Source organism: Pseudophryne corroboree, chromosome 10, assembly GCF_028390025.1.
Source record: "Pseudophryne corroboree isolate aPseCor3 chromosome 10, aPseCor3.hap2, whole genome shotgun sequence".
Taxonomy (NCBI): Eukaryota; Metazoa; Chordata; class Amphibia; order Anura; family Myobatrachidae; genus Pseudophryne; species Pseudophryne corroboree.
In genome coordinates this window covers 16,946,434-17,018,522 of record NC_086453.1, presented here as the reverse complement: position 1 = coordinate 17,018,522, position 72,089 = coordinate 16,946,434, and the positions used below count along the sequence as shown (strand labels likewise).

The following is a 72,089-nucleotide window of genomic DNA, read 5'->3' as shown; positions in this document are numbered from 1 at the left end:
CCTTCAAAAAAACCCTCCCCAAACAGCACATGACGCAAAGAAAAAAAGAGGCGCAATGAGGTAGCTGTGTGAGTAAGATTAGCGACCCTAGTGGCCGACACAAACACCGGGCCCATCTAGGAGTGGCACTGCAGTGTCACGCAGGATGTCCCTTCCAAAAAACCCTCCCCAAACAGCACATGACGCAAAGAAAAAAAGAGGCGCAATGAGGTAGCTGTGTGAGTAAGATTAGCGACCCTAGTGGCCGACACAAACACCGGGCCCATCTAGGAGTGGCACTGCAGTGTCACGCAGGATGGCCCTTCCAAAAAACCCTCCCCAAACAGCACATGACGCAAAGAAAAAAAGAGGCGCAATGAGGTAGCTGTGTGAGTAAGATTAGCGACCCTAGTGGCCGACACAAACACCGGGCCCATCTAGGAGTGGCACTGCAGTGTCACGCAGGATGTCCCTTCCAAAAAACCCTCCCCAAACAGCACATGACGCAAAGAAAAAAAGAGGCGCAATGAGGTAGCTGTGTGAGTAAGATTAGCGACCCTAGTGGCCGACACAAACACCGGGCCCATCTAGGAGTGGCACTGCAGTGTCACGCAGGATGTCCCTTCCAAAAAACCCTCCCCAAACAGCACATGACGCAAAGAAAAAAAGAGGCGCAATGAGGTAGCTGACTGTGTGAGTAAGATTAGTGACCCTAGTGGCCGACACAAACACCGGGCCCATCTAGGAGTGGCACTGCAGTGTCACGCAGGATGTCCCTTCCAAAAAACCCTCCCCAATCAGCACATGATGCAAAGAAAAAGAAAAGAAAAAAGAGGTGCAAGATGGAATTGTCCTTGGGCCCTCCCACCCACCCTTATGTTGTATAAACAAAACAGGACATGCACACTTTAACCAACCCATCATTTCAGTGACAGGGTCTGCCACACGACTGTGACTGATATGACGGGTTGGTTTGGACCCCCCCCCAAAAAGAAGCAATTAATCTCTCCTTGCACAAACTGGCTCTACAGAGGCAAGATGTCCACCTCATCTTCACCCTCCGATATATCACCGTGTACATCCCCCTCCTCACAGATTATCAATTCGTCCCCACTGGAATCCACCATCTCAGCTCCCTGTGTACTTTGTGGAGGCAATTGCTGCTGGTCAATGTCTCCGCGGAGGAATTGATTATAATTCATTTTAATGAACATCATCTTCTCCACATTTTCTGGATGTAACCTCGTACGCCGATTGCTGACAAGGTGAGCGGCGGCACTAAACACTCTTTCGGAGTACACACTTGTGGGAGGGCAACTTAGGTAGAATAAAGCCAGTTTGTGCAAGGGCCTCCAAATTGCCTCTTTTTCCTGCCAGTATAAGTACGGACTGTGTGACGTGCCTACTTGGATGCGGTCACTCATATAATCCTCCACCATTCTATCAATGTTGAGAGAATCATATGCAGTGACAGTAGACGACATGTCCGTAATCGTTGTCAGGTCCTTCAGTCCGGACCAGATGTCAGCATCAGCAGTCGCTCCAGACTGCCCTGCATCACCGCCAGCGGGTGGGCTCGGAATTCTGAGCCTTTTCCTCGCACCCCCAGTTGCGGGAGAATGTGAAGGAGGAGATGTTGACAGGTCGCGTTCCGCTTGACTTGACAATTTTGTCACCAGCAGGTCTTTCAACCCCAGCAGACTTGTGTCTGCTGGAAAGAGAGATCCAAGGTAGGCTTTAAATCTAGGATCGAGCACGGTGGCCAAAATGTAGTGCTCTGATTTCAACAGATTGACCACCCGTGAATCCTTGTTAAGCGAATTAAGGGCTGCATCCACAAGTCCCACATGCCTAGCGGAATCGCTCCCTTTTAGCTCCTTCTTCAATGCCTCCAGCTTCTTCTGCAAAAGCCTGATGAGGGGAATGACCTGACTCAGGCTGGCAGTGTCTGAACTGACTTCACGTGTGGCAAGTTCAAAGGGCATCAGAACCTTGCACAACGTTGAAATCATTCTCCACTGCACTTGAGACAGGTGCATTCCACCTCCTATATCGTGCTCAATTGTATAGGCTTGAATGGCCTTTTGCTGCTCCTCCAACCTCTGAAGCATATAGAGGGTTGAATTCCACCTCGTTACCACTTCTTGCTTCAGATGATGGCAGGGCAGGTTCAGTAGTTTTTGGTGGTGCTCCAGTCTTCTGTACGTGGTGCCTGTACGCCGAAAGTGTCCCGCAATTTTTCTGGCCACCGACAGCATCTCTTGCACGCCCCTGTCGTTTTTTAAAAAATTCTGCACCACCAAATTCAATGTATGTGCAAAACATGGGACGTGCTGGAATTTGCCCATATTTAATGCACACACAATATTGCTGGCGTTGTCCGATGCCACAAATCCACAGGAGAGTCCAATTGGGGTAAGCCATTCCGCGATGATCTTCCTCAGTTGCCGTAAGAGGTTTTCAGCTGTGTGCGTATTCTGGAAAGCGGTGATACAAAGCGTAGCCTGCCTAGGAAAGAGTTGGCGTTTGCGAGATGCTGCTACTGGTGCCGCCGCTGCTGTTCTTGCGGCGGGAGTCCATACATCTACCCAGTGGGCTGTCACAGTCATATAGTCCTGACCCTGCCCTGCTCCACTTGTCCACATGTCCGTGGTTAAGTGGACATTGGGTACAACTGCATTTTTTAGGACACTGGTGAGTCTTTTTCTGACGTCCGTGTACATTCTCGGTATCGCCTGCCTAGAGAAGTGGAACCTAGATGGTATTTGGTAACGGGGGCACACTGCCTCAATAAATTGTCTAGTTCCCTGTGAACTAACGGCGGATACCGGACGCACGTCTAACACCAACATAGTTGTCAAGGCCTCAGTTATCCGCTTTGCAGTAGGATGACTGCTGTGATATTTCATCTTCCTCGCAAAGGACTGTTGAACAGTCAATTGCTTACTGGAAGTAGTACAAGTGGGCTTACGACTTCCCCTCTGGGATGACCATCGACTCCCAGCGGCAACAACAGCAGCGCCAGCAGCAGTAGGCGTTACACACAAGGATGCATCGGAGGAATCCCAGGCAGGAGAGGACTCGTCAGAATTGCCAGTGACATGGCCTGCAGGACTATTGGCATTCCTGGGGAAGGAGGAAATTGACACTGAGGGAGTTGGTGGGGTGGTTTGCGTGAGCTTGGTTACAAGAGGAAGGGATTTACTGGTCAGTGGACTGCTTCCGCTGTCACCCAAAGTTTTTGAACTTGTCACTGACTTATTATGAATGCGCTGCAGGTGACGTATAAGGGAGGATGTTCCGAGGTGGTTAACGTCCTTACCCCTACTTATTACAGCTTGACAAAGGGAACACACGGCTTGACACCTGTTGTCCGCATTTCTGGTGAAATACCTCCACACCGAAGAGCTGATTTTTTTGGTATTTTCACCTGGCATGTCAACGGCCATATTCCTCCCACGGACAACAGGTGTCTCCCCGGGTGCCTGACTTAAACAAACCACCTCACCATCAGAATCCTCCTGGTCAATTTCCTCCCCAGCGCCAGCAACACCCATATCCTCCTCATCCTGGTGTACTTCAACACTGACATCTTCAATCTGACTATCAGGAACTGGACTGCGGGTGCTCCTTCCAGCACTTGCAGGGGGCGTGCAAATGGTGGAAGGCGCATGCTCTTCACGTCCAGTGTTGGGAAGGTCAGGCATCGCAACCGACACAATTGGACTCTCCTTGTGGATTTGGGATTTCGAAGAATGCACAGTTCTTTGCTGTGCTGCTTTTGCCAGCTTGAGTCTTTTCATTTTTCTAGCGAGAGGCTGAGTGCTTCCATCCTCATGTGAAGCTGAACCACTAGCCATGAACATAGGCCAGGGCCTCAGCCGTTCCTTGCCACTCCGTGTGGTAAATGGCATATTGGCAAGTTTACGCTTCTCCTCCGACAATTTTATTTTAGGTTTTGGAGTCCTTTTTTTACTGATATTTGGTGTTTTGGATTTGACATGCTCTGTACTATGACATTGGGCATCGGCCTTGGCAGACGACGTTGCTGGCATTTCATCATCTCGGCCATGACTAGTGGCAGCAGCTTCAGCACGAGGTGGAAGTGGATCTTGATCTTTCCCTAATTTTGGAACCTCAACATTTTTGTTCTCCATATTTTAATAGGCACAACTAAAAGGCACCTCAGGTAAACAATGGAGATGGATGGATTGGATACTAGTATACAATTATGGACGGGCTGCCGAGTGCCGACACAGAGGTAGCCACAGCCGTGAACTACCGCACTGTACTGTGTCTGCTGCTAATATATAGACTGGTTGATAAAGAGATAGTATACTCGTAACTAGTATGTATGTATAAAGAAAGAAAAAAAAACCACGGTTAGGTGGTATATACAATTATGGACGGGCTGCCGAGTGCCGACACAGAGGTAGCCACAGCCGTGAACTACCGCACTGTACTGTGTCTGCTGCTAATATATAGACTGGTTGATAAAGAGATAGTATACTCGTAACTAGTATGTATGTATAAAGAAAGAAAAAAAAAACCACGGTTAGGTGGTATATACAATTATGGACGGGCTGCCGAGTGCCGACACAGAGGTAGCCACAGCCGTGAACTACCGCACTGTACTGTGTCTGCTGCTAATATATAGACTGGTTGATAAAGAGATAGTATACTCGTAACTAGTATGTATGTATAAAGAAAGGAAAAAAAACCACGGTTAGGTGGTATATACAATTATGGACGGGCTGCCGAGTGCCGACACAGAGGTAGCCACAGCCGTGAACTACCGCACTGTACTGTGTCTGCTGCTAATATAGACTGGTTGATAAAGAGATAGTATACTCGTAACTAGTATGTAAGTATAAAGAAAGAAAAAAAAACCACGGTTAGGTGGTATATACAATTATGGACGGGCTGCCGAGTGCCGACACAGAGGTAGCCACAGCCGTGAACTACCGCACTGTACTGTGTCTGCTGCTAATATAGACTGGTTGATAAAGAGATAGTATACTCGTAACTAGTATGACTATAAAGAAAGAAAAAAAAACCACGGTTAGGTGGTATATACAATTATGGACGGGCTGCCGAGTGCCGACACAGAGGTAGCCACAGCCGTGAACTACCGCACTGTACTGTGTCTGCTGCTAATATATAGACTGGTTGATAAAGAGATAGTATACTCGTAACTAGTATGTATGTATAAAGAAAGAAAAAAAAACCACGGTTAGGTGGTATATACAATTATGGACGGGCTGCCGAGTGCCGACACAGAGGTAGCCACAGCCGTGAACTACCGCACTGTACTGTGTCTGCTGCTAATATATAGACTGGTTGATAAAGAGATAGTATACTCGTAACTAGTATGTATGTATAAAGAAAGAAAAAAAAACCACGGTTAGGTGGTATATACAATTATGGACGGGCTGCCGAGTGCCGACACAGAGGTAGCCACAGCCGTGAACTACCGCACTGTACTGTGTCTGCTGCTAATATAGACTGGTTGATAAAGAGATAGTATACTCGTAACTAGTATGTATGTATAAAGAAAGAAAAAAAAACCACGGTTAGGTGGTATATACAATTATGGACGGGCTGCCGAGTGCCGACACAGAGGTAGCCACAGCCGTGAACTACCGCACTGTACTGTGTCTGCTGCTAATATATAGACTGGTTGATAAAGAGATAGTATACTCGTAACTAGTATGTATGTATAAAGAAAGAAAAAAAAAACACGGTTAGGTGGTATATACAATTATGGACGGGCTGCCGAGTGCCGACACAGAGGTAGCCACAGCCGTGAACTACCGCACTGTACTGTGTCTGCTGCTAATATAGACTGGTTGATAAAGAGATAGTATACTCGTAACTAGTATGTATGTATAAAGAAAGAAAAAAAAACCACGGTTAGGTGGTATATACAATTATGGACGGGCTGCCGAGTGCCGACACAGAGGTAGCCACAGCCGTGAACTACCGCACTGTACTGTGTCTGCTGCTAATATAGACTGGTTGATAAAGAGATAGTATACTCGTAACTAGTATGACTATAAAGAAAGAAAAAAAACCACGGTTAGGTGGTATATACAATTATGGACGGGCTGCCGAGTGCCGACACAGAGGTAGCCACAGCCGTGAACTACCGCACTGTACTGTGTCTGCTGCTAATATATAGACTGGTTGATAAAGAGATAGTATACTCGTAACTAGTATGTATGTATAAAGAAAGAAAAAAAAACCACGGTTAGGTGGTATATACAATTATGGACGGGCTGCCGAGTGCCGACACAGAGGTAGCCACAGCCGTGAACTACCGCACTGTACTGTGTCTGCTGCTAATATAGACTGGTTGATAAAGAGATAGTATACTACTAATATTATATATACTGGTGGTCAGGTCACTGGTCACTAGTCACACTGGCAGTGGCACTCCTGCAGCAAAAGTGTGCACTGTTTAATTTTAATATAATATTATGTACTCCTGGCTCCTGCTATAACCTATAACTGGCACTGCAGTAGTGCTCCCCAGTCTCCCCCACAATTATAAGCTGTGTGAGCTGAGCAGTCAGACAGATATATAATATATATAGATGAAGCAGCACACTGGCCTGAGCCTGAGCAGTGCACACAGATATGGTATGTGACTGACTGAGTCACTGTGTGTATCGCTTTTTTCAGGCAGAGAACGGATATATTAAATAAACTGCACTGTGTGTCTGGTGGTCACTCACTATATAATATATTATGTACTCCTGGCTCCTGCTATAACCTATAACTGGCACTGCAGTAGTGCTCCCCAGTCTCCCCCACAATTATAAGCTGTGTGAGCTGAGCAGTCAGACAGATATATAATATATATAGATGATGCAGCACACTGGGCTGAGCAGTGCACACAGATATGGTATGTGACTGACTGAGTCACTGTGTGTATCGCTTTTTTCAGGCAGAGAACGGATATATTAAATAAACTGCACTGTGTGTCTGGTGGTCACTCACTATATAATATATTATGTACTCCTGGCTCCTGCTATAACCTATAACTGGCACTGCAGTAGTGCTCCCCAGTCTCCCCCACAATTATAAGCTGTGTGAGCTGAGCAGTCAGACAGATATATATAATATTATATATAGATAATAGATGATGCAGCACACTGGCCTGAGCCTGAGCAGTGCACACAGATATGGTATGTGACTGAGTCACTGTGTGCTGTGTATCGCTTTTTTCAGGCAGAGAACGGATTATAAAGTAAACTGCACTGTCCTCACTAGTAAACTCTCTCCACTCAGTCTCTACACTTCTACAGTAACAGTACTCCTCCTAGTCAGCTCCAGTAAATCTCTCTCAGTCTCTTATAATCTAAATGGAGAGGACGCCAGCCACGTCCTCTCCCTATCAATCTCAATGCACGTGTGAAAATGGCGGCGACGCGCGGCTCCTTATATAGAATCCGAGTCTCGCGATAGAATCCGAGCCTCGCGAGAATCCGACAGCGTCATGATGACGTTCGGGCGCGCTCGGGTTAACCGAGCAAGGCGGGAAGATCCGAGTCGCTCGGACCCGTGAAAAAAAACATGAAGTTCTGGCGGGTTCGGATTCAGAGAAACCGAACCCGCTCATCTCTACCAGCCACGCCTGCATTTTTCCTGGCAAGCCTGTGTTTTTTTGAGCACTCCCTGAAAACGGTCAGTTGACACCCAGAAACGCCCCCTTTCCTGTCAATCACTCTGCGGCTGCCATTGCGACTGAAAAGCTTCGCTAGACCTTGTGTAAAAATACTTTGGCCGTTGTGAAAGTACGTTGTGCGTGCGCACTGCGCTGCACACGCATGCGCAGAAGTGCCGGATTTTTACTTAATCGCAGCGAACATTTTCAGCTAGCGATCAACTCTGAATCACCCCCACTATTCTTGACACTATCTACAGTGTCTACTTTGTTGTAATATTCTGTGTTTGTAGGGGGACAGTCACTATTGTATGAGCTTCTGTAATGACTTTGCATATTGATATTTAGCGGTAGCGCTCGCGTACAGCTTGATCACAACTAGAAGTGGATGAGAATAACATGATGAGATATCAGGCCATAAAAGAGGAATATATACCATAAAATTATTCTTGATTACTTTCCACCCTTTGCAGCGATAAATGGGATTTTCTGTGGCGATTCCCCAGCAGCGCTGCTTACACGCGCAGGTAATGCACCAGAAGACGGGTAGCAGCAGTTTCCACTGCGAATCTGGATAACTTAGGGGGTAATTCAGACCTGATCGATGTTGTGCGAAACGCAAGGCGGACGATTATCGATGACTGCACATGCGTACGGATTGTAATGCGCAGACGCGAGGCCAAACTGCGAAAGAAATCAGTGTCTTTTTTGATCACTAGGTGAACGCAGGCTGATTGACAGGAAGTGAGCGTTCGGGGGTGGTAACTGGCCGCTTTCTGGGAGTGTCAGGAAAAACGCAGGCGTTTCCAAGCGTTTTCAGGGCGGGTGTGTGATGTCAGCCTGATTCTATCGCACTATAGGGGAGTTGCGAACAGATTTGCAGCTGGCCGGTGATTGCAAAGCTTTTTTCACGGTGTACGCAGACTTGCACGGGGCAGATTTTCACTCTGTCTGGGCGACAACTATCCGATCGCAGACCTCTGCAAATTCACAGAGGAGCCATCAGGTCTGAATTAGGCCCTTTGGCCAGCAGTGTGTGACTATGGGGGTCATTCCGAGTTGATCGCTAGCTGAAATTGTTCGCTGCGCAGCGATGTTGCAAAAAAACGGCACTTCTGCGCATGCGTATGTGGTGCAATGCGCACGCGCGACGTACTGTTACAACGACCGATGTAGTTTCACACAGGGTCTAGCGAAGCTTTTCAGTCGCACTGCTGGCCACAGAGTGATTAACAGGAAGTGGGCGTTTCTGGGTGTCAACTGACCGTTTTCAGGGAGTGTTCGGAAAAACGCAGGCGTGCCAGGAAAAACACAGGCAGGGCGTGTTTGTGACGTCAAATCCGGAACTAAACAGTCTGAAGTGATCGCAATCTAGGAGTAGGTCTGGAGCTACTCTGAAACTGCACAATTTTTTTTTGTAGCCGCTCTGCGATCCTTTCGTTCGCACTTCTGCTAAGCTAAAATACACTCCCAGTGGGTGGCGGCATAGCGTTTGCACGACTGCTAAAAACTGCTAGCGAGCGATCAACTCGGAATGACCCCCAATATACAGAATTAATTTCTAGTAACCTGGTGCAGTATTTACAGTGGGTGAGAGCACATTCCTGGCAATCTGGCTCTCACTGCACCGTGTAAGATATGACGCGGCTCAGTGATAAGAGTGTGTATCCCCGGAGCACTGTGTAACTTCAGGCCGTGACATTGAGAAGGTCAGAAGAATGGTTACTAGCCGGTGTTACTCGCCGGAGGCGATGGTGAGAGCGTTCAGAGACATCGCAGAATCAGTATTTATCTTCATATTTATTTATTTAGAAGAAGCAGCTTCGGGGGTTATGGAGAAGCTCCATGAGTCTTTGTCCAACAGATAATAATTAATTCCACAAACAAATAATTTTCCCTGTGCTAGTTGACATTATTACATTACATTACAATTTATTATTGGGAGGACCAAGGTTTTTTTTCATACAGTACATTAATGTTAAACGCCAACTTGAAATGTCCAATAATGAAGTTATAGCCATAAATCAGACATTACTGTTGGCACAGCTAACATAACTGAAGAAGCCTGAAATCGCTGCAGGCACCAGTGGAGACACGTTGGCTGATCGATATGGTCAACTGCTTCAATCTTTCGATGGTTTGATAAATCTGCTGGCTGGTTAAACGGTTAAACGCTACAAGCTGTCTCTTAACGGAGACTTATTGTGCACGACTCATCAGCCACAATAACATCACATGTCTGAGTCACCAGACTTAAAGGTCAGGCTAATTAGACTGCAGGTGCATGTTGTTTACTTGACTCTAATAAAAGAGTCTGCATATGCCCAAGCCTGTCACTGTGTTATTGTAGTGTCACAGTACTGTATGGCTGTGCAGAACTTAGCCAAGGAAAGATTGATACCTTATCATATTATTGACTGCTGTTTATCTTCTATCATCTGTATCCTGTTATCTTCAATAAAACTACTTTGGTTTGGGGTCGATGTGTGGAATAACCTTCTTGCTCACAACCGCTACGCACCAACCAACTTGTAGGCATCTGCCAATAAAGTCTCCCTGTAGATCATCTACTTATGTCCAGTAATTCTAGAGCTGCAAGGAAAAGGATTGAAAAGGGAGAAGGTTTTACAGGTCAGAGTCTCCATTGAAAGGTTGACGGGGCTTCTGTGACATAAACTGTAAACATCATCGACTAGTGGTCCTGTGAGAGGGATGTACTGTAGGGTGAAGAGAACAACACAGGAGTGAAGGCTTGGAGCCAATTATTAGCCAATGCACTCCAGAATGGCTTGGACCTAGGGCCTAGGCGTCGGAACAGGGGGGGCAAGGGGGCAGCATGACCCCCCCAAATGAGATGGAGGCGCATGTGCAGCTGAGGGGGAGCGCTGTCACGGCGCTACACGCTCAGCGATAGGGGGGTACAAAGGTCACAACTGTACCGGGCCCCAACGCTCAGGGAGCCCCGTCATGCTGCTGGAGCCAAACATAGATGGCATCCCTCCGCTCTCGCCATCACACATCATCAATGTGTACCCTCCAACCCCCGCCGGCACACAGGATAACCGTGCACTGCTCCCACATGCCGCCACACATTTTGCCCCCCACCACGTGATCACTGCGCACCGCTCCCCACAGCCGGCACACATGTCCACCACCCCTCCGCCACACACATGGTCTCTGCACACAGCTCCCCCCCCCCTCCCCCCGCCGGCACACATGACAAAATTCTGATTACGTAGTTTTCCTATTTCCCATCTGAAGAATACCTATGGTACATTTCATCTTCCTAACATATCGGGAAGTAAGAGAAGTAATGATGAGTCAGTGAGTGTGGTGCTTTCGTGTATGTGTGTGTATATATATATATATATACACACAGTCTATTTTTTTTAAATATACCCTCTACTTTAAAAGTGCAGGCTCATTGGGAGTTGAGGGAGCCCTAGAGATATCAGTGTACCGGGGCCCAAAATTTCTGTTGCCGGCCCTGGCAGCGGCACCAGCAGCATGAAGAGTGGTGCATGCGCCGCCCCCACCAGTGTTCCAGGAAGACCACACTAGCACAGCTCCGCCTCCGAGTCCTGTCCCGAGCCCCACCTCCTCTGTGGGTTGCTTTAGAAGATTAAAGGGAGCTGCAGCGCGCAGTAGATGAGACCCACGTGTGGGTGGGTGAGAAGGCACAAATATCTGGTAAGTGACAATTTGGGGGAATTTAGAGCATTTGTTTATTTACCCTCCATGTAGCTCCCCCTCAGCATCCCTGCCTTCACCCTCCCTGTAACTCCCCTTCAGTGTCCATGCCGTCACCCACTCTGTAGCTCCCCCATCAGGTGCCCAAACCATCCCTCTAACTCCCCCCTCAGCATCCATGCTATCACCCTCCCTGAAACTCCCCCCTTAGCGCCATTGCCCTCACCCTCCCTGTAACTCCTCCCTCAGCGTCCCAGTCCTCACCCTCCCTGTAACTCCCCCCGCTTATTGCCATTGCACTCACCCTCCCTGTTACTCCCCCCTCAGTGTCCCAGCCCTCACCCTCCCTGTAACTCCCCCCTCAGTGTCCCTGCCCTCGCCCACTATGTAGCTCCCCCTCAGTGTCCCTGCCCTCACCCACTATGTACAGCTCCCCCTCAGTGTGCCCTCACCCTCCCTGTAACTCCACCCTCTGTGTCCCTGCCCTCACCCATTATCTAGCTCCCACCTCAGTGTGCCCTCACCCTCCCTGTAACTCCCCCCTCAGAATCACCCAGAGGGAAGGTGGTGAGGTTTGGGGGGAAGTGGGGGAGGGGGGGGGGGGGCACCAAAATGTCATGTTTACTATGCCCCCCCCCCCCTAACCTCAGAACATTCCAGCACCCCTGACCTAGGCAAAAGACAGGTTTGGGCCTGTGATGTTATTTGTGGTCTCTTTGTAATATATAATTGGCAATGGATGTCCACTCTCTGCAATATGTGTGATAGTAGACTCTCTTTATTCTCAGATCTCTGCCTAATAGTCCTAAATCTGCCAACAGCCAGCAATGAGCCTGCATGTCTTTTTACTGCAGTGGAATATATATAATGGGTGCAGGGTGTGCAGTAGACACAGGCATAAGTCCCCCCACCCATGTTCTCTACTGGTGGCGCCTGGGCTGTAAAGAGTTGAATCGGGCCCAGGTACTTTTCTGAGGAGAGGACTTATTGCAGGAGATGTGGTTATGTCCCTTCAGAAAAATAATAGAATCAAAGGTATTTGCAGTATTTGAACAAGGGGGCACCATGATTCCTGCCATAGAAGCAATTCCGGGGGGGGGGGGGGGGTTATTTGGGGGGTTCATAAGTGTGACTGCTCCATCCCCAGCACCTCAGGAAGAGAAGACTACTGGTCAGCAGCCTCTCTAGCCCCAGGCAGCCCAGCAAACAGCAGTATGTCCTGGGCTGGGGAGAATAAACAGTATACTGCTGCTGCTGCCAGGTAAAACAGGGGGCAGGGGCCGGCAATGGACCCAGGCCCCTCTAATAAGCTCCAGCAATTAGTACCACCACCACCACCAACCTCTTCCCCCCATCCTATTTGGTGGCTCTGGGTGGTGCCATCTGTCAGGTGATATCTGCGGGAAAAAAATAAGAATTTACTTACCGATAATTCTATTTCTCGTAGTCCGTAGTGGATGCTGGGAACTCCGTAAGGACCATGGGGAATAGCGGCTCCGCAGGAGACTGGGCACAAAAGTAAAGCTTTAGGACTACCTGGTGTGCACTGGCTCCTCCCCCTATGACCCTCCTCCAAGCCTCAGTTAGGATACTGTGCCCGGACGAGCGTACACAATAAGGAAGGATTCATGAATCCCGGGTAAGACTCATACCAGCCACACCAATCACACCGTACAACCTGTGATCTGAACCCAGTTAACAGCATGATAACAGAGGAGCCTCTGGAAAGATGGCTCACAACAACAATAACCCGATTTAGTTAACAATAACTATGTACAAGTATTGCAGACAATCCGCACTTGGGATGGGCGCCCAGCATCCACTACGGACTACGAGAAATAGAATTATCGGTAAGTAAATTCTTATTTTTTCTGACGTCCTAGTGGATGCTGGGAACTCCGTAAGGACCATGGGGATTATACCAAAGCTCCCAAACGGGCGGGAGAGTGCGGATGACTCTGCAGCACCGAATGAGAGAACTCCAGGTCCTCCTCAGCCAGGGTATCAAATTTGTAGAATTTAGCAAACGTGTTTGCCCCTGACCAAGTAGCTGCTCGGCAAAGTTGTAAAGCCGAGACCCCTCGGGCAGCCGCCCAAGATGAGCCCACCTTCCTTGTGGAATGGGCTTTTACAGATTTTTAAGTCCACAGTGGTGAGTGGTTCAAACCAATGTGATTTTAGGAACCCCAAAACTACATTGAGATCCCAAGGTGCCACTGGAGGCACAAAAGGAGGCTGTATATGCAGCACCCCCTTGACAAACGTCTGAACTTCAGGAACTGAAGCCAGTTTTTTCTGGAAGAAAATCGACAGGGCCGAAATTTGAACCTTAATGGACCCCAATTTTAGGCCCATAGACACTCCTGTTTGCAGGAAATGCAGGAATCGACCCAGTTGAAATTCCTCTGTAGGGGCCTTCCTGGCCTCGCACCACGCAACATATTTACGCCAAATACGGTGATAATGCCTTGCGGTTACATCCTTCCTGGCTTTGATCAGGGTAGGGATGACTTCATCCGGAATGCCTTTTTCCTTCAGGATCCGGCGTTCAACCGCCATGCCGTCAAACGCAGCCGCGGTAAGTCTTGGAACAGACAGGGTCCTTGCTGGAGCAGGTCCCTTCTTAGAGGTAGAGGCCACGGGTCCTCTGTGAGCATCTCTTGAAGTTCCGGGTACCAAGTCCTTCTTGGCCAATCCGGAGCCACGAGTATAGTTCTCACTCCTCTCCGTCTTATAATTCTCAGTACCTTGGGTATGAGAGGCAGAGGAGGGAACACATACACTGACTGGTACACCCACGGTGTTACCAGAGCGTCCACAGCTATTGCCTGAGGGTCCCTTGACCTGGCGCAATACCTGTCTAGTTTTTTGTTGAGGCGGGACGCCATCATGTCCACCTTTGGTTTTTCCCAACGGTTCACCATCATGTGGAAGACTTCTGGATGAAGTCCCCACTCTCCCGGGTGGAGGTCGTGCCTGCTGAGGAAGTCTGCTTCCCAGTTGTCCACTCCCGGAATGAACACTGCTGACAGTGCTATCACATGATTTTCCGCCCAGCGAAGAATCCTTGCAGCTTCTGCCATTGCCCTCCTGCTTCTTGTGCCGCCCTGTCTGTTTACGTGGGCGACTGCCGTGATGTTGTCTGACTGGATCAGCACCGGCTGACCTTGAAGCAGAGGTCTTGCTAGGCTTAGAGCATTGTAAATGGCCCTTAGCTCCAGGATATTTATGTGAAGTGATGTCTCCAGGCTTGACCACAAGCCCTGGAAATTCCTTCCCTGTGTGACTGCTCCCCAGCCTCGCAGGCTGGCATCCGTGGTCACCAGGACCCAGTCCTGAATGCCGAATCTGCGGCCCTCTAGAAGATGAGCACTCTGCAACCACCACAGGAGAGACACCCTTGTCTTTGGTGACAGGGTTATCCGCTGATGCATCTGAAGATGCGATCCGGACCATTTGTCCAGCAGGTCCCACTGAAAAGTTCTTGCGTGGAATCTGCCGAATGGGATTGCTTCGTAGGAAGCCACCATTTTTCCCAGGACCCTTGTGCATTGATGCACTGAGACTTGGCCTGGTTTTAGGAGGTTTCTGACTAGCTCGGATAACTCCCTGGCTTTCTCCTCCGGGAGAAACACCTTTTTCTGGACTGTGTCCAGGATCATCCCTAGGAATAGAAGACGTGTCGTCGGGATCAGCTGCGATTTTGGAATATTGAGAATCCAACCGTGCTGCCGCAACACTACCTGAGATAGTGCTACCCCGACTTCCAACTGTTCCCTGGATCTTGCCCTTATCAGGAGATCGTCCAAGTAAGGGATAACTAAAACTCCCTTCCTTCGAAGGAGTATCATCATTTCGGCCATTACTTTGGTAAAGACCCGGGGTGCCGTGGACAATCCAAACGGCAGCGTCTGAAACTGATAGTGACAGTTCTGTACCACAAACCTGAGGTACCCTTGGTGAGAAGGGTAAATTGGGACATGGAGGTAAGCATCCTTGATGTCCAGAGACACCATATAATCCCCTTCTTCCAGGTTCGCAATCACCGCTCTGAGTGACTCCATCTTGAACTTGAACCTCTGTATGTAAGTGTTCAAGGATTTTAGATTTAAAATAGGTCTCACCGAGCCGTCCGGCTTCGGTACCACAAACAGCGTGGAATAATACCCCTTTCCCTGTTGCAGGAGGGGTACCTTGATTATCACCTGCTGGGAATACAGCTTGTGAATGGCTTCCAATACCGCCTCCCTGTCGGAGGGAGACGTCGGTAAAGCAGACTTTAGGAAACGGCGAGGGGGAGACGTCTCGAATTTTAATTTGTACCCCTGAGATACCACCTGAAGGATCCAGGGGTCCACTTGTGAGTGAGCCCACTGCGCGCTGAAATTCTTGAGACGGGCCCCCACCGCGCCTGAGTCCGCTTGTAACGCCCCAGCGTCATGCTGAGGACTTGGCAGAGGCGGGAGGGGGCTTCTGTTCCTGGGAACCGACTGTTTGCTGCAGCCTTTTCCCTCTCCCTCTGCCACGGGGCAGAAAAGAGGAGCCCTTTGCCCGCTTGCCCTTATGGGTCCGAAAGGACTGCGCCTGATAATATGGCGTCTTCTTATGTTGAGAGGCTACCTGGGGTAAAAATGTGGATTTCCCAGCAGTTGCCGTGGCTACCAGGTCTGATAGACCTACCCCAAATAACTCCTCCCCTTTATAAGGCAATACTTCCATATGCCTTTTGGAATCCGCATCACCTGACCACTGCCGCGTCCATAACCCTCTTCTGGCAGAAATGGACAGCGCACTTTTGATGCCAGTCGGCAGATATCCCTCTGTGCATCACGCATATATAGAAATGCATCTTTTAAATGCTCTATAGTCAGTAATATACTGTCCCTGTCTAGGGTATCAATATTGTCCGTCAGGGAATCCGACCAAGCCACCCCAGCACTGCACATCCAGGCGGAGGCGATTGCTGGTCGCAGTATAACTCCCGTATGAGTGTATATACATTTTAGGATATTCTCCTGCTTTCTGTCAGCAGGTTCCTTAAGGGCGGCCGTCTCAGGAGAGGGTAGTGCCACCTGTTTAGACAAACGTGTGAGCGCTTTATCCACCCTAGGGGGTGTTTCCCAACGTGCCCTATCCTCTGGCGGGAAAGGGTATGATGCCAATAACCTTTTAGGAATTATCAGTTTTTTATCGGGGGAAACCCACGCTACATCACACACTTCATTTAATTCCTCAGAAGCAGGAAAAACTACAGGCAGTTTTTTCTCACCAAACATAATACCCTTTTTAGTGGTACTTGTATTATCAGAAATATGTAAAACATTTTTCATTGCCTCAATCATGTAACGTGTGGCCCTACTGGAAGTCACATTCGTCTCTTCATCGTCGACACTGGAGTCAGTATCCGTGTTGGCGTCTGTGTCTGCCATCTGAGGTAACGGGCGTTTTAGAGCCCCTGATGGCCTTTGAGACGCCTGGACAAGCACAAGCTGAGTAGCCGGCTGCCTCATGTCATCAACCGTCTTTTGTAAAGAGCTGACACTGTCACGTAATTCCTTCCATAAGCCCATCCACTCAGGTGTCGACTCCCTAGGGGGTGACATCTCTATTACAGGCAATTGCTCCGCCTCCACATCATTTTCCTCCTCAAACATGTCGACACAATCGTACCGACACACAGCACACACACAGGGAATGCTCTGATAGAGGACAGGACCCCACTAGCCCTTTGGGGAGACAGAGGGAGAGTATGCCAGCACACACCAGAGCGCTATATATAAACAGGGATTAACCTTATAGAAGTGTTTTTCCCCTTATAGCTGCTGTTATGTTAATACTGCACCTAATTAGTGCCCCCCTCTCTTGTTTTACCCCTTTCTGTAGTGCAGGACTGCAGGGGAGAGTCAGGGAGACGTCCTTCCAGCGGAGCTGTGAGGGAAAATGGCGCCAGTGTGCTGAGGAGATAGGCTCCGCCCCCTTCTCGGCTGACTTTTCTTCCGCTTTTTGCTATATTCTGGCAGGGGTTAAAATACATCCATATAGCCCTGGGGGTTATATGTGATGTATTTTCGCCAGCCAAGGTGTTTTTATTGCTGCTCAGGGTGCCCCCCCCAGCGCCCTGCACCCTCAGTGACCGGAGTGTGAAGTGTGCCTGAGGAGCAATGGCGCACAGCTGCAGTGCTGTGCGCTACCTTGGTGAAGACTGGATGTCTTCTGCCGCCGATTTTCCGGACCTCTTCTTGCTTCTGGCTCTGTAAGGGGGCCGGCGGCGCGGCTCTGGGACCGGACTCCGAGGCTGGGCCTGTGTTCGGTCCCTCTGGAGCTAATGGTGTCCAGTAGCCAAGAAGCCCAAGCTGGCTGCAAGCAGGCAGGTTCGCTTCTTCTCCCCTTAGTCCCTCGATGCAGTGAGCCTGTTGCCAGCAGGTCTCACTGAAAATAAAAAACCTAAAACTAAACTTTTTCTAAGAAACTCAGGAGAGCCTCCTAGAATGCACCCTTCTCGGCCAGGCACAAAAATCTAACTGAGGCTTGGAGGAGGGTCATAGGGGGAGGAGCCAGTGCACACCAGGTAGTCCTAAAGCTTTACTTTTGTGCCCAGTCTCCTGCGGAGCCGCTATTCCCCATGGTCCTTACGGAGTTCCCATCATCCACTAGGACGTCAGAGAAAGGATGGTTCCAGCACAGGTGATAGCAGGGACTGTGGCGCTGTACCAGAGCTTATACTAGCATCTGCACCTGCGATATCTTACTGAAAACGTTACGCACAGTTTGGCTCTATGGTTACCACACAGCAAAAAATAGTCATCCCAGCTCTATCCGTGCGGCCTGTACATTTACAGATACGGTGCACCATCGTGAAACACCGTGGGCCTGATTCAGCTCCCAATGGGATGTGCGGCACATGCCGCAAAGTACAGATTTTTGGTACTTTGCGTGTGCACCGTACCCTTGCTGCGCGGCGCCCCCTACTGCATTACCATATTAGTGCTATCGCTGCTGTTTCCATGTAAGCGGCAATAGCAACTCCAACCACACATGATTCAGGGCCTGTATGTGTAAATCTGCAGTATCAGTAGAGCTGACACAGTAATGTTCCATTCCGTCTACTGTGCGGCGGAGCTGGGGTCAAACCAGAGCCGGCCTTAGGCATAGGCAAAGTAGGTAAATGCCTAGGGCATTTGGTATGCTCAGGGGCACCAGCAACTTCTGCTGATTAAAATGATATGCAGCATGCCTATATACTGTGTGTGACTGCAGCTGTATCTGCATACTAAATGCTACGTTTCAGTGCATTCCTGGAAATCTCTGTAATGTAGCATTTCTTATGCAGATACAGCCGCAGTCACACAGAATATAGGCATACTGCGTATCATTTTAATCAGCAGAAGCTGCTTGTGCATCCTAGCCACATAGTAATGCAAATAAGATGCATTTTCATAAACAAAAGGTGCCCGACGTTAGCAGAGCTGCCAGATGATACATGCCAGGCATCTCCTGCAGAACTAGCGGCGATGCTAGGGGGCACCAGACAAAATCTTGCCTAGGGCATCATATTGGTTAGGGCCGGCTCTGGGTCAAACTGGAAAAACTTACAGCTTACACCGGCAATCTGTGTTTTGCAGCCAAATGTGGAACAAGTTGAATATTTATCACCGCCCCATCTAATTATACAGTGAGCAATTCCCTCCTCGCCGCTATATGTATTCCCGGCAGATCCTCCTATCAGTTCAAGTATGTCATCTATGAAGAGACCCGGTGCCTCCTATCCAGAACTGTAGTACCTACACAATTCAATGTAGCAACGTGGTTGTGGTATGAAATGTCGGAATTTCGAATGTCCATATAGTCGTTAGAGCGACAGAATTTTCTAACATCCACAAATGTTGTCATGAACATAATGTTGATATTTAGCTTGTTGGCATCAGAATATCAACATATAGTATATTATTGTATAGTTTATCTGAACCCTAAACCGAACCCTGTCCCATAACCTATCCCTAAACTAACCCTATACCTAGCCCTGTCCCATAACCTATCCCTAAACTAACCATAAACCTAACCCTATCCCATAACCTATCCCTAAACCAAACCCTATACCTAACCCTATCCCATAACCTATCCCTAAACCAAACCCTATACCTAACCCTATCCCATAACCTATCCCTAAACTAACCCTGCCCCATAACCTATCCCTAAACTAACCCTGCCCCATAACCTATCCCTAAACCAAACCCTATACCTAACCCTATCCCATAACCTATCCCTAAACTAACCCTAAACTAACCCTGCCCCATAACCTATCCCTAAACTAACCCTGCCCCATAACCTATCCCTAAACTAACCATATACTTAACCCTGTCCCATAACCTATCCCTAAACTAACCATATACCTAACCCTGCCCCATAAACTATCCCTAAACTAACCATATACCTAACCCTGTCCCATAATCTATCACTAAACTAACCCTAAACCTAACCCTGTCCCATAACCTATCCCTGGCCTAAACCTAACCCTAAACCTAACCCTGCCCCATAACCTATCCCTAAACCTAACCCTGCCCCATAACCTATCCCTAAACTAACCCTAAACTAACCCTGTCCCATAACCTATCCCTAAACTAACCCTAAACCTAACCCTGTCCCATAACCTATCCCTAAACCTAACCCTGTCCCATAACCTATCCCTAAACTAACCCTAAACCTAATCCTATCCCATAACCTATCCCTAAACTAACCCTATACCCTGTCCCATAAACTAGCCATAAACCTAAACTAACCCTCTACCTAACCCTGTCCCATAACCTATCCCTAAACCTAAACTAACTCTACACCTACTGTAACACAATCCCAACCTAACCCTAAACCTAAACTAGCCTAAAATCTAACCCTGTCCCATAACATAAACCTAAACTAACCCTATCCCATAACCAGGGCCAGGCTGGCCATCTGGCACATGCCAGAAGGGCTGATGGGCAGGTGGGCTGATCCGGTCCCTCAGAGAACCGGTAAGGGCGCGTGCAGTGCAGCCTCCAGCTCTCTGCTTCAGCCACCCCCACCGGTCTCCATGGAAATGGGGGCTGCCACGAGTCCACACCCCTGTACTCGCGGCACGCCCCCTCCCCCAGTAAGTGTCGCCATGGTAATGGGGCGTGCCACGAGTCCACGCCCCCAAGACTCGCGGCACGCCCCTGTACATCGTGGTGGTGCGCCCTTGTGACGTGTGCACGCCCCCCGCTCACGAATGCCCGGCCCGATTTAGAGCCACAGTCCATAACCTAGCTCTCAACCTAAACTAACCCTAACCCTGTGCCATAACCTATCCCTAAACCTAAACTAACCCTAACCCTGTCCCATAGCCTATCCTTAAACTAACCATAACCCTAACCCTGTGCCATAACCTATCCCTAAACCTAAACTAACCCTAACCCTGTCCCATAGCCTATCCCTAAACTAACCATAACCCTAACCCTGTCCCATAACCTATCCCTAAACCTCACCCTGTCCCATAACCTACTGTATCACTAAACCTAAACTAACCCTAATTCTGACCCATAAACTAGCTCTAAACCTAAACTAACCCTAACCCTGTCCCATAGCCTATCCCTAAACCTAATCTAACCCTGACCCTGTCCCATAGCCTATCCCTAAACCTAAACTAACCCTAACCCTGTCTCATAGCCTAGCACTAAACCTAATCTAACCTTTAACCTAACCCTGTCCCATAACCAAGCCCTAAAACTAAACTAACCTTTAACTTAACCCTGTCCCATAACCTATCCCTAAACCTAAACTAACCCTAATCCTGTCCCATAGCCTAGCACTAAACCTTAACTAACCGTTAACCTAACCCTAGGAACATAGTAATTAAGGTTGAAAAAAGACAATTGTCCATTGAGTTCAACCTGTTTGTGGTCTCCTATGCAGTCTTATTATAGGACTAGTTATTTTTATGTTAGGACTAGTTACAGTAACTATAATGCGTGCCTACGCACCATAACCCTGAATATCTTTATCCAATAGGAATTTATCTAACCCATTCTTAAAGGTGTTGACTGAGTCCGCAGTTACTACTCTCTCAGGCAGGGAATTCCAAACACGTATTGTCCTTACTGTGAAAAAACCTTTTCTCCTCAATGTGCGGAATCTCCTCTCCTCTAACCTAAGAGAGTGCCCACGTGTCCTCTGTGCTGATCTTATAGAAAACAGGTCCCTCCCAAGCTCTGTGTATTGCCCCCTTATATATTTGTAGATGTTGATCATGTCCCCTCTTAGTCTCCTCTTTTCCAATGTAAACATGCCTAGCCTTGCAAGCCTTTCCTCATATTCCAGTGTCTCCATGCCCTTGATTAGTTTGGCCCCCCGCCTCTGAACGCTGTCCCATAACTAAGCCCTAAACCTAAACTAACCCTAACCCTGTCCCATAACCAAGCCCTAAACGTAAACTAACCTTTAACATAACCCTGTCCCATAATCTAGCCCTAAACCTAAACTAACCTTTAACTTAACCCTGTACCATAACCTATCCCTAAACCTAAACTAACCCTAACCCTGTCCCATAGCCTATCCCTAAACCTAAACTAACCCTAGCCCTGTCCCATAGCCTATCCCTAAACCTAAACTAACCCTAACCCTGTCCCATAGCCTATCCCTAAACCTAAACTAACCCTGTCCCATAACCAAGCCCTAAACCTAAACTAACCCTGTCCCATAGCCTATCCCTAAACCTAAACTAACCCCAACCCTGTCCCATACCCAAGCCCTTAACCTAAACTAACCCTAACCCTGTCCCATACCCAAGCCCTAAACCTAAACTAACCCTAACCCTGTCCCATACCCAAGCCCTAAACCTAGACTAACCTTTAACCTAACTCTATCCCATAACTTAGCCCCTCCCCTCAATCACTAAACCACACACCAGTACCCACTTTCCAGCCCCTCAGGTGAAAGTGTGGAGGTAGCATCTTAGACGTTTAACAAGGATGCAGCTCTGAGGTTTATCCTTCATTTTGTGATATGCAGACTCAGGGCTCCCCCCACACACACACACACTTCCAGATCCTGGCACCCTAGGCAGCTGCCTAGTGGTAGAGCCTGGGAACAAAACAATACACACCGATGTCCCTCATCATTACTCAGCAGTGAGCGCCCCCTCACACCACCAAATTCCTACCCTTTTGCATTCTGGCAGATGCCTCCATCTTAGGTAGTAAATCCACCCGACCCAGGTGAGTTCGCAGGAATGAGCTCTGGTTTATTCATACCTCCCAACTGTCCCATTTTTCGCGGGACTGTCCCGTTTGTTTGTGACTGTCCCGCTGTCCCACCCGCGGGCCGCAGTGTCCCGCGGTGTGTGTGGGGGGGGGGGGGGGCAGTTGGGTGGCTCATACACTCGCTGCCCTGCTTAGCAGAGCAGCGGAGAATAGACGCTGTGCAGAGGGAGAGGGGACTTGCCAGCGGCTCACAGAGAGCTGGGCATGCCCGCTCAGTGATGAAAACCCGGGGCATGGCTCCCAATCGCAGCACTCCCACAAAGTCACGCACTCTTGCCTGAGGTGACGCCCCTTTTCCGACGGGGCGCGGTTCCGCCACGCCAATATCCCTCCTTGTGCAGGAGAAAAGTTGGGAGGAATGGTTTATTTAGTGCAAGTTACACAATGAAAGCGAATGTTTGAGTGGATGTCAGGGGTTCCTGCACAGAGCTCTCCCTCTGACGTCGGTATTGTCACCCTGTGACGGGTGTCAGACCTCACTCAGAGCACTGTACTGCTGTCAGGATAAAGACTTATCAGCAACACACGGCAGGAACGTGCAGGAGTTACCTTTCCTTCTGTCTCACTGCACAAAGCAAATAGTAAAGTAAAAAAAAAGAAAAGTGGTTGCGACTTTATCATATTCTCTCGGGGCGATTGCTGCGGACAAAGGGGCTGGAATTTAGGGCCAGTCGTTTCCAGCATAAAAGTAGCCTCGATACAGGTATTAAAGGTACCTCCGCATAAATGTTATTCATTTAATAATTTAGGTGGGGATTTACTAAAAAAAAAAAGTTGTATTCACATCCCTATAATATCTTGCAGGGCAGGGGGTAAATGTTACGCCTGGCATTGGCGAGATCCCGGCGAGTCCGTCTGATGTCTTAAAGTGGCAATAATTTTAAAGGCAAAACCAGGGTGGATTTGTCTTTTAAATGATTGCCCCTTCAATATGTTAGGGGAACTTGCCGGGAGCTCGCTGATGCCTGCAAGTCACATGTTATTACATTTACCACCCACAGATGTTCTGTTGCTCCCCACAGGCCAGATCAAGGCTTGTGGAAGCCCGGGGCAACTAAGGGCCTAATTCAGACCTGATCGCAGCAGCAAATTTGGTCTCTAATGGGCAACACCATGTGCACTGCCGGGGGGGGGGGGGGGTTGTAACATGTGCAGAGAGAGTTAGATGTGGGTGGGTTATATTGTTTCTGTGCAGGGTAAATACTGGCTGCTTTAGCTTGACACTGCAATTTAGATTTGAGTTTGAACACACCCCACCCAAATCTAACTCTCTCTGCACATGTTACATCTGCCCCACCTGCAGTGCAGCATGGTTTTGCTCATTAGAGAACACATTTGCTGCTGTGATCAGGTCTGAATTAGGCCTTAGGGTCTGGGAGCACCCTCTAATTATACTGACATTCTACCCCACAGTGCCCACCCTTATATGCCACACGGTGCCCCCCAAAATGCCTCACAGCCCCCCCCCCCCCTATATGCCACATAGCGCTCGCTCCCAATTTGCCCCACAGTGCCCACCTCCTGTATGGTATACACTACCTCCCTCCAGTGTTCCTGAGTCCTCACCTCTCATGGTCAGTTCCTCTGGGATGCTTCCAGCTCGGTGTTCAACCTCTGCATGCACAATGTACACAGCACAGAGGGGATTCTGAGTCCCCTCACCAGCGCCAAGGACTTGATGTGTCACATGATGCTGATGAGGGGACTCTGCGTTGTATGCAGCACTAACAGGTGCCATTGTGCACGTTTTTGGCAATTGCAGGATTACATTGACCCTGTACGGGGGTCCCTCTGTGTGTGTGGGGGGGTCCCTCTGTGTGTGTGGGTGGGTCCCTCTGTGTGAGAGGGGGGGGGGGGTCTGTGTATTTGCTGTGCCTGTCTTGTGCTTGCACACATTTAACATTTTCCCTTATGTACAGTGGGGTGAGGCAGTGCTTAAAGTGGTCCTAGAGAGGTGGTGGAACTCACCCCCCCCTCCCCCGGCACCCATGCAATAAAGGTATTGTGCACCCCAACAAAGGGGCGTGGTCTCAAAAAGAAACGGGCAAAAAAGAAACGGGCATGGTGACACAATAGTAATAATGCCCACAATAGTAGCACCCCGTAATACACATAATGCCCACAGTACAGAGGCGGAACTACCGCCAGTGCAACCAGTGCGTTGCACTGGGGCCCGCCACTGCCCAGGGGCCCAAAGCATGTAATGAGTCAAACTGACTCATTACATGCTGCTGTGTGCTGCGGGCAACCGCTGCCCGCAGCACACAGCCGCCCGCAGGACACAGGAGTCGGAGAGGAGCGCAGCGCAGCGGTCACGGGCACGGGGGTAAGGAGAAGGAGGGAGGTGGAGGAGGAAGCCGCAGCAGCGCTTTGTTACTGGTTGAGGCGCTGCTGCTGCTGTCCCTATGCTTCACTATAGGCTGTCTTCCGAGAACAGCCTATAGTGAAGCAGAGGGACAGCAGCAGCAGCGCCTCAACCAATAACACAGCGCTGCTGCGGCTCCCTCCTCCTCCTTCTCTCCTGCCCGGGATCTCTGCCAGAAGCTGCACCGAGGAGCCTGAGCCAGCGGAGAGGGTAAGTATAATTCTTTCTTTCTTTCTTTCTTTCTTTCTTTCTTTCTTTCTTTCTTTCTTTCTTTCTTTCTTTCTTTCTTTCTTTCTTTCTTGCTTTCTGTCTGTCTGTCTGTCTGTCTTTCTCTTTCTTTCTTTCTTTCTTTCTTTCTTTCTTTCTTTCTTTCTTTCTTTCTTTCTTTCTTTCTTTCTTTCTGTCTGTCTTTCTTTATTTCCATGTGCAAAAAGGGGGACTGTCTGCCGCAATGTGTAAAAAGAGGGAACTGCCTGCCGCAACGTGTAAAAAGGGGGAATCTGCCTGCCGCAATGTGTAAAAAGGGGTAATCTGCCTGACGTAATGTGTAAAAAGGGGGAATCTGCCTGCCGTGATGTGTAAAAAGGGCACGCTGTCTGCTGTAATGTGTAACAAGAGCACGCTGTCTGCCGTAATGTGTAAAAAGGGGAGGCTGTCTGCCGTTATGTGTAAAAAGGGCACGCTGTCTGTCGTTATGTGTAAAAAGTGTACGCTGTCTGCTGTTATGTGTAACAAGGGCATGCTGTCTGCCGTTATGTGTAACAAGGGCACGCTGTCTGCCTTTATGTGTAACAAGGGCACGCTGTCTGCTGTTATGTGTTAAAAGGGCACCCTGTCTGCCGTTATGTGTAAAAAGTGTACGCTGTCTGCCGCTATGTGTAACAAGGGCACGCTGTCTGCCGTTATGTGTAAAAAGGGGACGCTGTCTGCCGTTATGTGTAAAAAGTGCACGCTGTCTGCCGTAATTTGTAAAAAGGGCACGCTGTCTGCCGTTATGTGTAAAAAGGGGGGCGCTGTCTGCCGTACTGTGTAAAAAGGGGACGCTGTCTGCTGTAATGTGTAAAAAGAGGAATCCGTCTGCCGTAAGGTGTAAAAGGGTCTGTACCTGGTGTAGTGGTGCTACTGTGCGGCGTAATTGAATAATGGAGACTACTGTGCACCATTTTATGAATTGGTATTATTGTGTGGCCACTCCCTTCCCCACGAAGCCACGCCCCTATGTATTTTTGCGCGCGCCTACGGTGCGCACTGCCCCTGTTTTGCAGGCAGGGGTGGGGCTCCGATGCCGTTTCTCGCACACAGCGCTAAAATGTCTAGTTACGGCACTTTTGCTAGGTATCCATTTCTCTGGCCCTGAGCAGGTCCCCCTCACCAGATCCTCTCCAGGGGTGAGGGGGTGGACTTGGATGGGGTGGGGGGGGGGGCAAAGTATTTTGTCGCACCTGGGCCCACCCGCTCGCTAATTCCGCCACTGCCGCAATAGTAGCGCCCTGTAATACACATAATGCCCACAGCAGTAGCGCCCCCTTTACAATGCCCTCATTAGTAGTGCCCCCATTAGTTATGTCCTTAATGGTAATGCCCCTGCGTAGTATTGCCCCCAGTAGTTTAATCCTCATGTAGTTTGCCCCCAGTAGTTAGCCCCCTTGTACTTTGCCCCAGTAGCTTGCCCCCTTGCAGTTTGCCCCCAGTAGTTTGCCCCCCGTAGTTTGCCCCCTTGTAGTTTGTCCCCAGTATCTTGCCCCCTTGTAGCTTGCCCCCAGTATCTTGCCCCCTTGTAGCTTGCCCCCTTGTAGTTTGCCCCCAGTATCTTGCTCCCAGTAGTTTGCCCCCAGTAGTTTCCCCCCAGTAGTTTGCCCTTAGTAGTTTCCCCCCGTTAGTTTGCCCCCAGTACTTTCCCCCCGGTAGTTTGCCCCCGGTAGTTTCCCCTCGGTAGTTTTCCCCCAGTAGTTTCCCCCCGGTAGTTTGCCCCCGGTAGTTTCCCCCCGGTAGTTTGCCCTGCTAATACACTCACACATATAAAAAAAAAAAAACACCATACTTACCAAGCCCCGCTCTCACGTCCGACCGCAGCAGTCCTCCTGGCGTCCGCTCCCCGGCACTATGAAAGAGACGTTATGACGTCTCTCCCATGGCGCGCACTGACAGAGCCGGAAGCCGGAGATCAGTACTGATCTCCTGCCGCCGGCTTCCGCTGTAGAGAGAAAGCCAGGCGCCCGCTGGTAACACCATCTCAGCGGGCGCCCGGCATCTCCCTGCGGCGCCGGGCACACATCGGGTTAGGTGAGCCGGAGGAGGCGGAACTGCGTTCCGTCTCCAAGTGGAACTGACGCAACACAGTTCCGCCCCGTTCCGGCTCACTGTGACCCCTGGGGAGAGGTCACTCTTCTGTACCTGAGGCCACCTAGACAGAAAATCACTGCGCAGGTTCTGGCAGGTCTGGGGAGGACGGGATAATTCTGTCCAAAACATACATGATTGCTAGGGGGGGCCTTCCTAGGACCTTCTACTGTATGATCTCTGGCTGAATGGTATCTGGACTCCAGGTCGACACCAGTTAGGTCAACACCACTTAGGTCGACACCAATTGGTCGACGCCTGAAATAGGTCGACATGGACAAGGACGACATGGGAAATTTTTTGAACTTTTTCATACTTTACGAGCCACGTGGACTACAATTTGGAACGGTAGCCTGTGGCGAGCGCAGCGAGGCACCTTGCCCAAAGCATGGCGAGCGATTGGGGTTCCCGGTCACATTACGGAGAAAACAACACCAAGAAAACATAAAAAACGCATGCGTCGACCTTTTTCCACGTCAACCTATTTCTGGTGTCGACCTTAAGGTGTGTCGGCCAATTGGTGTCGGCCTAAGTGGTGCCGACCTAATTGGTGTCGACCCTGAGTCCCAGACCTGGCTGAATTTGGGCTCCAGAGACAGGCAGGCAAGAACCCCAGGAAGCAGACACCTGGCTACTAAGTGGGAGCTCTTTGGCGCTCCAGTGAAATAATTAGCCGGCTGCACTTGCCCCATGAGGCAAGGAGAGAGGAACATATTCAGATTCTATAGATGGGGAACAGGGGGAACCAGCAGCCCACGGAGGCTCCAGATCCTCCTACCTGTAGACCACCAGGGAAAATTTTACTTTAAATACATTTAGGGCGGGATGTACTAAAGGAAAAATGCGGTAAAACCCCCGAAAACTGGAGTTTTACCGCATTCTCAAATGTACTAAGACCCTACCGCCGGGTTTTTGCTGTCCAGGGTATCGCCATCTCTGGATGGCAATACCCTATAGAAGCCCATGGGCTTCTTATCGCCGACCGCCACCCCCCGCCGCAGACGCCTCCCCCCCTCCCCCCGGCATACCTTCCTCCAGGCAGCCCTGGACCCGGAAAGTAATCTCCTCCTCCCCCTAGCAACGCAGCCGGAGGTCCTTCCAGCTGCAGGGGGGAGGAGGAGGCGCCGGGGGCAGCCTGCTGCTGCTTCCCGGCGTCTAGCCAGTGTGGGGACCCCTGGGAGATGAGGGAGACCCCCCGCAGACCACCTCACAGGTATCGCGGGGGCCTCCGTCGCCGCATTGCGATATTGACCGCATATGTTGTTAGTACATATGCGATCAACATCGCTGCGATAAGCTGCGAGGGGCGGCGATGTATCTTAATACATCCCGCCCTTAGACACATTTTAAACCTATTAAATACATTTTAAGATATATAACATACTTTGTGCCTGGTGTCTTGTGCCGGACTTTCATATGAATACAATGTAGCTCAGCTCCAGTGCTTTACAGCAATATACACTGCTCAAAAAAAATAAAGGGAACACTAAAATAACACATCCTAGATCTGAATGAATGAAATATTCTTATTAAATACTTTGTTCTTTACATAGTTGAATGTAAAGAACAAAATCACACAAAAATTATCAATGGAAATCAAATGTATTAACCCATGGAGGTCTGGATTTGGAGTCACACTCAAAATTAAAGTGGAAACACACACTACAGGCTGATCCAACTTTGATGTAATGTCCTTAAAACAAGTCAAAATGAGGCTCAGTAGTGTGTGTGGCCTCCACGTGCCTGTATGACCTCCCTACAACGCCTGGGCATGCTCCTGATGAGAAATACATTGGGGATAAACCCCTGGTGTCCCCCAGCACACCGAGCTGTACCTGTACCAAGACATGAAAGACTATATATATATATATATATATATATACATATAATAGAAATCCAGAGGTCTTAGTTACATACAGTTTGCAAACGTATGATAAGCCACCAGGCCCCGACATGGCTCCTCTGATGCTGGTGGTCCCTAACTCTAGGTCTGGGCCCAGGGTGCAGGACCCCTCAAACCGGCAAAGGCCAGCTACCCCAGGGCAGCACAACGCGAGAAGGTAAAGTGTTAGTATGTGTTAATAAAAGGAAAACAAAATCTATATACAAAAATTAATATACTAGTGAGAGTGTAATTAAAAGACCAGAAGGATTAATAAATGTGTTAAGGGGGTGCTAAATAAGATCTCACAGTGTGCAACCCCAGAGCAGCCCAGCCCCACCAATCCAGGGGGAATTGCACCCCAGACCCACCCCAAGTACTAATAATAATAATAACAACCCTTCCAGGTAATATAACATGATGCCACATGATAATGACATCTGAGCAAATGTATCCGAATTGAGAGCTAACTCACCTGAAGATACCCCCGGGATCTCCAAATGGCACTACAGAGACCAGCATACCCTCCAAACACTGGTCCCATCCATGCCCCTCATACTAACAGAACAAAATGTAAGTTGCTCAAATCAAATACCTTCTCGCGTTGTGCTGCCCTGGGGTAGCTGGCCTTTGCCGGTTTGAGGGGTCCTGCACCCTGCACCCTGGGCCCAGACCTAGAGTTAGGGACCACCAGCATCAGAGGAGCCTTGTCGGGGCCTGGTGGCTTATCATACGTTTGCAAACTGTATGTAACTAAGACCTCTGGATTTCTATTATATGTATATATATATAGTCTTTCATGTCTTGGTACAGGTACAGCTCGGTGTGCTGGGGGACACCAGGGGTTTATCCCCAATGTATTTCTAGCCAGACTACCCCCTCCCTTTCATGCACCTGAATTGTACTTCCTAATTGATTTGAGCAACTTACATTTTGTTCATGCTCCTGATGAGGTGGCGGATGGTCTCCTGAGGGATCTCCTCCCAGACCTGGACTAAAGCATCCGCCAACTCCTGGACAGTCTGTGGTGCATGGAGCGAGACATGATGTCCCAGATGTGCTCAATTGGATTCAGATCTGGGGAACGGGCGAGCCAGTCCATAGCATCAATGCCTTCGTCTTGCAGGAACTGCTGACACACTCCAGCCACATGAGGTCTAGCATTGTCTTGCATTAGGAGGAACCCAGGGCCAACCGCACCAGCAAATGGTCTCACAAGGGGTCTGAGGATCTCATCTCGGTACCTAATGGCAGTCAGGCTACCTCTGGCGAGCACATGGAGGGCTGTGCGGCCCCCCAAAGAAATGCCACCCCACACCATTACTGACCCACTGCCAAACCGGTCATGCTGGAGGATGTTGCAGGCAGCAGAACGTTCTCCTTGGCGTCTCCAGACTCTGCCACATGTGCTCAGTGAGAACCTGCTTTCATCTGTGAAGAGCACAGGGCGCCAGTGGCGAATTTGACAATCTTGGTGTTCTCTGGCAAACGCTAAACGTCCTGCACGGTGTTGGGCTGTAAGCACAACCCCCACCTGTGGGCGTCGGGCCCTCATACAACCCTCATGGAGTCAGTTTCTGATCGTTTGAGTAGACACATGCACATTTGTGGCTTGCTGGAGGTCATTTTGCAGGGCTCTGGCAGTGCTCCTCCTGTTCCTCCATGCACAAAGGCGGAGGTAGCGGTCCTGCTGCTGGGTTGTTGCCCTCCTACGGCCTCCTCCACGTCTCCTGATGTACTGGCCTGTCTCCTGGTAGCGCCTCCATGCTCTGGACACTACGCTGACAGACACCGCAAACCTTCTTGCCACAGCTTGCATTGATGTGCCATCCTGGATGAGCTGCACTACCTGAGCCACTTGTGTGGGTTGTAGGGAGGTCATACAGGCACGTGGAGGCCACACACACTACTGAGCCTCATTTTGACTTGTTTTAAGGACATTACATCAAAGTTGGATCAGCCTGTAGTGTGTTTTTCCACTTTCATTTTGAGGGTGACTCCAAATCCAGACCTCCATGGGTTAATAAATTTGATTTCCATTGATCATTTTTGTGTGATTTTGTTGTCAGCACATTCAACTATGTAAAGAACAAAGTATTTAATAAGAATATTTCATTCATTCAGATCTAGGATGTGTTATTTTAGTGTTATTTTAGTGTTCCCTTTATTTTTTTGAGCAGTGTATATTGTTAGTACAGTTTTTTTATGTATATGTGCATCACTGTTAACACTAGTCCCAGCATAGGTAGGTACTTGATTCCAGTACTGGAGGCATCGGACGCTACTTTCCCTGTCCCCAGCATTCTGCAGCGCACGGAGCGCCAGGCTCCCCCTTTTGCATGTCATTGGCTGAGCACTACAGGCACTGGAGTCTGGGCTGCGAGTGCTCCTTACTGCCCCCTATCTGCATTGGGGTAATGGGAGCCAGCGCTCCCGCTGCCCCAGCATGCAGCCTATCAGATCTGCCGTCCTGTAGTACAGGGGCACCTGGAGACAAGCTCCCATCGCCCAGTGGTCAGCACACAGCCCTGTAACCTAGGACTACCTCCTGGCTGTAGCAGCTCTGTGGGTTGACCCTGGAATCGCCACAGCCGATGGAACTAGTCCGGCGATTCGGTGCAGACATTACATTACAGGTAGATCATTTGAAAATGGTTCCTAGACACTGATTGGTCCATTTAAAGATGGCGCAATAGCACGCGGGTTAACCCCTTCAGTGCCACGGCCACCATCTTGGGCCTGTTGCCTGGTCTCCGGCAACAGGGGGGAATTTATTTTTTGGTAGCTGAAAAGAGACATTTTAATTGAAGAAAAAGCAGAGCTGCAAGTATGGCGGGTATGCTCCGGTACCCCATACCATTAAGAATTTGGCAGCTGGTACCCCATACCGAAATAAAGTATAAAATGGTTTCACTCGTCATGCAAAGTTTACTAAGATAAAAAATGCAGCTTTTTATTATTATTATTATTATTATTATTATTATTAATGATTTCTGAAAAAACGACATAAATAAAAGACCAATTACGTGTTTTCCTGTTTCCCTCCCTGGCGGACGGTGTGTGCCCCCAGAGTGCAGAGAAAAGGGGGCCGTGTCGCGTGGCGCCCATGTTTTGCTGAAGGCTATCACTCACGTACCGCGCCGCCTCAGTTACTATGAGTATTATTATGTAATCCCAGCCGGTGACATTATTCATGTTGTAAAACAAAAAAAGTACCCAAATATTTCCTGTGGGCACACGGGGGTTTCCTTCATGTACTCGTAATCTGCGTTTCGTCATTAGCTCTGGTTCGTCTCATAAACAAACACATCAGGCGGAGGGGAAATAACATGTTGCTGTGTTCTGTGTACAATGGAATGAGAATTATCCCCCTGATAGCACTGAGGGGTAAATGTATGAAGCAGTGATAAGATTGGAGAAGTGAGGCGGTGGAGAAGTTGCCCATGGCAACCAATCAGCATTGAAGTAACATTTATCATTTGCATACTATACAATTGTACAGAGCACCTGATTGGTTGTCATGGACAACTTCTCCACTGGCTCACTTCTCCACTCTTATCACTGCTTCATACATTTAGCCCTGAGTGGCACAACAGCAACAGCCGTCTTCCGCATTGTTCCAGTAGCGGATCTTGCCACGGGCAAGCAGGACTTTTGCCCGGGACGCCGCCTTCCGGAGGGCGCCGCACCATGGCAAGATCCGCTGCTGCTGTGCCCCCCGCTGCCGCTGCCCGCTGTGAAGGGAAACTAGATGCTACGCGTCTAGTTTCCCTTCGTGGAGAGGACCTTTACTGTAATGATGTACGGTGCGCGTTGACTAGACGCTTAGCGTCTACTTTTCCTTCATGGAGAGGACCTTTGCTGTGCGGTGCGCGATGACGTCAACGCGCACCGCACATCCTACTACAGTACAGGGGGCGTAACTGACCACGCCCCCTGTATGAAGCCACGCCCCCTAATGCCGCCCGGGGCGCAAGAAGCCCCAGAACCGGCCCTGCATTGCTCCTCCCATTCCGTCTCCGAAAGGAGCGCGCCCCTGCGAAGTATGAGGTAAATGTATGAAGCAGTGATAAGAGCGGAGAAGTGAGACAGTGGAGAAGTTGCCCATGGCAACCAAACAGGTGCTCTGTATAATTTTATAGTATGCAAATTATAAATGTTACTTCAGTGCTGATTGGTTGCCATGGGCAACTTCTCCACTGGCTCACTTCTCCGCTCTTATCACTGCTTCATACATTTACCTATATCTGAGCTAGCTGCGGAGGCTAAAAATCCGGAATACTCAACTCTCCGGATATTGGTAAATCTGTCAGCTTTGCATCTCCTATAGAAACCTACGGGAGATGCGGCTGCAGGCAGGAATGGAGGGATCGCAGTATATATCTGCTGCAGGCCCACCTTCATATATTGGCGGATACTTAATATGTGCGGCTAACCCCAAATACGGGTGTTTTTAGGGAAATAGCCGCAAATATTGGTTGATAAATGGACCCCAACGTCATTTGCGAACTAGGAGACACACTGAAACGCAGCGCAGTACCGTCGTGCTGCTAAGACTGTTAGAATGCAAGCTATCAACGTTCCAGTGTTTTCTAGTGCGTTCTTTCTGGTGCCGGCAGTTTGCGCCCTGTCATTGGAATAATGCTGCAATAAAGCATACTTCCCTCCTATGCCAATTTACACGGGACAATCCCAAGTTGAGCGGACTGTTCAGGACCTTTATTCCGGCTGCCGGGAATGTTGGAAGTTACAGAAATTTTCACACATATCACAAAATCTTGGGCCTAATTCAGACCCAAACGCGGGTACAACAGCGATCGCAGCCTGAAACCCTTTCTGGAGTGCGCTCGCGCACCCAGTAAGACCCAGTGAGGTGCGTAAGAGGCAGAGGCGGTCGTGGGGCGTGCCATCGGCGTTAGAACGCTGTTGGTGGGGCGTGGTCTGGACAACGCAGGCATTTCCGGATTGTTGCGAGGGTGTGTTCAAACAGAAATCTAAATTGCAATGTAAAAATACAGCAGCCAGTATTTACCCTGCACAGAAACAATATAACCCACCCAAATCTCACTCTCTCTGCACATGTTACATCTGCCCCACCTGCAGTGCACATGGTTTTGCCCAACTGCTAACAAATTTGCTGCTGCGATCAACTCTGAATTATACCCCATGTGCACCACTATAAGACGCCCCTAACAAATTTGCTGCTGCAATCAACTCTGAATTATATCCCATGTGCACCACTATAAGACGCCCCTTGGCTCTCAGTGTTTCATATGCACTGTTACAGAAAATGTACCATTATACAGGGCACTTTAATATCCTGTAATAACAAGGGGCTTACAGTACCCATACTTTCTATTCCACCCGGTGCAGACGGTCATCTCCCTCTTTTTGTGCTTATATTTGGAAGAGGGTGAAACTTCGACCACAGAAAACACAGGTTATCCGTCAGTTGTCCCTCTCTTGTGTCTGCGTTATAGTGTTTATGGGGTTTTCTTTTTGTCATTCCTTTTGTTTGGCTTTACCCCTAACGCTATGTGTACGTACTGTACCTCAGAAGTGCGGCACAGCACACGAGAGGGGCCCCGGTTACAGTAAGCATTTTGCAGAGCAATATTTTGCAGACATTGAAGGACAGAAGAAGGTTCTCTGTAATCTACTTGTCCTTGTTTTATCACAGGCATGAGATTGGATCTGAGCTCCAGACGTAAAGGTGTAGGGAGTGGAGGAGGGGGGCTGTGATGCACTTCATGGCTCGGGGAGGGCTTACCAGCAGGACTTTAAAAGGTGCACCGGAGTCCTTGCCAAGATTTGTTGGAACCAACCATCAGCCTGGCCGCAGTCCCCTGAACACCAAACAAGCAACATGGGGAAGAAGGTGAGTGATCGTAGGTAGCTAATAGACATACGTATATACATCACTGATCACCTCAGTTATTGACTCTCTGGGAATAAAGGGGTCCAACCGAATGTGTGAGGTCAGGGAGGCCATGTTGGGACATGCGGGGCTGAGGGATAGGACAGTAATCCTGAGAGAGAGAGAGAGAGAGAGTTTGGGTCAGAATTAGCTCTTCCAGAATCGGGGTGGTGACCGTGTGCTGGAACAAGGATGGAAAGTCACCAGGGGAGAGAATATAGACAAGGCCGGGATGACACAAGAGACAGAGAGACGGCGCTGGGATGACACAATAGAGTGCGAACGACCGACCCATATAAAACGTTTACGTTTAAGTTAATTGGTTAAAGTTTTGGAGATGTTGCCCCTGCTTGCCGTTTGTATAACATGCCTCCCAGTTCATGAGTCCTTTTATTTGGGGACCCAAATCCCCCTGCGCCCTAATGGTGCACAAAAACGTTCTATGTACTAAACCTTGGAGAGAGGTAAAGTACCAACCAATCAGCTCTTGTCATTTTCAACCACCGCCTGTAACGTGGCAGCTAGGAGCTGATTGTCTGGTACTTTATGTCTCTCCCGCGCTTAGTGCATAGACCCCTCAGTTTGGCTCCTGCGTGTGTTAGAGTAATTTGTGTAGGAATACTGTACCGGGTGTGTGTTACCGCAGGAGTATAGTACATAGGTTACGATAGACCTTCTGTATCCTTCAGCAGCATGGAACACTGGGTAGTTGGCATGGTATCGGTGTGTTCCTACATATATTATACTACGGTACGCCCCGTCCTGTGATATAAACCCCGTTGTAGCTGGCTGACCCCGGCCACTACCACAGGCGCTAGTGCGGCAGATAACGTATCTCCCTCTTATCATGTACGGGTGAAACAACAGCACTGAGTACACGAGCGCTATTTGCTCAGCTCTCTGCAGAAGTGATACGCCATTATAATGGACTTTTTATTCCTAAACTCATGATTGCGGTGAATAGAAAGTGTTGTGTTATTATCAGCAGAGGCAGGGGTGTATCTAGGAGTCCGAGCGTCCCTGGCAAAGTAAGGGGCTGGCGCCCCCCCCCCCCTCCTCCCCCTACACGCATTTGGAAAAAGGTGTGAGTATTGGAAATGAGGCATGGTCTTGTCGGGGAAGGGCGTGAATACAATAGTACTTCCAATTCAAATTATGCCACACAGCAGTGTCCCTTATTCACATTACACCGCACAGTAGTGTCTCGTATTCATGTTACACCATCCCTCCCCTCTAACCCACCTTTCTCACAGCCTGACCTTAAACCCCCCCCCCCCAAAAGCCTCTTCAGTGGTGCATAACCCTAACCCACCCTTCCTAATCTCCCTCCCTGCAGCCTAGCCCTAGCCCTCCTGCCCTCACAGCCTAACCCTAACCCTTCCACGTGGCTTGCCAGTGGAGACTTTGGCAACAACTTGATCCGGATTTTGGCATTCTGCATCGCTATCTATGTTGGGATGCCAACATCAGCATTCCGAGCAGTTTCGGGATGCTGGCGTCAGCTTTCCAACCGCCGGGATTCCAAACGCCGGCATCTTGACTGTATCCTGAATGAAATGCTAATGAGCTGCTGTGAGATGAGCCTCAAATGGACCCAGCCATTAACCAAACACCATTAGTTGGATGGTAGAAGGGCTTCCTGTTAGAAAAAACATCAGGGTGCCATCACTTCCAAGATAAAATGATCAATTATACAATTAACTGATATACATTTCCTTGAACATGGCCTTATAATAGGTAAGATATGTGTTTTCCTTATTACACTCAACAAGTTAAAGTTTTCACTTACTATTTACTTACATCTAACATGCATGAAAATCGTGTAGTTTTCCAGGTATCACAGTCCCTTCTCCCAAACACTGACACTTTTTTATTATCTTCAACAACAAACAGATCTATAGCACTGTGCTCTATAACAATTGCTGTGTACCTGGTGAGAGTGTGTTACTGCCGCCGCTGCCCCAGTGTCCGTCAGCACCGCACTGCACTAGTGATCAGACTAGTGTCCGGCAGCACCGCACTTGTAATCAGACTCACAATAAACTACAGTTCCCAGCAGCCCTTGCTGCTGGGAGCTGTAGTTTATTTTGAGTCTGAAAACAAGTGCGGTGCTGCTGGACAACAGCGCCGCTCCAGCAGTAACAGACTCTCACCAGGTACAGTCTGACAGTACTGCTTTTCTATCCTTTTGCAACGGGTGGGGCAGCCAGGCGGCGCCCCCTCCTTGCCTGGCGCCCCTGGCGAGTGCCATCCTGGCCAATAGGTAGATACACCCCTGAGCAGAGGTGACTTTAGTACATTATATAAATCAGCCCAGGCCTGACAGTGATTGGGCCCCGGCACACCTGCAGCCTTATCACAGGGCACACAGCGAAACAGAACTCACTGATAGGACAGGAAAATGGCAAACAGCCAGACGTATAACGGGCGCCAAATGCTATAACTAAAAGAGCGCTAATGCAACAATAACACAGGTGAAATACATCTACTACTCACCAATCCCTGTCACTTTTACAAACAAGTTAGTACTGTAGTAACATTAAGACATGGGGCAATAATATGGATTATTCCTCCTCCCCTGGGGGAGATGTACCAAATTTTGGAGGGAGATAAAGTATCAACTAATCAGCTCCTAACAGCCAATTTTCAAACATAGCCTGTCAAATTAAAGAAGCTGATTGCTTAGTACTTTATCTCTCCAAGCTTTGATACATCTCCCCCATAGACATATAATATGACAGTATTACTATTTCTACAGATTCACCAATGACCCCAACAGTGTTTCCCAAACTTGAGGGTCTATTTACTAAGCCTTGAAGACAGATAACGTGTACGGAGATAAAGTACCAGCCAACCAGTTCCTATCTGTCATTTTTCAACCGTCACTTGTAATGTGACAGTCAGGAGCTGATTGGCTGGTACTTTATCTCTCTCCCCTTTATCTCTTTCTGAGGCTTAGTAAAGAGACCCCGTTGTCCTCAAGGCACGTTAACAGTGCAGGCTTTAAGGGTATCCATGCTTGAAAACAAATGGTTAAATCAAAATAACTGATGTAATACTTAAGTCACCTGTGCTCAAGTATGGCTATTCATAAATCCAGGACTGCTAGTGCGCCTTGAGAACAGAGGTTGGGAAGCACTGCTCTCAGGTGTAAGGAATAAATTCAGGTTATTGTCATAGTTATTGGCCTGCCCCCAAGAGCTTGCAATCCAGAAAGAAAGGTACACACATAGCAACTTCAACAGTGATTGTGCTTTATAAATATACATTGTAGAGTTAGGAGGAGAAAAGTGAAAAAGTTCTGGTTACATGCCTGTCTCAAGGAATGAGTTTTCATGGGGTGTTTACAGATTGCGGTCTATGGCCCTTATTCCGAGTTGATCGCTCGCTGGCTAGTTTTAGCAGTCGTGCAAACGCTATGCCGCCGCCCACTGGGGAGTGTATTTAGGTTTAGCAGAAGTGTGAACGCTTGTGCAGCCGAGCTCTGCAAAAACAGTTTGTGCAGTTTCTGAGTAGCTCTGAACCTACTCAGCGCTTGCGATCACTTCAGCCTATTCGTGTCCGGATTTGACGTCATACACCCGCCCAGCAAACACCCAGACACGCCTGCGTTTTTTCAGACACACCTGCGTTTTTGCAAACACTCCCTGAAAACGGTCAGTTGACACCCAGAAACGCCCCCTTCCTGTTAATCTTCTTGCGTCCGTCAGTGCGACTGAAAACTTCGCTAGAACCTGAGCACAACCACAACGGGCTTTGTACCCGTACGTCGTGCATGCGCATTGCGGTGCATACACATGCGCAGAAATGCAGATTTTTAGCCTGATCATTGCGCTGCATACAACAGCGGCTAGCTATCAACTCGGAATGACCCCCTATGAGCGTGTCTAGGGGTGTAAGGAAGGGACAGTCGATTTGTCCTCTATAAACAAATCCTTTAAAGACGATGGAGAAGAGATGACATTTAAGATATCAAGATGTAAGTTCCAACTGTGAATGGGGACAATACGCACATGGGGGAATTATAATGGGGGCTGGTGGTCAGACCACCTGGAATCCAGAACTTCCAGGGGTTGTCCCATCCAACCCAAGTGGTGTAAACATATTCCCGCAGAAACCAATTCCCTAGAGGAGAGATGACTGTGGTGTATTGCAAGCTTATATTTGAGATTCTATGTAAGTCATAGATGAACAGCATACCGTAACTTGGTAGGTTGGTAGGTAATGGATGGAGGGATGAGTATGTGATAACAAGTCACTAGACCACAACAACCCTACAAACTGGTAAATGTGTCCCCAGTCCCTTATTCCTGTGAGTACCAAACACAGTCCTCTCTGGTGACAAATGTACACATCAGGTCTATTCTATGTATGGAAGCAGAGATCCTTCAGTTGGGTGGAGCAGACGGTAGACCTCAATTTGGAGGCTGGTATATAAAGTCCCCATTCTATCAAGCCTTGTCCCCTCCTGTCACTGGTTTTCAGGGTGGGAGGTATGGAAGCCCCCTATACTTTTCTGATGGTGTCTAGGCATTGTGAGAAATAGGTGCCAAGGACGATAGAGGGAAAATATAATTTACTGAGGACACAAATATGTCTTAATACACCACTGATGGTGGAACAATGAGATATCCGGTCATTTTGTGTCTTTAAGTAGACTTAAAATACAGGCCCAGTGATTAATATTATAACCAGTTGGCCAATGACCCCATTAAGCAATGGCCAAACCAGATGTGTCATGATGAATGGTCAAAGCCAATTTCATTGGGTGGGACAGATAATCAGGTCAGACAATGTCACCTTCAGGTCTCGTATCGAGACCGGAAAACTAACAGGGTCCATCAATGTTTGGTCACCATGAGTTACTCTGTTAGTATACATGGATTTCAGAGGTATAAGCTGAAGGTAGAAAGAAAAAAAAAAGAATAGTCTGCGGTTATACAGCCTGATTTTCTGTAATAATCTTAATAGAGATGAAAATAATATGTAGTGATAATTAAGATGATCTGATTTCCTTGGTTGATGCTCCCCTTTAAAGCACCATTCCAGAAACTATTCCCCAACCGAACGGAGAAAGTGGGACAGGGTTATCACTTCACGTGTGGAGCTCTCATGTTTATACAGGCTCTTGTCTAGATTACAAAGCCTTTTAAACAGAGTTGAACAGTGTTTATGTACAGAGCAGGTGACCTTGTGACAAGCGGACAAATTCAGGACACACGTGTTCCACCCTACTGAACATAAGGAAAGGGCAGAGTCACACAGATAGAGGACACTTTAGTGAAGTTAATGACTAACCAAGAAGAATGTTTTTCCTCCAGATTAATTTGGCTATATGGAAGTATTGCATCAAGATGTCTACTGTTGGCGCTTTCTTCAAGACAACATTAGGCTAGGTGCATGATTTTCCCAGGTGCAATTTTTCTGACAGAGCAAATCCTTTTCCCAATGCAAAATCTTATCGCCTGAAAGCCAGGTTTGCTCCTAACTGAAACTCAGCACCTGAATGTTGACTGATACTGTAGGTCATTATAGTGTCATTACAACACCATCCCATTGCACATCATCAAACAACATTGCCTACAGTATTTCAGAATCTACTAATTTGGGGTCACCTTTGATCTGTGAGTCGATGAGACCTTGTGTCGGTTGGGAAATACTTGGGTGAGGAGCTCTTATCGTCTGGTGGGAGATATTTTAACAAGTTATTTTATGTTGTCTTCTCCTGTCCCGTGTAGGAGAACTACGACATGTACTCAGTGGAGATGGGGAGAGAAGATCACGGGGAAATGGATGTCAAAATTAAGAAGAAAGATAAAGGCGCTAAGAAGAAAGAAAAGCTGGAGGGCTTGAAGAAAGAGATGGACATTGTAAGACCTTGACAACAGGGTGTTGGGTGGCTGAAGGGTCGGATAGCGGGCAATGGGTAGTGATGAATAAAAAGATGGGGGTTTAATAAAGATGGAGTTTAGAAATGATTGACATCCCAGTATTTTTGAGTAATAGAAGGATGATCAAACAGTAGACGTCAACATATAGTTACATAATATAAATAGTGATGGCATTCTGATATCAATGTGGAGGTCATGGTCAACCATCCTCATGGCTGTCTAGATCCACGTTGTATCATGTCCTATTGCTGTAGCCGACAGACGAGGGATTCTGATGGAAAGTTATTGAAACGTTATTGGTGAGCTGTAGCCATCATCTAATCACACACTACCTTCCCCCACCCCTTTATAATATCCTGCACCCAACCATTGTTGGACACGGTGGAGTTAGCCGGACAGGACAAAGACTGTAATCTTTAACCTTGTAACAGTCACCACACTTTCTATTTTCTTCAAGGAAAATTATAAAAAAAAATCACTTAGCTTATACATTATGATATATGAGCATTATAAAAGTGCTTTTGTCATTTTTTTATTTTATTTTTAGTAAAGAGGAATCCTTGTGTTACTAGCCCCAATGCCATGGGTATATAATACTCCAGGCGGTTCCTTATATAGAGTATTCTCTTGAAATGTAACTCCACTCACCATGATGTTGCCTAATGAAAGCCGGGGATTACACTTTACTGGAATAACGCCGGATACTCATACTAGGACTTGAAATTGTATGTTTAAAACTGGGAAACACACTTCGGCTGCCAGATGACATCCAGGTTTTGGATAAGAGTTCTAAGAATAATTTGAATGGAGTTAAGTTAGGTTGACCTGTTAATTCCACTGCAACTTGCCCTATCCCAGCTGATACAGGGCAACATAAAAGGGATAATTGCAATACTGATAGAAAAATTAATGAAGACTACAGTAGTTGTGGCTGAAAGCATCTGTAATATGTAATATGTGGTTTTCCCACCAGATAAGTTAATGACCATAATCATACTAAGATATATTCCTCTTTCTAGAATGACCACGAGATCACTATAGAGGAGCTGGAACTGAAGTATCAGACCAATGTCACCAAAGTGAGTCCTGGGCTGGTTGGGTGGTCTACGGGGGCACATGGCATGGGGTCATCGGATACGGATAGGTATTGTACCTGTCATAGTAAACTCCTGGGTGCTACTGTATATATATATATATATATATCTCGACACTCACTTTTCCCAGGTAATGGAAAAAAAACAGCACTCACTTTTAGAGATTAAAAAAGGATTATTTATTCTTCATAAAGATTCCATTGCATATAGACTGACAGCTGCAGCCCAACAGCTGTTTCAATCAGCACAGAGTAGTTTTCTTCAGGGGCCCCTCTGTGCTGGTTGAAACAGCTGTCGGTTTATATGCCATGGAATCTTTATAAAGAACAATCAGGGGTTTTTATCTCTAAAAGTGAGTGCTGGTATTTCTTTTTTCATTATGTTGGGGAAAAGTGAGTGTCAATATTATCCCTTTTTTGACCTTGCACCACCATTTGTTTTGTTGGTTATATCTTTCACTGAGTACTGTCTTTTCCACATATATATATATATATATATATAGAGAGAGAGAGAGATGTTAAGTCTTACTAGCTGTCCCTACCCTTGTTACTCTTGCTAGGCTCAGACTCTTGTCTGTAGTATTCACCAAAACGCTGCCTTTTCTTCCTACATTCTAGCCATGCTTCCTATGCATGTCTTTATATCATCCGGGAAGGTTATTTCCTTTTATTCCTGTGTGATCTGACATTGTATCTACAGCAGAACACACTGCAGAGCTTCATCATATCCAAGACAAACTCAGCCTGATGATATAAACATGAAAAGCACAGGATTTTGCCAAAAAATATTGTAGGAGGGTATGTCGCAGAATGCGTCAAAGCAGTCTGAAGGCGGATCACCCTTTTATACTTTTCACACTAGATTAAACAAAATAGAATTCACCCAGAATTCCTTGCTCTCTACAAACTATAATTTGTATATGGCCCCAGAACTCGTAATAATGTTATAATTTGTGCTAGGCAATACATTATCCCATGTGTAATATGCTTGTGTCCTTGTTGCAGGGCCTGAAGAGCAGTTATGCTGGGGAGGTGCTGCTGAGGGATGGTCCCAATGAGCTAAGACCACCCAAAGGGACCCCAGAGTATGTTAAGTTTGCCCGGCAGCTGGCGGGGGGGCTGCAGTGCCTGATGTGGGTGGCAGCTTGCATCTGCCTTATTGCTTTTGGAATTGAGTTTTCCCAGGGCAGCCTGACCAGTGCGGACAATGTGAGTGGGGAAGGAGGGGGGAGACTTGGTGGCATCCGATGTGTTATAGATGTGACTGTAACGCGCTGCTTTGTCTTCTAGCTGTACTTGGCCGTCGCCCTCATAGCTGTCGTGGTTGTGACTGGCTGCTTCGGTTATTACCAGGAATTTAAGAGCACCAACATCATTGCTAGCTTCAAGAATCTTGTGCCGCAGGTAAGCAAAGCATGGACTTGAGGCACCACAGGTGAAATCTGATTGGTTGCTATGGGTTACATAATTCTTTAAGACAAAAAACGGGGACACTCACGTGAGGTGAAGTTTGCTTAAGCCACACATTTCCCCTGTCCACTGCACTATGTTCTTCTGGTTTCGAGCTTTTGGAGCATATACACAAGTGTCCACGCATTAGAGGTAGATTGGGGAGATTAATACTGCGAGTTAACATCTATATATGTCTCGCTGTTTAGGCTGGACAGTCCCGATTCTATTGAACAGTCCCAGTGTCCAGCCCGCCAGGACTTTTGATGGTTAGCAAACATCAATGATTTGCTACCAATGAGAGCCATCAATGGTGGAGGTTCAGTGTTGACGCAACAATTTTTTTTATGAGTCACATGGACCTTAGCGCTGACCTTTCAACACACGTCCGTCCTAAAGATCCGTCCTCCCCCAATTGGCTCTGCTGCCATCACGCGTCATATTAGTGACACCCATTGATGGATTGAACCATCAATGGCTTCCTGCTATCAAGGGAAAGTATAGATGGTTAACCATTCGATGGACAACCCTACTGTGCAGGGGATGGGGCATGACAGAGGCCTCATTCCCAAACACAGAATGTTGGTAGATACTTTGGTGGAAAAAATAAGAATTTACTTACCGATAATTCTATTTCTCGTAGTCCGTAGTGGATGCTGGGAACTCCGTAAGGACCATGGGGAATAGCGGCTCCGCAGGAGACTGGGCACAAAAGTAAAGCTTTAGGACTACCTGGTGTGCACTGGCTCCTCCCCCTATGACCCTCCTCCAAGCCTCAGTTAGGATACTGTGCCCGGACGAGCGTACACAATAAGGAAGGATTTATGAATCCCGGGTAAGACTCATACCAGCCACACCAATCACACCGTACAACTTGTGATCTGAACCCAGTTAACAGCATGATAACAGAGGAGCCTCTGGATAGATGGCTCACAACAACAATAACCCGATTTAGTTAACAATAACTATGTACAAGTATTGCAGACAATCCGCACTTGGGATGGGCGCCCAGCATCCACTACGGACTACGAGAAATAGAATTATCGGTAAGTAAATTCTTATTTTCTCTGACGTCCTAGTGGATGCTGGGAACTCCGTAAGGACCATGGGGATTATACCAAAGCTCCCAAACGGGCGGGAGAGTGCGGATGACTCTGCAGCACCGAATGAGAGAACTCCAGGTCCTCCTCAGCCAGGGTATCAAATTTGTAGAATTTAGCAAACGTGTTTGCCCCTGACCAAGTAGCTGCTCGGCAAAGTTGTAAAGTCGAGACCCCTCGGGCAGCCGCCCAAGATGAGCCCACCTTCCTTGTGGAATGGGCTTTTACAGATTTTGGCTGTGGCAGGCCTGCCACAGAATGTGCAAGCTGAATTATATTACAAATCCAACGAGCAATAGTCTGCTTAGAAGCAGGAGCACCCAGCTTGTTGGGTGCATACAGGACAAACAGCGAGTCAGATTTTCTGACTCCAGCCGTCCTGGAACATATATTTTCAGGGCCCTGACTACGTCCAACAACTTGGAGTCCTCCAATTCACTAGTAGCCGCAGGTACCACAATAGGTTGGTTCAGATGAAACGCTGAAACCACCTTAGGGAGAAAATGAGGACGAGTCCTCAATTCCGCCCTGTCTGAATGGAAGATCAGATAAGGGCTTTTACAGGATAAAGCCGCCAATTCTGACACGCGCCTGGCCGAGGCCAGGGCCAACAGCATGACCACTTTCCATGTGAGATATTTTAACTCCACAGATTCAAGTGGTTCAAACCAATGTGACTTTAGCAACCCCAAAACTACATTGAGATCCCAAGGTGCCACTGGAGGCACAAAAGGAGGCTGTATATGCAGTACCCCTTTTACAAACGTCTGAACTTCAGGAACTGAAGCTAGTTCTTTCTGGAAGAAAATTGACAGGGCCGAAATTTGAACCTTAATGGACCCCAATTTTAGGCCCATAGACACTCCTGTTTTCAGGAAATGCAGGAATCGACCTAGTTGAAATTCTTCCATCGGAGCCTTACTGGCCTCGCACCACGCAACATATTTTCGCCAAATGCGGTGATAATGCTTTGCGGTTACATCCTTCCTGGCTTTGATCAGGGTAGGGATGACTTCATCCGGAATGCCTTTTTCCTTCAGGATCCGGCGTTCAACCGCCCTGCCGTCAAACGCAGCCGCGGTAAGTCTTGGAATAGACAGGGTCCTTGCTGGAGCAGGTCCCTTCTTAGAGGTAGAGGCCACGGGTCCTCCGTGAGCATCTCTTGAAGTTCCGGGTACCAAGTCCTTCTTGGCCAATCCGGAGCCACGAGTATAGTTCTTACTCCCCTCCGTCTTATAATTCTCAGTACTTTTGGTATGAGAGGAAGAGGAGGGAACACATACACTGACTGGTACACCCACGGTATTACCAGAGCATCCACAGCTATTGCCTGAGGGTCCCTTGACCTGGCGCAATACCTGTCCAATTTTTTGTTTAGGCGGGACGCCATCATGTCCACCTTTGGTTTTTCCCAACAGTTTACAATCATGTGGAAGACTTCTGGGTGAAGTCCCCACTCTCCCGGGTGGAGGTCGTGCCTGCTGAGGAAGTCTGCTTCCCAGTTGTCCACTCCCGGAATGAACACTGCTGACAATGCTATCACATGATTTTCCGCCCAGCGAAAAATCCTTGCAGCTTCTGCCATTGCCCTCCTGCTTCTTGTGCCGCCCTGTCTGTTTACGTGAGTGACTGCCGTGATGTTGTCCGACTGGATCAGCACCGGCTGACCTTGAAGCAGAGGTCTTGCTTGGCTTAGGGCATTGTAAATGGCCCTTAGCTCCAAGATATTTATGTGAAGTGATGTCTCCAGGCTTGACTACAAGCCCTGGAAATTCCTTCCCTGTGTGACTGCTCCCCAGCCTCGCAGGCTGGCATCCGTGGTCACCAGGACCCAGTCCTGAATGCCGAATCTGCGGCCCTCTAGAAGATGAGCACTCTGCAACCACCACAGGAGAGACACCCTTGTCTTTGGTGACAGGGTTATCCGCTGATGCATCTGAAGATGCGATCCGGACCATTTGTCCAGCAGGTCCCACTGGAAAGTTCTTGCGTGGAATCTGCCGAATGGAATTGCTTCGTAGGAAGCCACCATTTTTCCCAGGACCCTTGTGCACTGATGCACTGACACTTGGCCTGGTTTTAGGAGGTTTCTGACTAGTTCGGATAACTCCCTGGCTTTCTCCTCCGGGAGAAACACCTTTTTCTGGACTGTGTCCAGGATCATCCCTAGGAATAGAAGACGTGTCGTCGGGATCAGCTGCGATTTTGGAATATTGAGAATCCAACCGTGCTGCCGCAACACTACATGAGATAGTGCTACCCCGACTACCAACTGTTCCCTGGATCTTGCCCTTATCAGGAGATCGTCCAAGTAAGGGATAAATAAAACTCCCTTCCTTCGAAGGAGTATCATCATTTCGGCCATTACTTTGGTAAAGACCCGGGGTGCCGTGGACAAACCAAACGGCAGCGTCTGAAACTGATAGTGACAGTTCTGTACCACAAACCTGAGGTACCCATGGTGAGAAGGGTAAATTGTGGAGATAAGCATCCTTGATGTCCAGAGACACCATATAATCCCCTTCTTCCAGGTTCGCAATCACCGCTCTGAGTGACTCCATCTTGAATTTGAACCTTTGTATGTAAGTGTTCAAGGATTTCAGATTTAAAATAGGTCTCACCGAGCCGTCCGGCTTCGGTACTGTGAGAGGTGGTGGGGGCCTGCGAGTGCGTGTGGTGGTGCCTGCTGCCGTGCAGGTGTAGACTCGGGACTCACCAGGCGCCGCTCTCTCTCACCTTCAGGTACCGGAACCTTCAACGGACCTGGAATTCTTCAGTCGGATCCGGACACGGCGATTCCCTCTCGGAGCTGACCGACGACCTAGCTGAGGAGAGAAGGGTTTACATTAAGGGGGTATCGACCCTTCTTCCGCTGGAACAGGGGATACCCCAGGGGTGGCCGCGACCTTCACCGGCTGGGTGAATGGTCATCACCGGCACAAAGCCTCAGCTACCCAGCTTTCACTCACTCGCGCTCTCGCACGTAGTGTGATGAAAGGGATTCTCACGTCCGTGAGCAATCCTAACTCCGGCGCTCGGGGACAAACAAGGGACAGACGTACACGGATGCTACTCACCGTCACAAGTCTTGCACTCCGATCTTCTCCACTTACAGGTCCCTGTAAGGAGGCAAAGAGAAACAGCCGTGCAGGGCCTAACTCCACCCTAGTGTCACACCCTATACTAAATACAACGGCAGAGCCCTCAAACTAGCTCTGTGGGTGTGGTGCAACAAAACTATACAAACACAGACACTTTGCCCTGCACGGTAACCACATACATCACAATATCGGAATGCAATATCACACGGTGTTGTCCCTTTTCTACCCGACTCAGAACACCCAGTAGTGGGGACCGCACAGCTCACCCACCTACCGTACTCTCAGGGTGACCTGAGCCTAATGCCCAGCGCCACCTTTACTCACCTCGGGGGAAACACGGATTAGCTGGGCCTAGCGCCCCCTAACTGCACACCGGCCGGAGGCCTGACTTCGCCCACGGGCCTAGCGCCCGCCTAACTTGCTGCCCGTTGGGTGACCTGGGCCTTGTGCCCAGGGTCACCTTATCTGTACCTACTGGCCAAAATACGCTAGGGCCTAATGCCCTCTATCGCCCACAGGCCTATTGCCTGATTTGTCCCCCGGGCCTAGTGCCCGCCTAACTGGTGCCGCAGGGGTGGGGTGGCTTGGGCCTAATGCCCAAACCACCTAATCAGACAAATGACCCCCAATCTCCTAACTGCGCCACAGGCCTAGTGCCTGACTTGTGCCCTCGGGCCTAATGCCCGTCCCTGGTGGTCGAGGGAGGAGAAGGGAAGGGGGGGGGGGGAGGATAGCCTCACTGAGGCCTTACCTAACCCGGGGACCTCCACCGTCTTCTGCCGCTGACCCGTCCTGGCCAGCGGCGCCTCCGTCTTTTCCCTGCGTCCAGCCGCCGCTGGACATCTTCTTTCTGGAGCCCGACCGCTGACCTCTTCTTCCTCCGCCAGTCTGGTCTTCTCCTTGCGCCGCTGGGATCTTCTGCGCTCTGGCGCGCCGACCTCCGTCCTCGCTGCTCCCGGCCGTGTCTTCTCTTCTTCGCGCTCTTCTGCGCGCGCCCGGCGTCCCTCTCCTCTTCGCCGCTCTTCGGCGCGGCCTCTCCTTCTTGGTCCCGCCCAGCGTCAGACGTCAGACACCGGGGGCGGGGCCTATGACGCGGCGAGCGCCGATTGGCTCGCCGCGTCTCTTCCTGATTGGCCGCCGCTTCGGGAGCCGCGATTGGCTCCCGGAGGGCGCCAACATTCGAATCCTCCTGCAGCCTCCTGTCCGGTGCAGGGAAAAGGGTAATCCCTGCACCGGACACCCGCCGCCACGCACCAAGCGCTGGGGACAGACAAGCTGCCCCAGCGCTGTCCCCAGCTAGGGAACACAACATGGATGTGCCCACAGGGCACATCCTTACATTTCCCCCCCCTTTATCCTTTGTAGTCCCTACAAAGTTCCTCACGACTTCCATTGTCCGCGGGTCAGGGAATTCCAAGGTCCTTCCGGCGAAGGTGCATTCGGGGGCCCAGCCTGGACCAGCTGTGACCCCACATCCCTCCTCCTCCAGCTCCGGGTTCCTCTCACGTCCTGACCTCCATCGGCGGATCCTCTGGGGGAGTGGCATCTCCTCACGGTCGCTTGACGTTGGCCACCAAGGGGAATCTTCCTCCACGGGGACAACAGTCACCCACTCTTGGCCTCCGATATCGTCTGTGGCTTCGTCCCTGTCTTCCGGGTGTGGTATCGACCACCACCCAACAGCGGAATCCTCCGGGGCATCCGTTTCCTCCCGGGCAACAGCCACCACATGTCGAATTTCCTCGTGGGGCATCTCCAAAGGTCCTGTCTCTTCCTCTGGAACGGGTCCTCCCACGGCATCACAGTCCTGTCCCCGTACATCGGTCCATTTCGGCACATCCGGCAGGTATTCTTGCTCCAGGACTATCTCCTCCTCTTCACGGAGGGCATTCAACTGGGAGCATGACTCCACCCGATCCTGCCAGTCACTCTCGTCGGCGCTTCCGATGCCAGAGTCGTCCTCCATCTGTTCTGGGAGGGATTCGTCGGCGGACAGCTCACCGTAGTCCGAGTCCTCCTCCGATATCTGGACTGGGGTATTACTTTCCTCCTCAGCGTACTTCTTCGCTTCCGCTGGCACCTCTGCTTCCTCAGCGTACTCTTGCGCTTCCGCTGGCATCGTTACTTCCTCAGCGTACTCCTTCGCTTCCGCTGGCATCGTTACTTCCTCAGCGTACTCCTTTGCTTCCGCTGGCATCTCTTGGTACCCAGGACACTCCTGTTCCGCACGTCCTGGTCGTGGACGGTTCCATCGCGGGGAGATTCCGGACGTCTCAGTCACTGGGTCTTCACGCTTTTCTTCGCAGCGTGGTCTCTTCACCTCCCAGTCGTCCACCTCCGCCTCATGCGGGAAAGGATTCTGCCTTACTGGGGTCACTTTCTTGGGACAGAGTAGGTCCGCGGCATCTTCCCAGGGGCACTCACTGGCCGCATGTCCTGGTCGCCGACACTTCCAACAAGGGAGGGCCACTGCCACCTTCTCCAAGACGGGTTCCTGGTCCACCTCCTTCACTGGGGAATCTTCACCCGTTGGTTCCGGCTCAGAGGAAATGGGCACCTGCGAATTAACTTCAAGCAAGGCCTTCCGCTCCATTTCCCTGGTTTCCTCCTCCCATCTCTGGGCGCGACCATCCGCAATCATCCGGTCTTCATTCCACGGACAATCGGGAAGCGCATGCCCTCTCGCCTCGCAGAGCGCACACACAGGCTCTGCAGCCACCCGGTCCCAAAGCTGCTGACGAGATTCCGTCAGCTGCTTCACCGTGGCCTCGTAGTCCGTCCTGTCTTCCGTCCATGGACATTCCAGGAGCCGATGTCGGGGATCTCCACAGCTTTCACACCGGGAATCAACCTCGTCTTCGCTCAACTCTTCGTCCCAGGGACAACTGTTGTGCTCATGCCCGTAGTTTCCGCAGAGCAAACACCAGGACTCCTTCGCTTGGCCCTTCTGACGTCTTCAGTCCGCTTCCTGGACCACCTTCTTTGGGGACGTCTCTCGCCAAGTACACTCGTCGGCAAAGTGACCTGTTTGCCGACATTTCTTGCAGGGCGTCACAGCGGCCTTCTTGCGCCCCTTCTCCCGGCGCTCTTCTTTTTCCCGCTGGACCGACCGCTGCACCATCTTCAGGATGTCTGCCCCAGACACCGTCACCCAGTCGCTCTGGTCCGCACACGTCCGGGGGTGAGTCTTCTCCGGAGCCGTCCGCAGGGAGGTCTTCTTGGTGGCGTTCCACATCGTGTCCGTGATCCGGTCTCTTTGATCCTGCCGACTACGCCAAATGTGAGAGGTGGTGGGGGCCTGCGAGTGCGTGTGGTGGTGCCTGCTGCCGTGCAGGTGTAGACTCGGGACTCACCAGGCGCCGCTCTCTCTCACCTTCAGGTACCGGAACCTTCAACGGACCTGGAATTCTTCAGTCGGATCCGGACACGGCGATTCCCTCTCGGAGCTGACCGACGACCTAGCTGAGGAGAGAAGGGTTTACATTAAGGGGGTATCGACCCTTCTTCCGCTGGAACAGGGGATACCCCAGGGGTGGCCGCGACCTTCACCGGCTGGGTGAATGGTCATCACCGGCACAAAGCCTCAGCTACCCAGCTTTCACTCACTCGCGCTCTCGCACGTAGTGTGATGAAAGGGATTCTCACGTCCGTGAGCAATCCTAACTCCGGCGCTCGGGGACAAACAAGGGACAGACGTACACGGATGCTACTCACCGTCACAAGTCTTGCACTCCGATCTTCTCCACTTACAGGTCCCTGTAAGGAGGCAAAGAGAAACAGCCGTGCAGGGCCTAGCTCCACCCTAGTGTCACACCCTATACTAAATACAACGGCAGAGCCCTCAAACTAGCTCTGTGGGTGTGGTGCAACAAAACTATACAAACACAGACACTTTGCCCTGCACGGTAACCACATACATCACAATATCGGAATGCAATATCACACGGTGTTGTCCCTTTTCTACCCGACTCAGAACACCCAGTAGTGGGGACCGCACAGCTCACCCACCTACCGTACTCTCAGGGTGACCTGAGCCTAATGCCCAGCGCCACCTTTACTCACCTCGGGGAAACACGGATTAGCTGGGCCTAGCGCCCCCTAACTGCACACCGGCCGGAGGCCTGACTTCGCCCACGGGCCTAGCGCCCGCCTAACTTGCTGCCCGTTGGGTGACCTGGGCCTTGTGCCCAGGGTCACCTTATCTGTACCTACTGGCCAAAATACGCTAGGGCCTAATGCCCTCTATCGCCCACAGGCCTATTGCCTGATTTGTCCCCCGGGCCTAGTGCCCGCCTAACTGGTGCCGCAGGGGTGGGGTGGCTTGGGCCTAATGCCCAAACCACCTAATCAGACAAATGACCCCCAATCTCCTAACTGCGCCACAGGCCTAGTGCCTGACTTGTGCCCTCGGGCCTAATGCCCGTCCCTGGTGGTCGAGGGAGGAGAAGGGAAGGGGGGGGGGGGGGAGGATAGCCTCACTGAGGCCTTACCTAACCCGGGGACCTCCACCGTCTTCTGCCGCTGACCCGTCCTGGCCAGCGGCGCCTCCGTCTTTTCCCTGCGTCCAGCCGCCGCTGGACATCTTCTTTCTGGAGCCCGACCGCTGACCTCTTCTTCCTCCGCCAGTCTGGTCTTCTCCTTGCGCCGCTGGGATCTTCTGCGCTCCGGCGCGCCGACCTCCGTCCTCGCTGCTCCCGGCCGTGTCTTCTCTTCTTCGCGCTCTTCTGCGCGCGCCCGGCGTCCCTCTCCTCTTCGCCGCTCTTCGGCGCGGCCTCTCCTTCTTGGTCCCGCCCAGCGTCAGACGTCAGACGCCGGGGGCGGGGCCTATGACGCGGCGAGCGCCGATTGGCTCGCCGCATCTCTTCCTGATTGGCCGCCGCTCCGGGAGCCGCGATTGGCTCCCGGAGGGCGCCAACATTCGAATCCTCCTGCAGCCTCCTGTCCGGTGCAGGGAAAAGGGTAATCCCTGCACCGGACACCCGCCGCCACGCACCAAGCGCTGGGGACAGACAAGCTGCCCCAGCGCTGTCCCCAGCTAGGGAACACAACATGGATGTGCCCACAGGGCACATCCTTACATTACCACAAACAGCGTGGAATAATACCCCTTTTCCTGTTGTAGGAGGGGTACCTTGATTATCACCTGCTGGGAATACAGCTTGTGAATGGCCTCCAATACCGCCTCCCTGTCGGAGGGAGACGTCGGTAAAGCAGACTTTAGGAAACGGCGAAGGGGAGACGTCTCAAATTCCAATTTGTACCCCTGAGATACCACCTGAAGGATCCAGGGGTCCACCTGTGAGTGAGCCCACTGCACGCTGAAATTTTTGAGACGGGCCCCCACCGTGCCTGAGTCCGCTTGTAAAGCCCCAGCGTCATGCTGAGGACTTGGCAGAAACGGGAGAGGGCTTCTGTTCCTGGGAACTGGCTGTTTGCTGCAGCCTTTTTCCTCTCCCTCTGCCACGGGGCAGAAATGAGGAGCCTTTTGCCCGCTTGCCCTTATGGGGCCGAAAGGACTGCGCCTGATAATATGGCGTCTTCTTATGTTGAGAGGCTACCTGGGGTAAAAATGTGGATTTCCCAGCCGTTGCCGTGGCCACCAGGTCTGTTAGACCTACCCCAAATAACTCCTCCCTTTTATAAGGCGATACTTCCATATGCCTTTTGGAATCAGCATCACCTGACCACTGTCTTGTCCATAACCCTCTTCTGGCAGAAATGGACAGCGCACTTACTCTTGATGCCAGTCGGCAAATATCCCTCTGTGCATCACGCATATATAGAAATGCATCTTTTAAATGCTCTATAGTCAGTAATATACTGTCCCTATCTAGGGTTTCAATATTGTCAGTCAGGGAATCCGACCAAGCCACCCCAGCACTGCACATCCAGGCTGAGGCGATTGCTGGTCGCAGTATCACACCCGTGTGAGTGTATATACATTTTAGGATATTTTCCTGCTTTCTGTCAGCAGGTTCCTTAAGGGCGGCCGTATCCGGGGACGGTAGTGCCACCTGTTTAGACAAGCGTGTGAGCGCTTTATCCACCCTAGGGGGTGTTTCCCAACGTGCCCTATCCTCTGGCGGGAAGGGGTATGATGCTAATAACTTTTTTTATCGGGGGAAACCCACGCATCATCACACACTTCATTTAATTCCTCAGATGCAGGAAAAACTACAGGCAGTTTTTTCTCACCCAACATAATACCCTTTCTAGTGGTACTGGTATTATCAGAAATATGTAAAACATTTTCCATAGCCTCAATCATGTAACGTGTGGCCCTACTGGAAGTCACATTTGTCTCTTAATCGTCGACACTGGAGTCAGTATCCGTGTCGGCGTCTGTATCTGCCATCTGAGGTAACGGGCGTTTTAGAGCCCCTGATGGCTTTTGAGACACCTGGACAGGCACAGGCTGAGTAGCCGGCTGTCTCATGTCATCAATCTTTTGTAAAGAGCTGACACTGTCACGTAATTCCTTCCGTAAGCTCAGCCACTCAGGTGTCGACTCCCTAGGGGGTGACATCTCCATTACAGGCAATTGCTCCGCCTCCACACCATTTTCCTCCTCATACATGTCGACACAATCGTACCGACACACAGCACACACACAGGGAATGCTCTGATAGAGGACAGGACCCCACTAGCCCTTTGGGGAGACAGAGGGAGAGTATGCCAGCACACACCAGAGCGCTATATATATACAGGGATAACCTTATAGAAGTGTTTTTCCCCTTATAGCTACTGTTTTATTAATACTGCGCCTAATTAGTGCCCCCCTCTCTTTTTTAACCCCTTTCTGTAGTGTAGTAACTGCAGGGGAGAGCCAGGGAGCTTCCCCCCAACAGAGCTATGAGAGAAAATGGCGCCAGTGTGCTGAGGAGATAGGCTCCGCCCCTTTTTCGCGGACTTTTCTCCTGCATTTTTATGGATTCTGGCAGGGGTTAAAATACATCCATATAGCCCTGGGGGTTATATGTGATGTAATTTTAGCCAGCCAAGGTGTTTTTATTGCTGCTCAGGGCGCCCCCCCCAGCGCCCTGCACCCTCAGTGACCGTAGTGTGAAGTGTGTATGAGGAGCAATGGCGCACAGCTGCAGTGCTGTGCGCTACCTTGGTGAAGACTGATGTCTTCTGCCGCCGATTTTCCGGACCTCTTCTTGCTTCTGGCTCTGTAAGGGGGCCGGCGGCGCGGCTCTGGGACCGGACTCCGAGGCTGGGCCTGTGTTCGGTCCCTCTGGAGCTAATGGTGTCCAGTAGCCAAGAAGCCCAAGCTGGCTGCAAGCAGGCAGGTTCGCTTCTTCTCCCCTTAGTCCCTCGATGCAGTGAGCCTGTTGCCAGCAGGTCTCACTGAAAATAAAAAACCTAAAACTAAACTTTCACTAAGAAGCTCAGGAGAGCCCCTAGTGTGCACCCTTCTCGGCCGGGCACAAAAATCTAACTGAGGCTTGGAGGAGGGTCATAGGGGGAGGAGCCAGTGCACACCAGGTAGTCCTAAAGCTTTACTTTTGTGCCCAGTCTCCTGCTGAGCTGCTATTCCCCATGGTCCTTACGGAGTTCCCAGCATCCACTAGGACTTCAGAGAAATGTTGATTGTTCTAGGAAAAGAGGGTCATGTTGGACAGTAGAAGGCCTAACCATGCTGAGGACACAGAGGATAGTATGGGTCAAATGATAATGGTTTTACCGCGGGGCCCAGTCATCTTTAGTTCCGCTATTGCTCTCTGACCTGCTCCCGTGACAGCACTTTTATCCTAACCAGAATACAAATGTCCCACAAACCATCCCAAAATCACAGTACAGACGGAGTGATAATTGCGCCAAGCGTCCTCACGATATTGTACCAAAATAAGAATTTTCCAGAACTTTTGGCCAAAAAGCAATGCATCTAGAAACACAGGTTAAGAAGGGAAAAACAAAGTGATGCACCTAGCACATATTATGTTACCTTAAAATGACTATTGTACCCTATTGGGAGTGGGCGTCACATTCATACTTCAGCTGCCAAGTAGTATCTGCTAGCCAATACTGATATATTATTTCTACAGTCAGATTTTATTTATTTGTCAGCTATTTCTGGTTGTACATCAGCTCTGGGAGCCGGAGGACATAACTTAATGTTAATTTCTTCTTTTTTTCCATTTTTTTTTTCAGCAAGCCACGGTATTGCGAGACGGAGAAAAGTTTCAGATCAACGCCAACCAGCTGGTGGTGGGCGATCTTGTGGAGATAAAGGGAGGAGATCGTGTGCCCGCTGATATCAGAATTATCACAGCGCAAGGGTGTAAGGTAAGACCTCTGAACCTCTCAAGACTCCCGCGCTGTAGATCTAATTCTACTTCCGATGCTGAATGTTTACATACTGTATCTGGTTGGACATGCTGTCTCAACAATCGTTATCAGCAGGTTACATTAAACTGCTTACACTTGAGGACCATCTATGACCGTGTGAAAGGTCTAGAGATGTTGAGATGTCACTGATAAGTCATTCCTGGTGCCTCTCTCTATTAGGTGGACAATTCATCTCTAACAGGTGAATCCGAACCACAGTCTCGTACCCCAGAATATACTCACGAAAGCCCACTGGAGACAAGGAACATCGCCTTCTTCTCTACCATGTGCCTGGAGGGTAAGTCAACTATGGTTACCTCTAAACCCTGTGAGGAGACACACTGAGGCAATCATTTGAGGCAGCAGGATTTTGGGCTTGTTTAATTGTGGGACAACAAGGGTGAAAATTATTATTTTGCCAGTGTCTGAATTAGTGCCTGAAACTCAAGAAACCCTAAATTATAATGAACAAGAGACAATTTAAAATGCAGAAGTAAGTGTAACTGAAGTTCTATATTGTGAGTCAATCTTGGCGGTTTTACAGGCACCGCCACGGGAATAGTTATTAACACAGGTGACCGTACCATCATTGGTTGCATTGCCAGCTTGGCTTCAGGTGTGGGGAATGAGAAGACTCCCATAGCCATTGAGATTGAACACTTTGTCGACATCATCGCCGGGCTGGCCATCTTCTTCGGAGGAACCTTCTTTGTGGTTGCTATGGTCATCGGATATCCCTTCCTTAGGGCCATGGTCTTCTTCATGGCTATCGTGGTAGCATACGTCCCAGAAGGTCTCCTGGCCACTGTCACGGTGAGCACACTCAACACAACCTATCAATACAACATACTGTAAATATTACACACACACACACACACACACACACACACACACACACACAAAAGACTGATAGGAGGCACACGTTTTGCCAATGTCAGTCGATGGAATGTCTTTTGTTTGTCACAGTAAAATTAGCCAGCATTACTGACACTATGGTCCTCTGTCAGGTGTGTCTGTCTCTCACAGCAAAACGTCTCGCCAGAAAAAATTGTGTGGTGAAGAACCTCGAGGCTGTGGAAACCCTGGGCTCTACATCTGTGATCTGCTCAGATAAGACGGGAACGTTGACCCAAAACCGGATGACCGTGTCTCACTTGTGGTTCGACAACCAGATCCACTCAGCTGATACCACTGAAGATCAGTCAGGTGACTTCCTATGAACGTTTATACGAGGACAACCCATGATAAGATGATATCAGATAAAGCTGGTTTATGGCAGGTGAAAGTGGGCCACCAACTTCCATAGTGCCAAGTTAACAATGATTTGATCTAGCTAGTGTGAACTATAAGCACATTTCATGTCACTGAGGAAGTTTGGTGCAATATATAAAACGTTATACTTTAGCATCCTTTTTGCCCATATATTGTTATGGTTACACCTCATAACGGATCTGAACATAGTGTCAGTATCTTTTCTGCACCCATCTCTTGGTTGTAACTTTGGACTTGCCATTAGGATCCGGCCTAGTTTCCAGAGTTAATCATTGCTGAGTAGGTTAATACCCAAGGTACTACTTTTGATCTTGAAATAGCTGATTAGGCCCCAGTCTTATAACCAATGACCCCAGTAAGAATAAAAACCCTAATTTACTCTCTTTTTCAGGCCAAAGCTTTGACCAGACTTCAGACACCTGGAGAGCTCTTAGTAGGGTGGTCAGTCTCTGCAACAGAGCCTCCTTCAAGGGCGGACAGGATGGGGTACCAATACCCAAGGTAAGATGGGCAAGGATTTATTTTTCACATCCAATGAACCAGTGACATCTCAGTACAACAAACATCACAGTGGGCTTGTGACCAACACCCAGAAAAGGCAACTGTGCTCTGGGATTACCTAATACTCATTGCCCAGTGCAACCTATCAAATCATGAACTGGTGACACTACTGAGGTGTGAGGCACTCTTTGCATCATGCCTTGGTACTGCCAACAATTCCTTGTGAATTTCTATCCTGAATCAAGATTCCTCCTGCAAAATATCTGTAGAACCTTAGAATTATTCACAATGGTATCACAGTAACCCCTTTATTGAGTGACTGGTTCTTTCATCCCACAGCGTATTGTGATTGGAGATGCCTCAGAGACGGCGCTACTCAAGTTCTCAGAGCTAACAGTCGGCAACGTCATAGAGTACAGAGAGCGATTCAAGAAAGTGTCAGAGGTCCCATTCAACTCAACCAACAAGTTCCAGGTGAGACAACGCAGGTCTTTCTGTCTGTCCGCCTATGCAGAGTGAACCAATCGGTCTGTGGTTTGAGGAAACTGCTGCATTGGATCATGCCACAGTGGTGTTTATATGACAATGGGCTGGCAACTTGATCCTCCATAGACGAAGAGTCCAACAGGAACCCTTCCAAAGTGAATCATTCTTTACCTATCCTACAGCAAATAAACCAATATTCCAGCAGGCAGCTCATAATGCACAAGTCGTCTTGTTACAGAAGATCACAGTTGACTACAGGAGTTGAGTTCCAAGTGCAATGATATCTCATTCTTCCCCAGCTATCCATCCACGAGCTGCAGGATCCCCTGGACCTGCGTTACCTGCTGGTAATGAAGGGAGCCCCGGAACGTATCCTGGAGAGATGCACCACAATCCTGATCAAAGGGCAGGAGATCGCCCTGGATGAGCAGTGGCAGGAGGCCTTCCAGACAGCATACATGGACTTGGGGGGACTGGGAGAGAGAGTGCTGGGTAAGTATTGTTTGAGTTGCAAGAAGCCGGTAGGGCTGTAGTAACACAGGAGTGATCATACAGAGCACAGAGCGTTACTATAGAGAGTAGAAAGTATTACTATAAAGCAGAGGTTCCCAAACGTGGTCCTCAAGGCACCACAACAGTCCAGGATTTAGGTATATCTATGGCTCAGCACAGATGGTTAAATCAAATTGACTTAGGTGCTAATTAAGTCACCTGTGGCCAAGCATGGATACATTTAAAACCTGGACCGTTGAGGTGTCCTTGAGGAACGCGTTTTGGAACCTATGCTATAGAGAGCACGTAGAGTTACTATAGAGAACACAATAAATGACCATGTAATAAGAGCAAGGAGGACATGTAACTAGTTTTTGGATCAGTAGAATGGTCCATCTCTTTTTAATCTGCAAGAGTGCTACGGAGTCTTCCTTCTCCCTCTTATTTATATAATGCAGCTGTTGGCATTGTTATGGCTTCCAGCCATTCCTAGTTGCACCCCTAGTAACGTACGCCACTGTAGCTTGCAGTGCATTGTGGGCGAGAGACAGGGTCTCACTGTTGATTGCCCCCCATCAGGATTCTGCCACCTCTACCTGAATGAGAAGGAGTATCCCCGGGGATTTAACTTTGACACGGAAGAAATGAACTTCCCCACCAGCGGCTTGTGCTTCGCTGGGTTGATCTCCATGATTGACCCTCCCCGTGCCACTGTCCCTGACGCCGTAATGAAGTGCAGAACTGCCGGGATCCGAGTGAGTAGATGGGAAATGGATATATAAAGGAGAGCTGTTATGCCTCACTTGCGAAGTTCTAAACAGATGAGTGGCTTTTTCCCCAGGTCATCATGGTCACCGGAGATCATCCAATCACAGCCAAGGCCATTGCAGCCAGCGTGGGCATCATCTCCGAGGGCAGCGAGACAGTGGAGGATATTGCCGCACGCCTGCGTATTCCAGTCGAGCAAGTGAACAAGCGGTACGAGTAGCATACAGGCTATTACATACGTAGCAACATATGGAAATATAGTCACGCAGTGTCGGAGCACTCCTTGTAACTTAGGGGGAGATGTACTAAGCCTTGGAGATTGATAAAGTGGAGAGAGATAAAATACCAGACAGTGAATCAGCTCCTAACTGCCATGTTACATGTGTTTGAAAAATGACAATTAGGAACTGATTGGCTGGTACTTTATCAGTCTCCACTTTATCACTCTCCAAAGGCTTAGTAGATCTGCCCCCAAGCCCCCAACTGGACCTCTGGCATTGTCTAGGCAGCCATCTTGGTAATGAAAGACTTTGCCATTTTCTATTTCCTTATTCAGCTTCGGCAACCTGAGGCTCTCTATGTAAGACTGAGCCCTCTGGCTTCCACAATGGATGTAGGTCATCAGATTTACAGTCGCTAGACAGTCAATAGGTCAACATGCCGTAGATCATCAGGGTCAAAAGGTCAACAGGTCTACATGAAAAATGCTCAGCACAAAAACGGTCAACACAAGTTTTTGTTCTATTTTTTTGCATTAATTAGTAGAGATGAGCGGATTCGGTTTTACTCGGTTCTCAAAACCGAATCTTATTGGCTATCCAAAACACGTGACATCCGTGAGCCAATAAGATTCGGTTTTGAGAACCGAGTAAAACCGAGTAAAACCGAATCCGCTCATCTCTATTAATTAGTCTATTTCACAGTCTTTGACCACAATTATTGTACCGCGTCCCCTCACATGGCAAGCGTTTTTGAGCAAGGTTACTATTCCTAATCGTAGTCCACGTGGACGGTAAAGTATGAAAAAAACAAAACTTGTGTTGACCGTTGTAATGTCCACCTTTGGAACCTGTTGACTTTAGACACAGTCAGCCTTTTAAATCTGTTGACCTAATGCATGTCGACCTTTTGACTATTTAGGCAGTGTAAATCTATGATCCGCCAACAGGTTGTCTACCAATCTCCTAGTCTATACTTACTAATGACGTATACATCTTCTGTGCCTTTCCATTAATGTTCCCAAATGTCCATCCCCCCACCATCAGGGATGCTCGTGCCTGTGTCATTAATGGCGGACAGCTGAAGGACATGACCAGCGAGGAACTGGTAGACTGTCTGAAGTTGCACCCGGAGATGGTCTTTGCTCGTACCTCCCCCCAACAGAAGCTGATCATTGTGGAGAGCTGTCAGAAACTGGTATAATGTTCCGTCTTATTACCAATATCCAGTGTTCATGACGCCCCATTATATTATATAGTACCAAGAGGTGATGGGTATAAAACAAAGGGAAGAGTCAGAGGAACCAACTCTGGAGACCTTATACCCTTATGTATTTGTATTGTGTTGGTGCTCGCTAGCAGCTAAGGTCTCTTGTTGGACCTCTGCCATTAGCCATACCCTCCGAATAAGAGAGGGAACATGCCACCGTGCGTCATCCTATTGCCACAGCTAGAGTGTGAGCTCTTATGTGGCCACCAACAGCCAATGACCACTGAGAAAGTCCTTGTCCTCTAACACAAATTTCTTTATCCACTCAGGGAGCCATAGTAGCGGTAACAGGGGACGGTGTCAACGACTCCCCCGCTCTGAAGAAGGCCGATATCGGAGTTGCCATGGGAATTGCGGGATCGGATGCCGCAAAGAACGCGGCTGACATGATCCTGCTGGATGATAACTTTGCGTCTATCGTCACGGGAGTCGAACAGGGTGAGCTATAATGTGGCGCCATCTAGAGGGCAACACTGGTGAGGAGCAAAATGCAAGACACTTAGGGGAAGATTTAGCTTGGAGAGAAATAAAGTGGAGAGAGAGAGATAAAGTACCAACCAATCAGTTTCTGCCATTTTTCAAACACAGCCTGTAACATGACAGTTATGAGCTGATTGGCTGGTACTTTATGCCTCTCCACTTTATCCCCAAGTTTTGATAAATCTCCCCCTTGGATCACAAAGATGCAAAGTCCTTTTTTTGTTATCTTAAATTGGACGGTATGCTTCCCCTTCCCACATCTTCAGTTTGTATTATATTTATTGCCTATAGATTGGGGTTTCCCAAGTGTCCCATTTATTTCTACACATTGGGGGTCATTCCGCGTTGATTGATCGCTCGCTAGCTGTTTTTAGCAGCCGTGCAAATGCATAGTTGCCGCCCACAGGGGAGTGTATTTTCACTTTGCAAGTGTGCGAACGCCTGTGCCGCCGAGCTCTTCAAAAAAAATTTGTGCAGTTTCTGAGTAGCCCAGGACTTACTCAGCACTTGCGATCACTTAAATCTTTTTGGTGCCGGAATTGACGTCACACACCCACCCTCCAAACACACGGACGCGCCTGCGTTTTCTCTACCACTCCCAGAAAACGGTCAGTTGACACCCATAAACGCCCTCTTTCTGTCAATCTTCTTGCGATCGTCTGTGCGAATGGATTCTTTTTTAAATCCATAGATCAGCAACGATCCGCTTTGTACCCGTACAACGCGCGTGCGCATTGCGGTGCACAAGCAAGCGCAGTAGAGACCTGATCGCAGCGCAGCAAAAATCGGCAGCGTGCAATCAACTCGGAATGACCCCCATTGTCCCTAGTGCTAACATAAATAATAAATTCTTTAGCAGAGCTCCTCATAGTAACTAGTGGAAGAAATAATGACAAATCATACGTGTAACACAAGACCTATTTCAGGATAGATTTAAAGTATAACTCAGGAGACTGCCACTCTAGCACCACCTATGCTGAGCAACTAGCTACATGCATACGTACAATCCAATCTGTTACTGGGATCTGTTGTGCACCAGTGTCTTCATAACTGGTTAGCATTACTGCCTCATAGCACTGAGGTCTTGGGTTCAATTCCCACTATGGCTCTAACTGTGTGGAGTTTGTATATTCTCCCCGTGCCTGCGTGGATTTCCTCCGAGTACTCCGCTTTACTCCCAAAATCCAAAAATATACTGGTAGGTTAATTGGATCCCAACAAAATTAACCCTAGCGTGAATGTGTACGCATGTACATGTGGTAGGGAATATAGATTGTAGATTGTAAGCTCCACTGGGGCAGGGACTGATGTGAATGGTGAAATATTCTCTGTAAAGCGCTGCGGTATATGTGTGCGCTATATACATAACTGGTAATACATGAATAATAAATAACTGGTTTCTCCTACAGGTCGACTTATTTTTGACAACCTGAAGAAATCCATCGCTTATACATTGACCAAGAACATCCCAGAACTGGCCCCATATCTCATCTACATTACGGCCAGCGTCCCCCTACCCCTGGGCTGTATCACCATTCTCTTCATTGAGCTGTGTACTGATATTGTGAGTACTCCTAGAAATAAATGCATCAGTGATGCTCTGGTAATCCTGAGACATATGGCAATATGCATACAGCAACTGCCCGTTTATACCCTGGATCAACAATGCCCTTCACACGTCCGTGCGTATTTATCACAATCCACATCTTAAGTGCGATTGTAGTGTGGAAATATTGCCCTGACTCACGTCTGAAAATCCAAGTTTTCACCTGGATTTATCATCTTTCAGGTGCCGGGACAGAGCTTGCGTTAAAAACAAAGTGATAACTACCGATATCACCATACATACGGATATGAGACCGACAAGTGTAATGGGGATACGCAGCTTTCAAGCTGTGCAAGTGTCAGTAAAGACTGGCAGGGCGGGATCGGCTGCTTTCTATAGAAAAATTCTAACCTACCTACTTGTGACCTGAAGATGTCAACTGACTTATCAAAATAAGTTTAATAGACGAAAGAAAAACTTAATAGCAGCCTGTAGGCTAGTCTTGCCAAACTCTGTATATTTTCTCTTTGTGGAAGTTGTTTAATTACACATAATTCATAGAATCTCTATACAGTATCAGCTGTGGTCAGCTATTCATATATCCTGGGATGTGTACTTAAATAGGTATCTTTAATAAATATGTGCCTTATGATCCTCCCTCTTCTGACACTTCACTTCCCTCCTGATTAATTTGGCGCAACAGAAACCAACTAGCATTCAAATAAATGTCTAACCTACCTACTTGTGAGCTAAAGATTTCAGTGGACTTGTCAAAATGATTTTAAAAGATAGGAGCCCAGATTTCTGCCATCCATACTGCACTAATGGCACCTGATGTTTACAGTTTGAGGGTGGACTTTGCTGCATATTATAACTACAAATGTCTTTCTATCTATAATTCTATCCGTCCAGTTCCCCTCTGTGTCTCTGGCGTACGAGAAAGCCGAGAGTGACATCATGCATCTTAAACCAAGGAACCCCCGTCGGGACCGTCTGGTTAATGAGTCCTTGGCTGTGTACTCCTACTTCCAGATTGGTAATTAAGCATAGAAAGCAAAGTGGTTATGTGATGCACAAATGAGGGTGAAATGAACAGCAGCCCGGGGGAAAAAAGTGGAAATATTAAAATGAATTATGAATAACTTAATGGTGAAGTTTTCACTTGTACAAGTCACGTGTGTTTTCACAATATACACAATTACACATATACAGATGGGTCCACATTTATCTTGACTTCTTTGCTGCGCCTAGGCACAACATGGCTTATTAACATAAACCTTTCATTTATTCTCAGCTGCAATACAATACAGAGAACATTACAGCAGGGGATTAAGTCTGACTGACCCGGCTCAGTTATTCCTATTAGAGGCCAAGATAAACATGGACCCATCTGTATATTCACTATCCATGCAAGTTTTACACAGATGGATCCCAACAGCAGCTCCCTCTAGTGGCTGATAACTGATATGTAACGTTCCTCCATCTCTCGGCCCTAGGTGTCATTCAGTCCTTTGCTGGCTTCGTGGACTATTTCACAGTAATGGCCCAGGAGGGCTGGTTCCCCGCGTACTGTCTGGGGCTCCGGGCGAACTGGGAGAACCAGCACTTGCAGGATTTGCAGGACAGCTACGGACAGGAATGGGTACGAAAATAACAGATTAACAAAAAAATAATAATAATAAAGTGCCTGTAGACAGTGGGCACCCTTAGAACAATATACATAAGGGGGAAGTATGGGTTATCACAGAAAACTAACTCCGCTAGCTTTTCTTTCCAGACCTTCGGTCAGCGACTCTACCAACAGTACAACTGCTACACCGTCTTCTTCATCAGTATCGAGATCTGCCAGATTTCCGACGTTCTCATTAGGAAGACCCGACGTCTCTCCGTCTTCCAACAGGGCTTCTTCAGGTGTGTTCTAGCCGGCGCTACCTTCCTCTGCCAGTGTTATGTTTCACATGGTTAGTTATACACCAAGGTCCAGCGGGCGTTAGTAATGCGACTTCATAGCTCAACAGTCAATAGGACAACAATCTTCAGGTCAAAAGGTCGACAGGTAAAAGGTAAACAGTGCTTAACGTCGAGAGGTACAAAACGTCAACAGGACAATGGTCGAAAAGTTTTTTTGGGGGCTTTCTTGTTGTTTCAACTTTTGCTTGATTTATTATCCACGTGGATTACAATTGGGAATAGTTACCGGTGGCAACCGCAGTGGTAGCGAGGTACCTCGTCCGAAGGGTAATCTGCGGCTGAAAGCATGATGGAGAAAGATCGGAATACAGTATACTGTAGCTCATCGGGGGGGTGATGGATCAAGCAGAGAAGAGTGGAGAAGAGGTACAACCAATCAGCATCTACCTATCATTCCACTGGCCACTTCACTCTTTTCTCTGCTTGATACAACCCCTTATTCGCAGTAAATATCGTCTATGGACTTTGTATCTCCTGCGTGGCTGCGCTAGTATGATATATTATCTTTAGCGCTAACGCTCACATCTGTTTATACGTAGATTCACTGCACCCGTGTATTATATTAATAATTTTCCACCGACAGTAGGTTTTGCAATATTATTTTTTGTAATTAAATGCCTATGTGAAACCACCTATTTTCTCCCATAGGAATAAAATTTTGGTGATTGCGATCGTCTTCCAGCTGTGTCTTGGTAACTTCCTCTGCTACTGCCCGGGAATGCCGAATATCTTCAACTTTATGCCAATTCGGTAAGAGGAAGAGAAGTAAGAGCAGAGTATTCCCATACGATTGATACAGACTATGCTGGGCAGAGGAACTGACGCCACAGTGCCAGGCAGAGGCGCCTTTTCCCACAGTATATATTGAATGGCCAGGAATATTCAGCTTTGTTCCCATATGTCGGAGCTGGCTGAGCATTCTTTATAGAGCTTCTAACCCGCGTCCTGTGTTTTACCAGGTTCCAGTGGTGGCTGGTCCCTGTTCCGTTTGGTATCCTCATCTTCGTCTATGATGAAATCCGTAAACTTGGAGTCCGCAGGCACCCCGGGAGTGAGTATACGAAGGGGACAGTTACAAAATGACCTGTGTATATTATACAATAATGATATAAATTCATGGTTGGCCAAGATGCAACGTTCATACGGGATTTGCACTTGTATATTGTATTTATATCTATTGTATTTGTTAGCATACGGTATGTGCGCGTTCTTCGTTTTCTCAGGATTTGCACTTTAACATTATTATTCAGAAATTAAAAAGCACCAACAATTTACGTAACGCTGTACAACTCCTGAGAGGTACAAAGACAATCATTCATTTAGAAACAATCTTCCATTGCTTGTTCCACAATTACCGTACACATACAGGCGGCTTACATTGCGCATTACCTTGCACATGCCTAAGGAGCTACAATGTGAAACACACAACGCTGGGGGCGATCTAGGGTGACGCTGCAAGCGTTTAATTGCCATCACAAAGGCACATTGCCCATAATTTGCTAATTGAATCAACTACTTAAAAGTGAAAACAATCCGATAAAGCACACTTTGCTCATGCGGCTTACGGTCATTAGGTTGAGCACTATTGGTCGATATGGAAAAAGGTCGACATAAATGTTAAATTTTTTAAGTTTTTCATACTTTACGATCCACGTGGACTACTATTGGGAACGGTAACCTGTGCAGCGGTAGCAGAGCGAGGAAACTTGCCTTCGCTCACCATGTGAGGGGACACGGTGCACTAATTGGGGTTCCCAGTCACTTTACGAAGAAACCGACACCAAAAAAAGTTTAAAAAAACTAATGTCGACCAATAGTGGTCGCCCTAATGACCCATACCCGCTCATGCAAACTTCCTGTCTGTGTATCTTTCCCCAACGCAAGATCCACCCCTGACAGAGCACCCGGTGTCAGTAATATAAAGGAGATTCGGCTAGCCGTACTCCACAAAACTAGGCATACCACTGTACCTATTCCATTGCGATACAATGATCTATGTGACTGCATGATGTTCTGGCTCCGCCAAGTCCCAGCAGTAAAATCCTAGATGTACAGGACATGAAGACTACGCAATAAAACACTAGTGAAATGCACCTTAAAAAAAAAAAGTTGTAACACCCCTTCCAGAACAGCAGAGAGGTGGGGTTTCTCTCCCCCAGAACACCATTTTTCTATGCCTTGGGTATAGATCATGACATTTGGCCTCTCCAGAGTAGGACGCAATATACAATACACAGCAGGCTGCAGGGAAATACATCTTTGGGGTACATAATTTGTATAAATACTTTTCAAGTAGAATTGTGTCATTAAATAGGCCAGACCTGTGACATTTTCTCACTGTGCCCCTCTCTTGTTTATCCACAGGCTGGTGGGACAAGGAGCTGTATTATTAGATGTTCCCAGACCTTACCGTACACCTCCGCAGCTGAAGACACAGGAAGCCTACTCTGGATTTTCTCCATTGATTTTATTTCTGGCACAAGAAAACAATCAGTGAATCTCCTGTATATATTTATATAAAGAAATCTGGACAGTTGATTTCAGTAACGGAGCTTCCTGCGGGCTGTGCTTGTCAGGCTCTGCAATGCCAAAGGCCAGCAGAGCAAGGGGTGGGCACTCTCTCAGCATGCATGGTAACCCCCGGCTGAAGCCCCCCCGGGACAAGGGTAGAAGTGGTTTATATATCTTGTGTGGCATTATAGCCCTGTATAATGGATGTTACTTATTCAAATATATTATTCCAAGGATAATAACTGCTGCGTGCTGTCTGTTATATGAAAAGTTGTTGTAAGCAAAAATATACAATAAAACAAACAATAAAAATAACAAATGGTCTATACAACTAGAACATGACAAGGCAGCTCATTGCGTCTGGATCTCAGTGAAGAGGTCCATATAGTACATAGTCCAGGTCCTAGTAATAATTTCCAATACATAAAACCTATATTATGGCGCCATAAGGGTTCTGCAGCGCCTTACAAAGTACATAAACAGGCGCCGCTGTAGGGCATATGGAGTAGATGATGGTAAAAGTATGGGAAGCAATGTTCTCCCCAGGCTTAAAGTTTCGGGCGCTCCGCCCGGCAAGAGATGCCTTGCACTCTCACCAATTAGAGCTTGTTGCAGGCGGACGCTGATTCCAGACGGAGCGCCTGATGGGAAGAGGACAGTGACACGGCCGCGCTACTCCGACATCAGTGGTGTCACATGATCTTCCTATTGGGCGCTCTGTCCAGAATCAGCGTCCACCTGCAACAAGGTCTAATTGGTGAGAGTGCCGGGTGTCTGGGGACGGACTCCATTCGCTGCAAGGTCTTGTGGGCAGCAGGGGGCGGGCTCGTGGCCTATCACAGTGCAGGGTAAGGGCTGCGTTCCCTCCCCCCTGAATAAAACAAGGGTGCGCTGTTCAGGCGGGAACAGTCACCTGACTGAGCAGCAATGAACACAGTTTCAGTCTCTCTCTGTTCTGTGTAATATACGCTGGGAGCTGTTCAAGAAAAAAAAAAAAAAAAAAAACACTACGTGGGGCCAGAATCTTAGGGCAGCATCTGGGGCATTATCTATTCTGGGAGCCGCTTAGCATTCTGTGGGGGCATAATCTATTCTGGGAACCGCTTAGCATTCTGGGGAGGCATTATCTATTCTGGGAGCCGCTTAGCATTCCATGGGGGCATTATCTATTCTGGGAGCAGATTAGCATTCCACGGGGGCATTACCTATTTTGAGAGCTGCTTAGCATTCTGTGGTGCCAACTAGCGGGGTCATTATCTAACATTTTAAGCATCCTGGGAGGCAGAAGTATCGAAGGCATAGAACCTTATGAACGTGTTCACTGAGGACCACGTAGCCGCCTTGCACAATTGTTCAAGGGTCGCACCACAGCGGGCCGCCCAAGAAGGTCCAACCGACCGAGTAGAATGGGCTTTGATGGTAGCAGGAGCTGGAAGGCCAGCCTGTACATAAGCATGTGCAATCACCATTCTAATCCATCTGGCCAAGGTCTGCTTGTTAGCAGGCCAGCCACGTTTGTGAAAACCAAACAGTACAAAGAGAGAATCAGTCTTCCTAACGGAGGCTGTCCTCTTCAAATAGATACGGAGAGCCGTACCACATCCAAAGAACGCTCTTTGGAGGATAAATCTATAGAGACAAAGGCCGGAACCACAATCTCTTGGTTAAGGTGGAAAGAAGACACCACCTTATGTAGATAACTAGGACGCGTTTGTAAAACCGCCCGGTCACGGTGAAAAATCAGATAGGGGGACCTACAAGACAAGGCCCCAAAATCTGATACCCGTCTAGCAGAGGTATTAGCCAGCAGAAACAAGACCTTGAGGGAAAGCCACTTAAGGTCCACAGATTCAAGAGGTTCAAACGGAGACTCTCGCAAAGCCTCCAGAACCACCGACAAATCCCAAAGTGCCACAAGTGGGACATAGGGAGGTTGAATCCATAAAACGCTGTGAGAAAATGTATGAACATCAGGCAGAGTCGCAATTTGTCTCTGAAACCATACCGACAAGGCAAACTATGAACCTTGAGGGAGGCCAGCCGAAGGCCCAAGTCCAGGCCCTGTAGTAGGAAGGCCAAAAGTTTGGCCGTACTAAACTTGTAAACGTCATGATTGTTAGATGCGCACCAAGCAAAGTAAGCATTCCAGACCCTATGGTAAATCCGAGCAGAAGCCTTCAACATAGTGTGCACGACCGCCTAAAAAAATCTTTTGGCCCTCAGTACGGAAGCTTCGAGAGCCACGCCGGCAAAGCCAGTCGGGCCAAATCCTGGTAAACACAAGTGCCCTGAACGATGAGGTGTGGTCGTTGCGGAAGTAGAAGAGGACGCTCTAGCGGGAGACCCTGTAGGTCTGAGAACCAATGCCGTCTGGGCCACGCTGGAGCTATTAGAAGGATCCCTCCTTCTTGCTTGACCTTCCTCACTACTCTGGGCAGGAGTGACAACGGAGGCATCACGTACGGCAGCCGAAAGTTCCATGGAATTGCCAGTGCATCCACGAACGGCACTTGAGGATCCCTTGTTCTTGCTCCGAAGACCGGAAACTTGTGATTGTGTAGAGACGCCATCAGGTCTACATCTGGTAGGCCCCACTTGTCCACTAGGAGTTTAAATACTTCTGGATGAAGGCTCCACTCTCCGGCGTGTACATCCTCATGAGGACCCCGGAATGAACACTGCCGATATGCCTGGCAGATGGCGTTCCGCCCATTGAAGAATCTTTGACACTTCCATCATTGCCATGCAGCTTCGAGTGCCGCCTTGATTATTTATGTACACCGCCATGGTGGCGTTGTCTGACTGTACTTGAACAGGCCTGTTCAGTACCAGATGTCAGGCCAGTTTCAGAGCAATGAACACTGCTCGCAATTCCAGAATGTTTATCAGGAGGAGAGACTCCTCCATGGTCCACCAACGCTGAAGAGTGTTGCTCCAACACCGCGCCCCAACCCCTCAGACTGGCATCCGTCATCAGAAGGACCCAGTTGGAGATCCAGAAGGGACGACCCCTGCTCAATCGTTGGTCCTGCAGCCACCAGGTCAGTGACAGACGGACCTCCGGAGACAAGATCATTTGAGACCTGATCGGGTGAGGCAGGCCGTCCCACTTGGCAAGAATCAGTTTCTGCAGAGGGCGGGATTGAAATTGAGCATACTTCACCATGTCGATAGCCGACACCATGAGGCCTAGTACTTGCACCACCGCGTGTATTGACACACGCTGACGAGAGAGGAAGCAACGTATCTTGTCCTGAAGCTTCAGGACTTTCTCCTGTGACAAAAACAACCTCTGGTTGTGTGTGTCCAACAACGCTCCCAGATGCACCATGCTCTGGGCAGGGACCAGGGATGATTTCTTCCAGTTGATGAGCCACCCGTGGGCTTGCAGAAACTGGACCGTCAGATCCAAATGACGGAGAACTTCTGGGGAATTGGCCAGGATCAGCAGATCGTCCAGATACGGCAGGATCCTGATGCCCTGACGGCGGAGTGAAGCCGTCATAACTGCCATGACCTTGGTGAAAATTAGCGGAGCCGTGGTCAGACAAAACGGTAAGGCCCGTAATTGGTAATGGAGATTGCCAATAGCAAACCGCAGGTATTTCTGATGTGACATGGCAATAGGGATATGTAGGCAAGCATCCTGTATATCCAGGGATACCATATAGTCCCCTGGTTCCAAAGCCAGGACAATAAAGCGAAGGGTCTCCATACGAAACTTGGAGACACCCACAAACTTTTTCAAAGATTTGAGGTTGAGAATGGGCCGGGAGGAATCATTCAGTTTGGGGACTTGGAACAGCGTTGAATAGTACCCCCTGCCCCTCTGAGCCAGGGGCACTGGCACTACCACTCTGGTGTCCAGGAGGGATTGTACCACTAAACGGAGAGTTGTTGCCTTCACCTGATCCGAAGGGATGTCCGTCAGGCAACAGCGAGGAGGAGGATGTGTCTTGAAGGATATAGCGTATCCTTGAGTGACGATTTCCCGTACCCAAGCGTCTGAAATGGTCTTCAACCATACCTGGGTGAACTTTAGAAGTCGGCCTCCCACCCTGGGATCCCCCGGGGGGGGGGCGGCCCGTCATGCCGCAGGCTTGTCAGATTTGGAACCCGGCTGACGGGCAGCCCCGGCACGTTTAGGCTTGGGCTTGGTGGTTTTAGAAGTGCGAGACTGTTTCGGGTACGCCTGACCCTTTGCTTTACCCGGAGGGCGAAAGGAATGAAAGAAAGTACTCTTAGCCTTCGGGGCCGAAGGAGTAGTACTAGGTAGACATGCAGTCTTAGCAAACGCCAAGTCAGCGACAATTTTATTGAGATCCTCACCAAAGAGGATGTTTCCTTTAAACGGGAGCACCTCCAGGGTTTTCTTAAGAGTCCAAGTCCACCGACCAGGACCGCAACCAGAGAATACGGCGAGCCAAAATGGATGTCGTAGCAGCCTTGGCCGCCAGAACACCTGCATCTGAAGCTGCTTCTTTAATGTAATGAGAT

The 72,089-nt window shown here is 48.9% G+C and overlaps 1 protein-coding gene across 1 annotated transcript; it reads left to right on the top strand.

Annotated features, from left to right (window-relative positions):
- The first annotated feature begins 34,887 nt into the window (after positions 1–34,887).
- ATP4A (ATPase H+/K+ transporting subunit alpha) lies at positions 34,888–67,860 on the top strand. The gene is made up of 23 exons (XM_063943925.1): positions 34,888–35,073; positions 40,851–40,982; positions 42,023–42,082; positions 43,102–43,305; positions 43,387–43,500; positions 55,901–56,035; positions 56,258–56,375; positions 56,622–56,890; positions 57,085–57,283; positions 57,741–57,850; positions 58,190–58,324; positions 58,636–58,828; positions 59,408–59,583; positions 59,670–59,806; positions 60,862–61,012; positions 61,354–61,522; positions 62,974–63,128; positions 64,023–64,146; positions 64,607–64,752; positions 64,888–65,021; positions 65,730–65,831; positions 66,041–66,132; positions 67,446–67,860. Exons 1-23 carry the CDS (start codon positions 35,062–35,064, stop codon positions 67,472–67,474), a joined length of 3,096 nt encoding a protein of 1,031 aa, XP_063799995.1. The 5' UTR covers positions 34,888–35,061; the 3' UTR covers positions 67,475–67,860.
- Positions 67,861–72,089: the final 4,229 nt, after the last annotated feature.

What these genes read in the sequence shown, in the direction of transcription:
- ATP4A (XM_063943925.1), top strand. An exon ending in TGAAGAAAGAGATGGACATT is followed by an intron (nt 40,983 to 42,022) that starts GTAAGACCTTGA and finishes TCCTCTTTCTAG; the next exon opens with AATGACCACGAGATCACTAT. An exon ending in GCAGAACTGCCGGGATCCGA is followed by an intron (nt 59,584 to 59,669) that starts GTGAGTAGATGG and finishes CTTTTTCCCCAG; the next exon opens with GTCATCATGGTCACCGGAGA.